The sequence below is a fragment of the Lathyrus oleraceus genome, chromosome 7 (genome assembly GCF_024323335.1).
Source record: "Lathyrus oleraceus cultivar Zhongwan6 chromosome 7, CAAS_Psat_ZW6_1.0, whole genome shotgun sequence".
NCBI lineage: Eukaryota > Viridiplantae > Streptophyta > Magnoliopsida > Fabales > Fabaceae > Lathyrus > Lathyrus oleraceus.
Genome location: NC_066585.1, coordinates 116,565,064 through 116,626,011, shown reverse-complemented (window position 1 = coordinate 116,626,011; position 60,948 = coordinate 116,565,064). Strand labels below are relative to the sequence as shown.

The window sequence follows — 60,948 nt, the reverse complement described above, 5'->3', positions numbered from 1 at the left end:
CTGATCGAAGACCGCATCGGTACTCAACCAGACTCAATCATCAGAGGATTATGGATCAGGTTCAAGCAGAATTGGCCGAGATGAGGGCAAACATGGCCCAGTTTATGACGATGATGCAAGGAGTTGTTCAGGGGCAAGAGGAGCTGCGTGCCTTAGCCCAGAGACTGGAAGCCGTGATTCCACCAGTCCACCGTGCTTCACCAGTGGGTGTACCCGTTCATGAGAATTACTGCTGTCACTATTCCCGTCAACAACTATGCCGTGGGTGAAGATTTGAGGGGTATTATAATCAGTGGACAGCCCCTTGCTACAGAGACTGTTAATGCCAGAGCAACCCTTGCTCCGGTTCGCCATCCTGGCTCTTCAAATCCTTCAAGTTCTAAAAAGCCATCCTCTGGGGCACCCAGAAGGGGAGAGGGTGAAACAAACGTTGTGCACCGTCGGAGGAGCGTGAACAAAGGACAGCATCGGCAAGTTGCTGCTGTGACTATTCCAGCCACTCAAACTCAACAACAATAGAGAAGACCAACTCAGCAATATCAGCATCAACAACATCGTCCTCAGCAGCAGACTTACCGGCCTCCCAATGGTAATCAAGCCAGTACGAGTAATGAGAGGAAGAAGATCATTTTTGATCCGATCCCTATGTCCTATGCAGAGCTGTATCCCTCTTTGATAGAGCGGAACTTGATTACTCCCAGAGACCCGCCGGCTATACCCGTCAACCCTCGGTGGTGGTATAGGCCTGAACAGCATTGTGTGTATCATTCGGGTGCTCCTGGTCATGATGTGGATAGTTGTTTCCAGCTAAAGATGAAGGTTCAAGACCTTGTGAGGTCAGGGATTCCGAGCTTTGAAGACTTAGGTCCCCGTGTTAATCAAGCTTGAAGACGGCAAGTCCCGGGTTGGTGATGGTTATTCTTCTGAGGTCTTCAACGAAGAGGTTTGTTCAAAAGCAGAAGTTGCTGATGCAAAGGATACTGACAGTTGTTATCCCTGGTGGGATCTATCACAAATGGGTCACTGTGGGTGTTCCTACAGTTGTTCAGAAGTCAGAGTAATAATCACTTTGTTTAAAAACCCTTCTCCCATGCCAAAAGGAGAAGTGATGACATTGTTGGCAACATTTTGTGCAATGATATTTTCATTCAAATAAATGCATGTTAAACATTTGTTTTTTCCAATTGTTTTCCTTTTTCACTTTTTACATGAAATTGGTGATCACAAAAAACCCTAAAAACAGGAATAAAAACAATCTTTTCATCTGCATAACGATTGTCTTGTTTGATTTCCAAAAAGCTTTTCATATCAAAATCATTATGCAGGTTGTTTCTTAAACCCATTGAACACAATGATCTGACGTCATCTCCCAATTGTGAATTCCCTGTATTCGAAGCGGAAGAAGATGATGTTGAAGGGATTCCTGACGAGATTTCCCGACTTCTTGAGCAAGAAAAGAAGATCACTCAGCTGTATCTCGAGAATCAGCAGAACAGCCAACTGGGGCATAAAAGAAAAAGAAAAAAGAAAATACAAAGAAAGAAGAGGGTGCAAAATCAAAAGAAATCAGAATCAAAAGAAAGAAAGAAAGAAAAAAAAGAAAAAATAGCACCCTCAAAGTCCCAAGTTGACTGATGCTGAATTCGATCGAAAAGAAGAGATTAACTGCCATGTGTCATGGTCAGTTATATCAGCGGAGAGTGACGAAAGCACGCTATAAGAAGGTCAAGCCTCGTGTGTTCCGAGGGACCCTGTGCTCAAGAAAGTCTTGTCTTTCGTACCCGATTCCAGGGGCAAGTGAACCCTAAGCTATGAACGCCCATAGGTTGTCAAGAGTGTCTTTTCAGGCGGTGCTCTGAGACTTACAGCAATGGATGAAGAAGTTCACTCGTCCTGTGAATTCCCAATGCAGTCAAGAAATACTTCGCAAAAAAAACAAAAAAAGAACAAAAAGCTCGCTAAGTCGAACACCCCAAAGGGCAACTTAGGCAAAAATGAGCGTCTCGGTGGATTGAAAACCCGAAAGGGCGATCCAGGCAAAAGTTAGAGACATTGAAAAAAAAAGAATTCGCATCCCGCTAGATTGAGCACCTCACACTGGGGCAATCTAGGAAAAAATTAGGGATTTGGCAAGTAACTGCATCTTGACAAGACTGTGTTCTATATCTGTCATCCGTCAGGAATCCTCGATGCGTCGTCGACTGAAGCTCTGAATACATCGAAATTCAGAATGGTAGAGTAAGGGTCATTATGTTCAATGTAGCCCTCTCCAATATATATCACCGATTTCAAATTTGTACAAATCTATGGAGTCTCGCCCGTTGCAGACTACCATTCCATCACATCAATTTGAGCTTTTATCCAATTATTTGCACTCTTATTTGTTTCAACTCAACAAACGTTTTGCATGTTTTAATTGATAAAGTATCATTGTTTTTCAAAATAAATAAATTTTTCAAAATTGTTCTCAAACTAAGTGAATATTCACAATGATGGAAGGATACTTAGGAGACCCACAGTGCTCTCCCAAGGGCGGTATGATTACCAACAGGTAAGACAATTGTTCGTATCTCGAGCATGACTGTATCTTTTCCCTGTAGAACCTCTCATGGTTTCTCCTCAGCGAGATTGCCCAGTGTAGTGTTGGTTGAAGTTGTTCATCTTCATGTCCCCGGCAGTGCAGTTTTTTTTCTTCCAAGTCCCTATTAGCACCTATAGTGGGGCATCCCCAGTAGAGTGATGTTTGAGCCCTATTGTGGGGCATCCCTAGCAAGTTTGCTGTTTGGACACTTTTTGTGGGGCAGTCCTAGGCAGAGCATTTATTGAAGACTTCAACTTTCCTCTCTCCAGCAGAGCAATTTTCCTCCCTCCCCCAGCATGGGTGCTATTCTTGGAAGATTCAGTATTTGGTGGATTGACATCCAGTACTCCATCATGTCCTCAGATAGATCCCCAGCGGAGTTGTTAGCATGAGGAGCTTTATTAAGGCCTATCTATCTTCATCAGAGATCTGGTGGCTTCTGAGTATGTCTGATTTCCAGCACGAGTTGTTGTGGCGCGTCCGCCAGTATGTTGAACTCTTTTCTCCGGTTATGACTGACGATCCCTCCGGAAACCTCTGGTGGCCTTCCTCCCCAGCAGGATGGTGTTGCTCCCTGATATCCCAGTCTCCAGTGGATTTTCTTGGCTCTCTGGTGACTTTGGTTTTCCCTCTGAAAGAGTGGTGCCGGATGGTTGATTCCCGGACCTGTGTGTTGAGCATGTCTGTTTGTCAGCATTCATCATACATTTTTTTTTAGATATAATGCATACATGCATAATCATAGCATTCGGATACTCATGATGCAGCTGTTGCCGTGTATCTGTTGATGGTTGTCTCCTGCTATTTGTTGATACAGATCTCTCCAGTAGATCCTCCTCTAGCAGAAGTGGGTGAGTCTGATCTCTCCATGTAGAGTCTACCCCTTAAGCAGAAAGTGTCTACCATTTCCTTCTGCGCCCCCCACTGAGTTATATCCTCATGGATGACGGTTGTTTCTGTTCCCTCCCTAACGGGATGGGTTTTCCCTATTGAGTTCTGTCCTCATTAGGATGAGTCCTGTTTCAGTCTGCCTTTTTGGATCGATCCTAAATTGGCTTCCTGTTGGCTGTCTCCCGTGCTTCCCTGGGGCATAAATGAATAGTCGCTCACTAACCGGCACTCATTCATCTCATCCTTAGCAGAATTTGTGGCTTCTACCTACAAACCGGTAGTTGTAAGTCCTATCTTTGTGGTTTTCTACCTACTAGCTGGTAGTTGTAAAATCCCACTTTCATCCCTTAGCAGAGTTAACCCTTTGTGCTCATCCTATCGATGACTGGTTACTTTTCCGTGGTTTTCTGCCTACTAACCGGTAGATGTAATCCCCTCTTTGTGGTATTGATAGTCTTGTCCCCTTTGGATACTTGCCTTGATCAAGCAGTATTGTCCCCAGTGGGTCTTCCCCTTTCTTTTGGGTATTTGCTCCGAGTTAGCAACTTTATCCTCTTTTGATTGGTCATCTTTTGCATGCCTAGTCTTGGTACCCTGATACCTTTCTTTTCGGTCGATTATTCATTTAACAACCTGCAACCCGGTTATGGATAATCTTCCATGCGAGTGTATTATCTACGTTTTGACGGCTACAGATAATATATCTCATGCACTCTTTGGTCAATCTTTCGATTGTTATCCCCAGCATAGGTCTTTGGCATGCGTGCCGGCTCACGTATCACTGTTTTGTTATCTTCGCCGATGCTGATAGACATGAAGTTTTCCCGGTATCCAGACCGAAGTGGCATTCAGCCCAGTTCCCGGTATCCAGACCGAAGTGGCGTTCAGGCCAGTTTCCGATTTCCAGATCGAAGAAGTTCTCAACCATCAGGACGAAGAACTTGTGGTGTTCAGACCAGTTTTCCCGATTTCCAGATCGAAGAAGTTCTCAACAGTCAGGACGAAGAACTTGTGGTGTTCAGACCAGTTTTCCCGGTATCCAGACCGAAGTGGCATTCAGGCCAGTTTTCCCGGTATCCAGACCGAAGTGGCGTCCAGGCCAGTTCCCGGTATCCAGACTGAAGTGGCATTCAGGCCAGTTTTCCCGGTATCCAGACCGAAGTGGCATTCCAGGTCAGTTCCCGGTATCCAGACCGAAGTGGCATTCAGGCCAGTTTCCGATTTCCAGATCGAAGAAGTTCTCAACAATCAGGACGAAGAACTTGTGGTGTTCAGACCAGTTTTCCCGATTTCCAGATCGAAGAAGTTCTCAACAGTCAGGACGAAGAACTTGTGGTGTTCAGACCAGTTTTCCCGGTATCCAGACCGAAGTGGCATTCAGGCCAGTTCCCGGTATCCAGACCGAAGTGGCATTCAGGCCAGTTTTCCCGGTATCCAGACCGAAGTGGCGTCCAGGCCAGTTCCCGGTATCCAGACCGAAGTGGCATTCAGGCCAGTTTTCCCGGTATCCAGACCGAAGTGGCATTCCAGGCCAGTTCCCGGTATCCAGACCGAAGTGGCATTCAGGCCAGTTTCCGATTTCCAGATCGAAGAAGTTCTCAACAATCAGGACGAAGAACTTGTGGTGTTCAGACCAGTTTTCCCGGTATCCAGACCGAAGTGGCATTCAGGCCAGTTCCCGGTATCCAGACCGAAGTGGCATTCATGCCAGTTTTCCCGGTATCCAAACCGAAGTGGCGTCTAGGCCAGTTCCCGGTATCCAGACCGAAGTGGCATTCAGGCCAGTTTTCCCGGTATCCAGACCGAAGTGGCATTCCAGGCCAGTTCCCGGTATCCAGACCGAAGTGGCATTCAGGCCAGTTTCCTATTTCCAGATCGAAGTGGTGTTCAGACCAGATTTCCGGTGATCAGACCAACATTGATACTCTCATATTCCTATGCTTAGTGTTCAGACTAATGTGCGGCGTTCAGGCCATGGGTATTCCTGTGTTACCATTTATTTTGGTGTCCAGGTCAACTTTCTGTTTCGGTATTCAGGCCGATTTTCACCGTACCAGATGGATTCTTCTTTTTGGGATTGCTTCTTTGCCGATTCCGACAGACATTGTTAACTATTTCATGGGGATTCAGGATCAAAATCCGGGTCTTCTTAGTATTTAATCATCTCCCACTATGATCATATGAAGAACGTCCTGCTTCATTTTCTCTAGTTGAAGACGCTTAAATAGGGGCAGCTGTCATACCCCGATTTTGATCCTGAATTTTTATGTTCGTTTGGCATGCTTGACCTAACTTTGCTTTGTTTTTATATGAGGATTGGTCTTGATTCAAAGTCATGGTGTTGTGATTGTGGATACATCTATGGTCTGGGTCATCTGAACAACCAAGTTTTCTTGTGTTTCTAACCACTTGCCAGTCACGTTATTGGTTCATGGATACTATAACCTTATGGTCTTATTTCATGGTTTTGTTCATACACATTATCAGTCAAGTTATTTTCTTCTCAAGAGTCAAACATTCAAGCCAATTGTGAAAACAATCTCCACCATTTGTTAATCCATTTCAATTTATTTCATGTCGTTGTTTCAACCATTACATTTGATTCCATACAAAAATACACAAAAATTGACACTTTGACCAACAGTTGACTTTTTGGTCAACATTGACCAAAGTCACCCAAAATCCAAAAACTCTAAATTTTGCCACAATCATCAATCATTCGCCCATTTACAAGAAAAAATGCAAATAAATTTGAATTTTGACCAATTGTTGACTTTGGTCAACAGTTGACTTTTTGGTCAACTTTGACCAAAGTCAACCCTATGCCATTGGTCATCCCTAATCACTAAATGGCTGGCCATAACTCTCATTCCATTATCCATGTCCCTGTTATCTTTGGCTTATCCACTTGTGCTTGGCTTCTTCACTTTAAGATTAACATGGTTACAATTTCTACAGCAGTGAAGTTCTCGTGAGGAATATTTCACCGTGTCAACAACAGATACGTAAAGGAACAACAAGCAAAGCACTACTTGTCTCATCAAGTATTGGAGTTGTGGGAGTATTGATTGGGTATTCGTTATCTTGGTTGTTTAATCAAGTTCATAAAAAAAATGTTTCGAAAACACCTTCAATGTCTACTTTGGAGCATGTTATTCTTAGACAAATACATAATGAATTTAAAGTGAAAACTACTGCAAGGTCTATAGTAGAGCATATCATCAAGAGAGTTCCATATACTATTGACCATTTTACAAAAGAATAACCAAAAGATGAGACCCGCTCAAACACCGACGCACAGTCGACATTACTCCCTGTTTCAAAAAAACAGCAGTAAATTCCACAACAAGGTCGCTGAGTTCTTTGTTCTGCAAGGGTTCATCCTTGTCAAGCATTTTGGCCCCTGGGAAGTTCTCTTGCTACAGCAAGCATTGTCGGACGTTTCTGCATCAAAAGTTCAAATAAAACTGAGAATAAAAGCAATACAGCCCCAGTTTCATATACAGTATTAAAAGGGAGTTAAAGCTGAAACTTTTGACAAGGAAATATTGAACTGAAGGCTATGCTTCTGGAGAAAAAGGTTGTGTGATTTCCGTAGGGCATCACGGTCTCAAGATTTACAAGTTTCAAAGGAAATTGTACTCTAATACGCAGATATATTTGTTGAGTAGAAAACTAGTTCTTTCATTGAAAGCTTAAAAATTCAAAACTGAAAAAAATCTAAAACCCGCTTTCTTCTAGAAACTCAGGCTGGAGCTTACCTTAATAAAGTACAATGCTCCTGTTTTGAGGAGCAGCGGCTACTAACCGCGGAGTGCTTGTTGTTTCGCCTGCGGGAAACGAAGGAATTCTGAGTTCTGCTACTAATCTTGCTCCGTGGATGCTTATAGTTGCTGTTAGCTCAACTGATAGGGATCTCACTTCTGTCATCATGATAGGAAATGGCGCAAAGGCCACTGGTGAAAGTCTGAGTCTGTTTGAAATGAACGCATTGTCAAGGATAATTTCTGCTTTTCAAGCATTTGCGGGATACTTCACGCCGTATCAATCCATCAAAGCAAGTCAAAATTCCGACCAACAGAACTTGATATAAGCAAAAAGGGTAATATTGCAGTAATGCGTTGTCGTGTTTATGTGATGATGCGAACCGTCACACTAATGGTAGCTCAACAAACGGCACCATGACCCAAAATCCTGCACAGCATCAAACACAATAAGTTCTGCGTAAATTCACCAAATTTACGATGTACATGAAAAGCATGAACAAGGTTCAAAATCTTACAACGTGCTGCCTTGGGAGTCCTGGACCAGCCCGCATTTGAATGTTATGACAATGCCAATTCGGCAGAATATGAGGATGACAGCCATGGAAGGGACGGCAGACATGGATGTCTTTGCAGTAATAGAACTGGACCTCTAACTGCGACAAAAATCTTGTTGAGGTTTTTTGCAAAAGGAGTGGATACTGAAACCGTTGTTTTGATGATGGCTCGAGCTTCAAGACTAGAAAATCAAGATGCAATAGACACCGCCATAGTTGTGACGCTAGCTAATCCAAGGGAGGCACGTGCTGGTGTATGAGAAGTGCATTTCCTTCCATTAAATCCTATCAATAAATGGACATCAATGAGTTATACTGATCAAGAGGTTAAAATACATAGAGTGAGCAAAGGTGCACCAGAACAGACCCCAAACCTGGCGCACGATGAGACCGACGTTAAGCGTAGGAGTTCGAAGCCAAAGCTATCCTGCATAAATGAAGAAAATACAAGTTTAAATGATAAGATATTGAGATTTCTAAAACAAATAGAGTGATATTTATCAGAAACTTCATCAATAAAGGTCTCCTCACATGATCCTGCAACGTCACATGAGAAAACCATGCTAACTTTGTGAAATGGTCTATTCACTAGCTGGCACACCAAGAAACCAAGCCTGCGGCATCCCGTTGCCAAACCTACCAATTCGCAATGCAATTGCCAGTTGAACATGGCACCAACAACAGGAATCAAAAGCTGGCTCTGCTGTTTACCTCTTTCCGTTGAAATTGAAATCAATAATGCACGATTGCTGTCGACGAAATCAAGGCGGAGGTCTTCCATGTGGGACTTGTTGAATTACTGAGATTTGAACTGTGATTGTTGTTGCTCCCATTCCAGTAGTCTTGATGCAATTTGTTTGGTGAAAGCAATAGCAAATGTCACAAAAGTCAGTACCCAAAACAAAAAAATCAAAATAGAAGCTCAACTCAAGTCTTTGAAAACACGGAGTCAAAAATGTTTAAATTGAGCATTTGCCAATACATCAGTAAAAGTGAGTTTTGCCTAAAGGTAAAAACGAACTTCCCATCACAACATGTGAGCATTTACAGCGGTAACAAACTTATTGGCAAGTTCAAAAAAAAAAACAATGTTTCAATGACTACAGACAAAAAAAAATCACTTGTTACCAACGGTGAAGTTTGGAGGTGGAAAGGATTGAGGGAGGGACCACCGAGCTTGAATAAGGACAAAAAAAAGAAGAGAGGCTCCCAGCATCCTCCGTACGAAGCCTCCACTACTCTGAAAAACAAACACAGTAGAGAGGTCCGGTATAAAAAGGGGTTACTATTCATGAAACCCTAGAATTTTGGGGAGAAAGAGGAGATAGCGGCGAGAAAAAGAAAAACCCTAATCAACGAAGGCGAAGGAGGAAAAGTCTGAAGAACTCTATACCTTTTACTGCCGTCGGACGAAGCTTGCATTGGAGGTGAAGGGGGAGCGCGAACCGACCGCGTTACTTTCTCAACCTCAGTTTGGATCCGTTTGTGACAGGTAAGTCACCTCCTCGAATCATTGCTTTCATTTTCTCTTTGATCTCGACCGGATTGTTTTTTTTCTTGGCCATGGAGTAGGGTTTCATGTTGATTGCTTACTGTTATGTTTGGTTTGTTGTCCATCTTCGCGACGGCTTTGAGTTGCTTACCGCTAGTTAATGAATGACTTTCCCCTTCGTGAAGTTAGGTCTCTCGTGAGGGAGGAAGATGAGTTTTGTTGGGTTTTATTGATTTTGCTCTTGCTTTCAAGTTTTATGATTATTGTTGTTTTGTTTTCTACCGTGGAATCACTTTGTTTTAACCAAGGTGTTGACCTTTCATTCCAGCCGTTTCTCATTAACAACTAGTAATGAGCCATAAATGCCAGCAACTCTCCTGATTCTAACCCCACAGCCATGCGGCTAGGGTTGTCTTTTTTTTGAAAAATTTTTAGGGACTTGGTGCTTGGGCCATCCTAGAAGCGGATCCTAACCGACCCAAACCCATGCGGTGTAAGGGTATTATGGGCTTGTTCTTAGAGCCAAAATCCAGTGGACCATATTTGCTTTTTATTGTTTTTTTTTCGGTTAGTTAGTTTCCGCCCTCATTTTGGTATTTGTTGGTCCTAAGCCTAGCAACAGAAAACTTGTGGCCTAGTGGAGAGGGAGATTAGCTCACTGTCCCTTTGATCCTGGGTTCGATACCCAGGTGTGTTGTGTTGGTTTTTTTCAGCATTTTTGATTTTCTCCTATTTTCTTTAATTCTCACATTTAATTACTACTTAACTAACGTGTTTCTTTTGTTTATTCATTTTTATTCTTAATATAACTTAGGTGATTATTCTTTCTTTGGGATTTATGTGAATTATTTATTTTATGTGTGGGGTATGTTTCGATCATGATAAAATCATCGCCATCTCATCGATAAAAAACCATTTAAAACCATTTTAAAATTAAAAAAAATCATATTTTCTCGATTTAATATCGAGCCCATTTTTCACACCCTCGTAAGTCGATTGCTTTTTAAGCATCGCCGTCGACCTCACATAGCTTACTCTTGGGCTTTCTTACAATGAGCCGGTTCCTTTGCACTTACACTCATACATTGTTTAATGCTTTATTATTTCATTCTTTGATTATTTGATTCGATTATATACTTGTTTATATCTTACTTGTTTGATTAACTGTGGCCTACTTGTATGGTGTTTGAGGCATATATTTATATTGCTTGATTGCCATGTCAACCCCCATTCATAACAAATGTATCCCTCTCCCATGAAATGTATAATATTCTTTCATTCTTTATTCATCTGTTAATACAAGAAATAAAATGAACACCCGATAACCATTTCAAAACAAGACCAAAACCTCGATCCAACGTCGAGTAATCATTTTTCAAAACCTAACAGAACCAGCACGTATTCCTCCACCCTTTTGTAAGTCGATTGCTTTATGCATCGCCATCAACCTTGTAAGTCGATTGCTTCATGCATCGCCATCAACCTTGTAAGTCGATTGCTTCATGCATCGCCATCTACCCTCATCCCTAACACTTCTCCTTGCTCCATTCGTCGATTCTTGTTCCGATTAGGTAGCACCCATTAGGTAGAACCCTTTGTATGATAACATAGTTAGAATCCCCATTTCCTTTGCATGCTAACATTAGGTAGATATTCCCATTTGTAAATCCTAACACTTAGGTACTTATTACATGACAACTCTAGGGCAGAGCTTCCCCACTTCTAGACCTTTCCGTGCGTCTCCGATCTTGTGGCATGTAGTCCGTTCTATTGCAAAGAGGTAACTGCCTAAGACTCGATTCAGCGAGCTGCGACACCTACTGCTAGGACGTGAACACATTGCCCACTCTCCTTTGACACAACTGGTGTCCTCCTTTGTAAGTCCATATTCATATGGCAATCCCTATGAAGGGGAACTACATCGCCCTGATCCTTGTTCCAGACGAGGTATGTAGGCAGGTGGTCGTGCGAGACCACTCCGGGCACCTTTCTTTTTTCTTTCTTTTGTGTGTTGTTGTGTGCTCGGAAGCTGATGTAAGTCCATCGAGTGGCATTCGGGTTCCAGTGTGAGTTTGTTTGGTTCGGATGCTGATGTAAGTCCAGTGATTGGTAGTCGGGCTCCACGTTTGCCCCCTTTGTGTTTGTTGGGTTCGGATGCTGATGTAAGTCCAGTGATTGGCAGTCGGGCTCCATGTTTGCCCCCTTTGTGTTTGTTGGGTTCGGATGCTGATGTAAGTCCAGTGATTGGCAGTCGGGCTCCACGTTTGCCCCTTTGTGTGTGTTTGTTTCGGATGCTGATGTAAGTCCAGTGATTGGCAGTCGGGCTCCACGTTTGCCCTTTTGTGTGTGTTTTGGTTCGGATGCTGATGTAAGTCCAGTAATTGGCAGTCAGGCTCCACGTTTGCCTTTGCCTGTGTTTGTTTGTGTGCGTGTAGCCGAACTACGGCAACTCTGATTCTCATGTTCAGATGAGATACGTAGGCACAAGATGCGATGTCTTGCCGAGTTTGACTAACGACTAACAACTAATCCTTGTTTTCTTTCGCCCTCGTTGCGATCCTTTCTCTCGCCCTCGTTGCGATCGAGACTTTCCCTTTCTCTTGCCCTAGTTGCAATCGAGACCCTTTGTTCCCGTAGTTAGCCGAACTACATTATGCTCTGATTCTCATTCCCGATGAGATATGTAGGCATAAGACGCGATGTCTTAGCGAGCACACTTATCCTTAACTCATAGGTACCCGAGCTACGAAGACTCTGATTCTCATTCCAGATGAGATACGTATGCAGTGGATGCGACATCCGTGCGAGTCATTTTCTTTGACCCTCTCTTTTAGTAAATAGTACATTAGATGAACATACACCCTTTAGACAAGAAACAAACAAGAGTGGATCCCGTAGAGTACTACGGATGCGTAAGGGTGCTAATACCTTCCCTTCGCATAATCGACTCCCGAACCCAAGATTTGGTTGCGAGACCTTGTCTTTTCCTTTCCTTTCTCCAGGTTTACTTCGAGCGTTTCCTTTCCCTCCTTTGGGATAAATAACGCACGGTGGCGACTCTTCTGTCATTTTCTTTCTCGCCGGTTGTTTTTTTCGCATACCGTATTTTTCGGGTTGCGACAATAGGCCTAAGTAGAAATCATGTGTGAAACAACATGCTTCAACACTTTGACACACTAATACAACTCGACACACTAGGCTATTCGACACATCCTTGTTCTGTCGAGCAACCTACTTCGACACAAGGAATTACAATTCAACACACCACCTAATTCATTGTGTCTAAGTATTCTACATTCATCACAGCTCTTAGTCTTCTGAACACTTTGAAATGCATTCCCTTCGTCATGATGTCTGCAATCTGATTCTCAGTTCTGCAGTGTTCCAAATTCATCTTCCCATCTGCTACCTGCTCTCGAAGATAATGGAACCTCATTTCGATGTGCTTGCTTAGACCATGTGATATCGGATTCTTCGCCAGATTGATAGCTGACATGATGTCGATCTTCATGGTAATTGCTTCATGACTCTTAGTTGTTATCTCTTCGACCAAATTCACCATCCACGTTACTTGACATGCACAAAGGTAAGCAACTATGTATTATGCTTCGCACAACGATAATGCCACTACTGGATCCTTTCTCGAACTCCAAGCAACTGGTGTACCACCTAGCATAAACACATAGCCAGTTGTGAATTTTCGATCTTCAGCATCACTACACCAACTTGAGTCGGTGTATCCCACTAGTTTGCATTCTTTTCCTTCATCATCTACAGAAAACAAAATGTAATATTCGAGAGTTCCTTTTAGATACCTTAGTATCCTCTTCGTCGCTGCTAGATGTGATACCTTTGGCTTCTGTATGAATCTACTCACCATACCTACACTGTATGCTAAATCAGACCTTGTGTGACAAAGGTATCGAAGTAACCCAATAAGTCTTATTTATTGGGTTGGATTGACATCATCTTCATCTGAATCTTTCGCTAGTTGTAATTTGGGCTCAGCTAGAGTCGAAGTTGGGTTGCAATCTTGCATCTCAAATCTCTTGAGTATTTCACCTGCATACTTTCTTTGATGCATCATCAAACCTCTACCACTCTTGTATAATTCGATTCCAATGAAATATGAAATGTCACCCAGATCTGACATTTCGAATTCCTTGTTGAGATCACCTTTGAAGTCTTCGATCTCTTTCTTACAACTACCTGTTATCAACAAGTCATCGACATGGAGACATAGTATAAGAAATTCACTCTTGCTTCTTCTTACATATATTTCATATTCAGTTGTGCACTTCATAAATTCCTTCTCCCTTATAAAGCTATATATCTTCTTGTTCCAAGCTCTTGGGGCTTGTTTAAGTCCATACAAGGCTTTATGCAGCCTGTACACATTTCTTTCTTTGCCTTGTTTCACAAACCCAACTGGTTGTGCAACATAAACTTCTTCTTCTAAGGGGTCATTCAGGAATGCACATTTCACATCCATCTGACACATCTGTCAGTTGTTCATGTTCGCTAGACCAACAAGCAACCTAATTGTTTCGATCCTAGCAATAGGTGCAAAAACTTCATCGAAGTCGATTCCTTCTTTCTGAAGAAATCATTTTGCCACAAGTCTCGCCTTATGTCGAGTCACTTCTCCTTTGTGATTCAACTTCACCTTATATACCCACTTCACATCGATTGCCTTCTTATCTTGGGGAAAATCGACAAGTGACCCAGTGTTGTTGACTTTGATTGACTTCATTTCTTCGTTCATTGCTTTCACCCACTTCGAATCTTTCAATATCGAAGCTACATTGACTGGTTCGACATCTGTGTAGAAATCATTGTGTACCAACTCACTTTCTTCATTGACCATATCATCTGATGTAATCACACATTCTTGTAACCTTGTAGGTATGTGTCTTGTTCTTTGAGGTCTGCATGGGCCTACTTCACCTCTGATTTCTTGTCGAACTTCTCTTTCGACTTCACTAGTTGGTTCATCACATAAGATTCTCACTGAATCCTTCTTAACATTCTCAGTCCAATCTCATTCCTTAAGCTCATTTATGATCATGTCCATGTTGATCACCACTTACTTGTTCATTGGTCGAACAACTTGTATCCTCCAGTCGAATGATATCCTATTAGGATCATCTGACTCGACTTGTCATCAAGTTTTCTTCTTAATTGATCTGGCACATGTCTATGTGCTATAGATCCAAACACCTTCAGATGACTCAAGCTAGGCTTGACACTAGACCAATGTTCTTCTGGAGTGATTCCTTCTACCTTCTCCGTCGGACATCTATTCACGATATATGTTGTAGTCGACACAGCTTCTCCCCATGATTCTTTAGGTAGATGCTTTCCATTCAACATACTTCTCACCATATTCATGATGGTTGTGTTCTTCCTTTTTGCGACTTCATTCTGCTGTGGAGTGTAGGGTGACACCACCTCATGCACAAACCCTTCTTTCACACATAGTGCATCGCAGTATTTTGATGCATATTCTCCATCACCATCAGTCTTTAGAATCTTGAGGTTTCAACCGCTTTGTCTTTCGACCGTAGATTTAAACTTGGCAAATACCTCGATCACTTCACTTTTATTCTTGATCAAGTAAGCCCATAGTTTTCGACTGAAATCATATATGAATGTAACAAAGTATATGTTACCATCGATCGAATCCACCTGGATAGGACCATATACATCAGAGTATATGACTTCTAGAATTGCCTTCGACCTGCTTCCTGCATCCTTACTGAAGTTGTTCTTGTGCTGCTTTGCCTGCACACATTCTTCACACATAAATGTCTATTTATGGTAATCCTGAAACCATATCTTCTCTTCAAATCCCTAATGTCTTTTAAATTAATATGGCCAAGTCTATAATTCCATATCCATACATCTCAGCTGACTGTTGTTGCAAGACACTTATGCTCCATCACATTAAACTCAATCTTGAAGGTTCTATTCTAAGACATTTGAGCCTTCAAGATCAATCTTCCATTTAAGTCGAGAACGCTCATCATCTTATCTTCGGTTGACACCTTGTAGTTCTTTTTGACTAATTGTCGTACGCTGAGAAAATTGATCTTCATGCCTGTTATGTACAACACATTTGAAATTATTGACCTCTTGCCATCTTTTCTCATAATCGGAACATCACCAACACCTTCAGCTGCTAGAGTATTGTCATTTGCAAATTTCAACATGTTCTTTATTGAGGGTTTTATGTTGACAAACCAATGTTTTCTTCCAGACATGTGTGATGAGCATCTTGAGTCCAAGTACCACTGGTCCTTGAACCTCTCTTCATCTCTCGTTGTAACCACTAGCAACATCTCTTATTCTTTATGTATCGCCAGCTTTGCATCAGTTTCTTGATTCTCTTGCTTTTCTGGACAATCACTATAATAGTGACCATGCTTTTGACAATTATAACACTGAATGTGACTCTTATCTAGATTTCGACCACCACCTTTTGCAACACCACCTTTTTGGTTGCCTTAATTCCAGGGTTTTCTCTGATTCGACCCATTTTCAGTTGATGAAGGTCCTTGCCACCCCTCGAGACAATACATTGTGCTTGACTTATCGACAAAGATCATTCTCGCCCCTTGAAGTGATACATTGTGATAGACTTCTCTACGAAGGTCCTTGCTATCCCTTGAGGATATGTTATATGTTAGACTTCCCGACGAATATCCTTGCCGCATCTCAAGGAAATACAAATACGAATGTTAAACTTCTCGACGAAGATCATTGTCGCCTCTCAAGACAATATGAATACGACTATTGGACTTCTTGACGAAGACACTTGCCTCCTCTTAAGGCAATAAGAATACGAGTATTGGATTTACACATGAAGGTCCATGTCGCCATTCAGGACAATAAAAATTTAGGCTAACTAAACTTCCGCCCAAGGGACTTTACCTCTTTCACTGATTATTTCTAATTCTGATTATTTCGCAACAAAAGATTTTTTCCTCATTACCTCTTCTTCGTCTAATTGATTATTTTTAATTTTGATCAAAACAAAACTCAATTTTTATTTAAAATTATTCTAATAAAAATTTCACAAAACATTGTAATACTTTAAAAAATAATAAAAAACGATAACTAAGTGAGTTGGTTTGAATTTTTTTTTAAAATAATTTATGATTTTGGTAGATTAATGTATAAGTTTGCATTTTAGTTATTGGTTTAATATCACATTTATGTGAGAATAGAGATATTAAAGATTTTATTCTACCATCCCATATTTATATTTGGCACTTCAATAATAATATTTTATTATAATATTATTTATGATTTCTTAGATTTTTTTAAAAAAATTATATCTTTCTCATAGTTTTAAAAATACTTTTAGACTTTATTGAATTTTCAGAGGATCTATGAATTAATATCGGATTTTTAAAAACAAATAGGTGTCAAAGTTGTTTTTTAAAAAACAAGTTCAAATAATTTGTCAATACGGATCTCGTTCATATTTGCCACATCATACACTTCTTTTCCACCTGCTACCGACCTCCTATAAAAACGTTAAAAAAAATTATTTCTGAAACAAAGTTATAGTCATCTGTTTCAACTACCTAACTATTCAAACCTCATTCCAAAATGATTTACGAGTTAAAAGTTATGATCAAAACCGTGCACGAAGGCGCTACTAAAAAATTGTTGTTTTTCTGTAATTTCCAACACGATTTTCATCTTCTCCAACCCCAAAACATCCATGAAATCATCATCAAAAACATTTTATCCCTGCAAAAAAAGTTATAGTCCTCTGTTTCAACTATCCAACTCTTCAAACCCCGTCGCAAATTGATTTACGAGTTGAAAGTTATGATCAAAACCGTGCACAAGGGCATTACCAAAAAGTTGTTATTTTTCTGAAATTTCCTTCACGATTTTCATCTTCTCCAACCCCAAAACATCAAAAATATTTCATGGTGAAGCTAGCGGAAATATACCCGAACGTATTGCACGCTCGAACATACAACATAATCGTCATCGAACTTTATTTATCCCCAAAGGGAAGGGAAAACATCGATAAAACCCGGGGGAAAGAGATATATTGGGTAAGGAAGTCGGTTATGCAAGGGGAAGGTATTAGCACCCCAAACATCCATGGTACTCCATGGGAACCGTTTTGATTGTTCTCGCTCGAATAGGTGTTATCTACAGATTACTCGCAAAAGAAAAGGAGGAAATAGATAGAGTGCTCGATGAGGATTGGGTCCCTCATGCCTACATATCCTCATAGTGCAATGAGGAATTCAGAGCTTCGTAGTTCAAGGAACTAGAGGTAGGAGGTGGAAAGAAGTATGATAGAAGTATGGTCTGAATCAAAGAATAATGTTGTTTGAACTCCAACAAGGGTGAGAATGTGAACCCAAGAGTAAGGTGGCTATTACCAATACGTGGACTAGCAGGCCGCCACTATAAGATAAAGCCGAAAAGACAAAGAAATAGGTGTCTGGGCGCAGTCCCAAACATCTCTTGGTTCACAAGGTGACGCAAGAAGGAGTGCAAAGGTATAGTGTATTTGGCTCAAAGATAACATGTATATCACATGGAGTGAAGGAAGGTAGTATACGAAGGTATCATGGAGATGAACGGAATGAAGTGCCCGAAGTCATAGAATAGAAGAACTTGGTAACAAGTGACTGAATAAGTATTGTTTGAAATTGAAAGGTGAAAGTGTATTGGAATCCATAAGAGGAGTGAGATTTCTGCCATAGAGAGAAACATTGTTAACCGATACATGGACTAGCATGCCGCCACTGTAGGGTTTTGGCTAAAAAGGAAGGAATTAAGTGTTTGTGGTTGTTTACCCAAACAACTCTAGGTAGAAATGTGGACTACATTAGGTGTCCTAAAAGGATGTATATGGAATTCCAAAGAAAGTGTTTTTTGATGTCAAAGAGACAGTATGTCACTGGGTGAACGTTTTATGATCGAAGGTAGATAATGGATGGTGAAAGATATGAATGATGCCCTAAGGCGAAGGAGAAATAATTAAAAGTATGCTCGCCAAGGATTCATATCCTCGTGCCTACGTATTCTCATCATGCAATGAGAAAGTCAGAGCAATCGTAGTTCGGAACTACGAGAATAAAGGGAGAGAGATGTTTGTCTAAGCAACAGGGTCTCACAAGACAAACACCAAGTCAAGGAATGATTGTAGTATTGGAGTGCAAGGAGTTGTGTATCACTTGATGGGGAATCGACAGTTCGAGATCAAATCGGGATAGTAGCTTGGATCCAAGAGAATGATATACTCTTAATCGAAGAGCAAGGTAGGAATTTACCAATACGTGGACTAGCAGACCACCACTATAAGGTAAAGCCAAAAAGAAAGATTGAATTAAGTGTTTGGGGTTGTTTGCCCAAACAACTCTCGATTGAAGAGATGGACTGTCATCAGGACGTCCTAAAAGGATGGACAATGAGTCCAAGGAGAAGTATGATTGATAAATAAGATAGCTCACGAAGAAACTGGGTTCTCCTGCCTACGTATCCTCATTGTGCAATAAGGAAATCAGAGCTTTCGTAGTTCAGCCCATTAGGGCTGAAAAGAAATTGATTGGAGGCAAGAGGAAATGGATGATTGAGATTGAAATGATTTGAATGGAATGGAGAGAATGAAGGATAGATAGACTTGATAGTTACTGGATGATGAGAATCACACTAACTTTCAAGTGGAGAGAGAAAAGTCTTTGTAGTTGTTTCAAGCATGGAAGATGAAGACCTTATCAATTGTTAGATTCAAATTGCACTAAAGTCTATGAACGGGGGTGAATACGATGAATGTTGGGTCATATGTCCCATACCCAAAGATACTCAGAATGAGGGTAGGAATACTCCAGTCTCACTCCTTCTCCATTACTTAAGGCTCGTACCGTACAACTTGATTCATGATTGATAAGTTGTTGATTGTTGTCCTTTCTTTTATTGTTTTTGCTTTGCGAAGATAGACTTGTTAATTGTATGGTTAGAATTGTGCTAAAGTCTATGAATAGAGGTGAATACGATGAGCGTTGGGTCATACGTCCCATACCCAAAGATGCTCAGAATGGGGGTAGGAATACTCCAGTCCCACTCCTTCTCTATTGCTTAAGGCTCGTGTCACACTCTTCTAACTTTGATTTAACAAGAGTTGAAGTTTCCATCTTTGATATGCTTGAATAATCCGCTACTTGGTATGACTGAGGATGCCTTGATTGAAAATCTTGTGTTGAGGCCTTGAGCTCCGCAGCTTGGGAACAAAAGTCTTATTAAGTGACCAAGGGTCTTTTGGTCACTCAACTTAGACTGTGGGATTATACAAGTTCAAAGGACTTAATTAATCAAAATTGATTTTGATCAATTTAATCATGGGTTTGGATTTTTTTTTTGTGGGGAACTAAATTTGGATCTAGTCAAAGTTAGTAATTGTTAGAAACTATCCTAAGGGATCATGCATTAGAAGTTGATTGAATATTCTAAGTTAGAAGTTAGAAATCCTAAGGGAATATGTCAAAGTATTGATTAAAAGGCCTATGTTATGTCCTACAATTATTAGGAAATGATTGAGTTCTAATCCTAAGGGGAGCATGCAATTTTAACACAAAAATACCAAAATAAGCCTAAAAGGGTAAAATAGTCAATTGCAAAAGTATGTCTAATTTTATTCATGGCCTAAAAGGGATTCTAACCTAAAGTTGAATTCTAATCCTAATGTTGAGAATAGTGAAGTTCTAAATTTAATCAAGATCTAAATCAATTCTAATTAGAGTCTATAACCTAACTAAAATTCTAATAAAAAGTCCTAATTAACTTCTAAGTGAAAAATTCTATTTAAATTCTAATGTTTCTAATTCATTCTAAAAATCTAACTATAAAATTCTAATTATAACCTAATGTCTAAGTCTAATTAATTCCTATTTGATTCTAAAATCCTGATTAACCCAAGGTTCACAAGTCTAATAAGTCCTAAATAATTTCCAATTCTAATTAAGCTACTTAGGTTAAACTAGTAAAGATTAAAACCAAATCCAAGAAATAGGGGCGGTCCAAGACTGAATGGGCCCAGGACCACTCTAAGAAGGCCCGCAGATTGGGGTGTAAACCAGAACCTGGAGGTGTACTAGCAAAACGTACCTGGGCTTATAATTATTGGCCCAATGTTGCATCAGGGGGTGCAAACAGTGGAAGTGTAAATGGGCCTCTTGAGCCCAAACAACTCTCAACACTCCAAACGGGGGGTGTAGTAGTGAAAACGCATGTGTAAAGAGTAAATGGCCATGGGCCTAACGGACTAAGTCCAAACTCAATTCTCTTGTAAGTCCCTGGGGGTGTATGCGAAATGGTGGGGTTTGGAATGTGCCTAAAAAGTTAAGCCCAACGCTTCTCCACGTTGACTTGCCCAGTCAACGGATTCGAATTGGTTTACCTGCACGCTCATTCTCTCTCCCTCAATCTCACCGTTTATTTACCATAAACCACCGCGCCGGTGAATGTCGCCGGCGACGGTGGTAGCTTAAACCTAAATTCCAACCATTATTGGATGCACAAGGATGCGCTGAGCATGAATTTGACAATGGATTTGGGAGATGGTTACTGAATTTTCCAAATCGAACGAACCGGTGGAAGAACCCTAACTCCCTAAATTCAAATTAAATGGAAACGGGCAAGAATTAGCCTCTACCACCATGAGGGTTTGATTCCCTGGCCTAGATACTACACTTTGGTACGCTCGAGGCAAGAAAATACCACAGAAGAGAAACGGACTTACCGGAGAAGACGATCGGAAACTTCAGCAAGTGAGTTCTTGATCTTGATTTGCACGTTCCTTCTTCCTCTTTCTTCTTCTTCTTCTTATTCTGGATTGAGAATGGTGAGCAATGCAGTGGTTAAGCTCAAGCTAAATTGAAGCTTCAAGGTGAAGCTTTAATGGCTCTTCTGTGAGAGAGTGAGAGAGCTTTGGTGAGGGTGAGGAAGGAGATTGCAGAGTGAGAGTGAATTTGTGCAAATGCCAAGGGTTTCAAAATGAGAGAGGTGAATCTCTTAAATAGATTTTAGGTTTGGACCTTGCTAGCTTTGGACTTAGGTATGGAGTTGGTTAGACATGGTTTGGAGTTAGTTGGACTCAACTCACTGAGTTAATTGAAAACTTAGTTAGTTAGAAATGACTCAGTTAGTTAAATTGGTTAATGTGTGAATGACTTTGAAACTTGAAACTAGATATTGCAAGTTATCCTTTAAGTGACTTTGGTTTACTGGCCTAGGTGATGACCTGTGGAACAGGTTCCCTTGTTGGAGCCATATGTTAGTGACTTAACTTAGGCAGTGTTATGTTCTATTTTTGCTATGCCTTGGTGGGTTTTGGAATGCAAACCCTTCCCTTCTTGTTTTGGTTCCTTCTTGCACTGCCTTCAGTAGTGGTGGCTTGTTAAGCAGGGTGCTATTGTTCAACATTAACACGTGATTCGTGAGGAACTGTTGCATTTTGATTGTGGTCTACAGATTCATGATCTTGACCTTGTTTATGCAGGTGTAGGTTTCATGATTGTGCCTTGGCAAGGTTTGATGCAAGGTTTGATGCAAGGTTTTGCACTTGGTTCTGCTGGGACCTGTTTTCATTATGACTTTGCTATTCGAATGGAGTGGTTAGTGATTCTGCCAGGTGTGGCTTTTGTACTGCAGGGTGCTGGTGGGATTCACTTGGATAGCACAAATCTGGCTTGGCCTGTGTCTTGCTTCAGGTGACAACTTATGGCCCCGCGTGGTGATGGTGATACTTGCACTTGTCATCTAGCGAATCTTTGACCTTTTGTATTGCAGCCAATCTAAGTCATGATGGCATAGTCATGTTGTTGCATAGCTTGCGCATTAGAGATGGATTGAACTGCAATCATGTGAAATCAGGGTGGTGACTTACTGAACCTGTTGTAGGTAATGTTTTGATGTGCTTACTGCGGTAATTTGTAGGTTTAGGTCGATGATTAGGTTGTGCACAACCTGTCTAATTCCAACTTTGTTGAACTCCAACTAGGCATATTAGTTGTGATGTCAATTGTTGTTAGCATTGGTGCAGATCGAGACAAGTGGTTTAGCTTGTTAATACATCCCCTGTCATATTGCAATGGTTTAAGCGTGGTGCAACTGTGATGCAGTAGGTTATTGTCAATTTGGACTATTAATTCGTGAGTTGTTGTTGAACTGTTAATTGTTAGTAATGGACCTTTAATTATGATTGTACATATGCCCTGAGTTGCTGAATTGCTTGATAATCCAATGAGTTGCTCAATTGCAGTGTGCTGGCCTAGCCATGGTCGACAGCATGTGCTGTTTTTAATGCCTTGGTTCATGATTTTTTGCTGGCCAGTCTTGTACCTGATGACCTGTACTGGTGCTTCCTTACTTGATGCATGATGCTGGGTTATTATAGCATGTGCACAGGACATGGTAAGGACCTTGTTGATGTTTGCAGGTCCTGTGAAGGGCTTCTGACTTGGTTCAAAGAAAGCCATGACTTATGCTAGATGTGCTTTAAGTCATAGTTCCTTTGCAAGTATGCATCCTATTGATCATGCATGCATTGATTCATGCAGTCTTGGTTCACCTCAACATTTCATGGCTTCCTCTGCAGTTTGACATTAATTATGTTTGATGGCAAGTATGCAGTTTATAATCAGCTGGAATGGTTCATCGGTTTGTAGTTTTCACAACATGCTTAGCTTATTGATTTCACATTGTTGTAGGGTGTTAGCATTGATACAGGTTTGTGATAGGTTGACCTGATGCAATCCAATTGTGATTTTTGCACTGCAGGTTTTGACACATTATTGTTGATCCATGATGTATTTCGGGTTTGATCTTGGCAATGATGACATTCCTTGGTTTGATTCAAAATATTGGCACAGTTTCGAGTGTGTTACAGGATTGGTTCCTGTTGGATGCTGCAGATGCTACTGGTGCATAACTCACTTGACCACTCCTCTCACTTGCAGGTTTGGTGGAACTTAGCCTCATGATTTAAACTGATTTCTTAACTGCAGGATGCAAGCCAATGATGTGTTATTGCAGGTATTGGTCTTTGATTCTGAAATAACTTTGGTGTGCTAACCTAATGGAATCCAGGTGTCTGAATTTTCTTTGTAGAAGGCTCATGGAGCAAGGGTAGTGGCTGATATCCAAGGTCTGTTTCTACTTGCCAATTGGCTTCTTTGCAAGTTGCTGGAGGCATAATGGTCATCAAGGTTGTCTCATTGGTCATGTCTTTCACTCAGGTATGCAACTAGATTAGCCATTCAGTTTGATGTGGCCTGGTTTAGATCTTGGTCTGTCACCTACTGTATTGAAAGGGTTTGAACCTGGTTGCCTTTGTGTTGGATGCATGCCTCGGCTTTTGCTTCATCATGTGGCCAGACTTCTAGTCATGAGTTGCCACGTTTTGCAGAGTTTTCACATATTGGGTTCAGTGTGTATGCTGATGTTGCCAACTGGTTTCTGCAGGTTTAATTCTAGCTGCTAGAGCCTTCATGATCATTTCTCCTCATCATGAGTTCAAAGCCAAATGCAATGTATATTGTTATGCCCAAATGTTTAATATGCATGTCGTTATGGTATTGATTGTTGGTGAATGCAGGAATATGTCCAACAAAGGAAAGTCATGCTTGCATAGGCAAAAGTGACCAAGTCATGGTAGGGTAAGTGTGGTCTTGACAATGGGCCAAGTTACTTGCAAATGAAGAAAACAAACAAAAGCATATCAAATCAAGACCTATGGATGATGTATCAAGGCCAAGTGGGTTAGATTAGATTTTTGATGGTGAAAAATAGGAAGGTTGACTTTGGTCAAAGTTGACAAAAAGTAAACTGTTGACCAAAGTCAACAAAAGGTCAAAATTCAAATTTCTTTGTAAATGGACAATGTATCGATGATCATGATGAAATTTAGGGTTTATGGATTTTGGGTTGACTTTGGTCAAAGTTGACCAAAAAGTCAACTGTTGACCAAAGTCAACTGTTGACCAAAGTCAACAAATTGGTCAAAATGTCAAACTTTGTATTTTCTTATGTTGAATCACATGGAATAGTTTAAAATGACATGAAATGGACTGAAATGGATTAACAAATGGTTTGAAATTGGTTTCCAAATTGTTTTGTTTTGTGACTTGGACTTTTGAAAAAAACTTGATTGATAATATACATGAACAAAGCCATCAAGTGAGACCATAAGATTAGGGTTTTGACATAATGTCCATGTACCAATGGCATGACCAACAAAATGGATTGAAGCACAAGGAATTTGGATCTTCAGATGATCAGGCCCAAAGGCATACCCCCCAACCATATGGATAGAATCATTGACTTGGGACCAAGACCAATACTCCAAGAAGGGTTAGGCCAAGCAAAAATGATAAAGGGTAAAGATTGAAGGATCATGGGTACACAATGAGGCCACCAAGTTCATCTGATTCCCATCTTCTGATTAGGGTTTTGGAGATTAAGATAAGGCCTGGGTGAACCTCCATAAAGTCGTGCCTTGAGGAATTAGGGCCTTGAAGGCCCTAGACTGTCTGGCCACATCTTTGTTGAAATCAAACCTTCACCACCATCATTAGTGTTTCACATCCCTTATGCTGATGATGTGATCAGACCATGCCCTTGGACTTTGATATCTATGTAAACCCTAGATTTATGAGCCCAAGTTTCTTCTGAATCCATGATGCATGTGGATGAATTATGAATGTATGCAAGTCATCTCCTGATCAAGTGATTTGATGCATAGGTGAGAAAGGAAGGGGAGGGAAAATTTAGGGGTACAACACATGGTTTTAAACTCAATCACTACTTATATTCATATAATTACACCAATAAATTCACAATTTCATACCTTATCATCATAATCATCATTGCAAACCCTTATCATACAACAAACATAAAATTCAGCAACAATTCAAAATTTATCATCAACAAATATCAATTGTTATAGTCACTACAATTACAATTCATTCCTCACAATCATGGTCACAAATCAACAACAATCATAACATGGCACAAAATAAACCTAATAGGGCAAAGACCCCTCACTATCCTCTCATGATTAGACACCACTTTCTGTCCTCTCCTCACCTTCTTATAAGTAGACCAACTAAATTCTTTATTTTTAGTTTATTTTTAAATCTTATTATTATTATTATTATTATTATTATATTAAATCAAACTAAAAAATCAAATACTAATATATATATATATATATATATATATATATATATATATATATATATATATATTATATTCTAAATCATATCATTAGGTCAACTACCCAATAAAATAATAATAAAAGCAATATTATCTCTATATTATAATTTTTATTTTAAATAAATATTAAATTATTTGTTACTACTACTAAATTAATTTAATTAAATCTAATAGTAATATTATTAATCTCATTATGTGTAACACCCCCTACTTCTCGTTAATTACTACCACACCTCTCACTTAAAATTCTAATATTCTAGGGACACTACCTCATACCCCAAGGCTCCCCTACTACCTCAACCATTCAAAACAGATACTATACAATTAAATTATTCTATAGAATTAGATAATTCAAATGGTGTGTTACAAAAGGCCTATGGACGAAATTACTCCATGAGATATTGTGGTCGTACCGCACCACGTCATATTCCACTGCCAAGGAGATCCTATTTTCGATAGCTTACGAGTCATACACAATGCCTCCCATAGAGATTGAGACGCCTTCGTGAAGACGAACGCAGTTCAACAAGGAGGCAGACGAGATAGATAAAATGAATAGAAGATTTGACCAATGAAGTAATCGAAGTTGCCCACGTTCGAGAATTCGCCGCCAAGCACATGACCATGAGAAGGTACAAATCCAAAGTAAAGCTAAGAAAGATGAAGGAGGATGGCCTTGTCTTGAAAGAAGTAACTCTACTTGCACAACAGGGGAAGCTGCAACCTAACTAGGAAGGACCATACCGTATATATCAGAATCTCTCACACAACGCATACAAGTTGCAGGAACACGAAGGGTCACTTCTACCCAAGACCTGGAAAGCTCTTCATCTTCCATATTATTATAGTTAGAACTATTTTTAATTCTCTGATAGATATTATGCAAATGTACTTCTAAACGATTATCTAAATATTTTATTTCCAACAGGGATATCCCCTCTCTAAAAAGCTTCTCGCATTGGACTTCTCGACGAGGATCTTTGCCGCCTCTCGGGGCGATACATTATGTTGGACTTCTCGACAAAGGTCATTGCCGCCCCTCGAGGTGATACATTATGTTGAACTTCTCGATGAGGTTCATGTTCATCCCTCGAGGCGATACATTATGATGGACTTCTCGATGAATGTCTTTTTTTTTCCCTCGAGACGATACATTATGTTGGACTTCATGACGAAGGTCGCTGCCCCACCCCCCACCCCCCCCCCCCCCTCGAGGTGATACATTATGTTGGACTTCTCGACGAAGGTCCTTGTTGTCCGTCGAGGCGATACATTATGTTGGACTTCTCGATGAAGGTCCTTGCCGCTCCTCGAGATAATACATTGTGCTAGACTTATCGACAAAGATCATTGTTGCCCCTCGAGGTAATACATTGTAATAGACTTCTCACGAAGGTCATTGCTATCCCTTGAGGAAATGTTATATGTTACAGTTCCCGACAAAGATCCTTGTCGCATCTCAAGAAAATACAAATACGAGTGTTGGACTTCTCGACGAAGATCATTGTCGCCTCTCAAGACAATACGAATACGAGTATTGGACTTCTTGACGAAGACTCTTGCCTCCTCTTAAGGCAATACGAATATGAGTATTGGATTTACACAAGAAGGTCTATGTCACCATTCAGGACAATAAAAACTTAGGCTAACTAAACTTCCACCTAAGGGACTTTACCTTTTTCACTGATTATTTCTAATTTTGATTATTTCACAACAAAAGATTTTTTCCTCATTACCTCATCGTTTAATTGATTATTTCTAATTTTGATAAAAAAAAAACTCAATTTTTATTTAAAATTATTTTAATAAAGATTTAACAAAACATTGTAATACTTTAAAAAAATAATAATAAATGATAACAACGTGAGTTGGTTTGAAAAATTTTAAAACATAATTTATGATTTTGGTAGATTAATGTATAAGTTTGCATTTAAATTATTGGTTTAATACCACGTGAGAATAGAGATATTAAAGATTTTGTCCTACTATCCCATTTTTATATTTGATTTTTTTTTTAAATAACTAGTTTTTAAAAAAAAACAAAAATAACAAATAATTCAAAAAAAATACCAAAATAACCAGTTTTACAAGAGGATGCGCCAGATGAATTGACGCAACCCCTAAGCATGAAGAGGAGGCACCAATAGCATTGGTGCATGCATTGGGCTCTTCATGAGGAGGCGCCAATGCTCCTGACGCCTTAGTGAAATTTGTAGTGTGGACGCCAATCCCTCTGGCGCCTGCATGTGATGTCATGTGGGCGTCAGTCCCCTTGGCGCATACATGTGATGTTCACTCTCTATAAATACCACGCCTTAGATACAATATTTTTCACTCAAAATCATCTCCTAATACCATAATTTCTCTAGTTCAACCACCATCACCTTCAAGTTTTTTCTGTTTTAACAATGTCTGTATACATTCAGGAACGAAATGCTGATGTAATATTTTCCGCCATTACGGCTCCGGTATAGATTCGACTTTGGAACACATATACGTTTGAACGTCTTAATCGGACATTGTACAGTTGGTTAGAGGGAGAAATTGGAGAGGGTGAGAGGCTTAGAAGAATACAATGGCTTGTGTTCACGTTCAACCAAAATGGAGAAGTGCTCGAATTGGTGGATATTAAGACCGACCAAGACGCTCGTAGGATGATACATTACATGTTCAAAATTGTTTTGATGGTTGTAATCGCATGGTTCTTGTATTTTAATTGTTATAATTATTTGTGTTACTGTTTATGTAATGGTACTTTCGTCACAGACGTCTAATATGAAATAAATTTGGTTTTTCATATATTGCAATAGAGGTACATGTGAATTTATCTGGTTGTGCTTGTTCCAACACTAGGATAGTTATTACGATTGTGACCTGGCCGACGACATGAACTACATAGTCTAACCATTTTGTTCGTCGTATCCATTTCGGTTCGAATTCGGGTGCTGTTTGGGCGACCCTTTTTCTTCCTTCGCATAACTTCATTTTTCCAGATGATGTCCCCTTGATATTCTGGCTAATAATCCTCTTTTTCCACTACGGGAAAACTAATTTTATAAACATTTGAAAGGCTGATGACTTTGTAAACTTCAGATAGCAAGTAGGATGGATCTCTTATAACCTTTGAGCATGCCGCAATTACATGGGAGCAGGGGGTACGAAAGGCTTGGAACTTTCCGCAGTCGCACCAACCTCTATCTTGTTCGACTCTGTACTGTCCCATCGGCATGCCCCCGGTGCGATCCATGGACTCGGCAACACTATACCAACCTTTAGTGCAATCAAAGACCGTAACCACGTGTGTGTTTTCTTTGGCAGCTTCATGTCTAATGAATTTCATTGAAGCATCACTGAACAACTGTCCAGATTACAACACTGAACTCCATTTTGAGCGTCTGGTTTCAAATAGCGCCCCTAGCCTGAAATATATTGCCTGCACCAAAGCGATTATAGGTAGGTCACGGATGCCTTTGAAGACAGAGTTCATAGATTCCATGATATTTGTTGTCATGTGGCTCCAACATTGACCGTTGTCGTATGCCCTAGTTCACTTCTCAAATGGAATACTATCGATCCACCGTACTGCATCTTCGTTTGACAATCTTATTTTCTCGTGGTAGTGTTTGAAAGAAGGTTCTGATAATGCTTAACCTGCATTGACAACCTTCTTCCGCAACGTCTTATCTTTGATTTCCCGCATGAAATTCTGAGCAATATGTCTAATATAGAACACATGCGTCGAAAGAGGATTTTGTCAGCCGTTATCAATGTTATTATATGAACTGATGATTGAAGGGTGTCTGTCGGAGATCAAACATAAGTTAGGCTGAGGTGCAACGTGCAATCGGAGATTTCTTAGGAAAAAACTTCATCCCTCAGCAGTCTCCCCTTCAACTAGGGCAAAGGCGATTGGAAAATGTTGTTATTCTCATCTTGTGCCACTGCCATCAGTAACGTTCCTTTGTATTTCCCGTACAACCATGTACCATCAATTTGTATAATTGGTTTACAGAAAGAAAAACCTATGATGCATGGTTGATACGCCCATAAGAGATGGTGAAATATTCCATTTCCAACAGCACACGTCCCATCTGGTGTATACGCGGGTAATGTTTTCAACTTGACAATAGTCCCGAGAGCATATTGTTTTAGAGCCAACATGTATTTTGGAAGTTGTTTGTAGGACTCCTCCCAATTTCCAAACACTTTTTCAACAGCCTTTGTCCTAGCTATCCATGCCTTCCTATATGATGGAATATACTCGTACTCTGCCCTAATATGCGAGATTATTGTACTCGCCTTTAACGACGGATTGTCACCAATAACAGACAATATTTCATTGCATATTAGCTGAGAGCTTAATTTACGATGATCTTGCATTGGGTTTGTCAGCATGCATGTGTGATCTGGACCCATTGATCCAATCTCCCAAGACTCGTTCCTCTTCTGGTACGAAACTGACAACCTAAAAAGGCAGTGCTCATTCGAACAATAAACTTTATACCTCAATGTGTCAGTTCTGTCAATAATGAAATCAACTGATAGTTGCATGTGGAATTTCTTAATGGCTTTTACACATTCCTCTTTTGTGCGAAATGTGTCTCCTTGTTTCAAAGATCCTTGCATTTGTACATAAGGATTGTACCATACATCTGAAGAAGGTTCATCGGAACCCAAATTCAACCTTGTCATGTGTTGGGGTGGACAATATACATGACTTGTTGGTATTGGCTCCTCTTCCTCATCAGCGTTCACCATTGAATCAACCATGATCTCGGCTTCTTCTTCTTTGTCATCTGAAACATTCACCTTAGCTTGTTCGCCATCAGTCTCACAAAACACTTGTGACTAATCAATGAACTGAGACACCTATTGTTGATGTGGTAATATATATAACTCTATATCATTGTAACCGGATTGTTCATGACTGACAAACATATGTTGAACATCGTCATCATCTCGAATCTTCTTCTGATAAAATTTTACCTGGTTTTCTACAAACCAAACTGGATTTTTATAGATGATTTGGCCCACATTATTGCACTGCAATTTATTTTCTATTCTTTGTTTCAGATGTGAAAATTTTGATCGTCGATTTATTCTAAACCGAGTTACCTCTGTGTTTCGAAAACAAAAACCGAACAACTAATGATGAAATATTTCACCTTCGACATGAGCACTGATCATGTAATGTTGTATGGAAGACATTTTTTTCAAATATTAAAAATCTAAGTTTCTTTACTAGAATTGAATGCATTGCTAAGTTGTTCATCTGCACAGCCTAAATAGCGTAAACATTAAACGCATTGATCACTTGGTTTGTCTGTAGAGACTTGACCATGCATGCAGTGAAAAGAATCCACATGCAGTGACAAGAATGACAAGAACACACATGCGCCCAGGCAATCTCTGAAGCAAGGAATCTCTGATCCCTAATATTCCTAACAAACGCACATTCCCTAGGCGCCATAAAGCAACATGGGCGCCAAGAGGAAAGACGCCCCTTCAATGTAGTTTCACTAAGGTGCCAATAGGAAGGGCACCCCTTACATTCCCTACACTTAGGCGCCAAGAAGAATGGAGCCTCTTCCTTGCATGTGATTCTTCACATGCATGCGCCTAGGACAAAGACAAAGGCCAGTCTGCATTTTGTCATTCCATTGTCTACTTTTACCATTGCATGTAATCAATCTCATTCTTCTTAGGTTGCAAACCTACTAACTCATTCATCTATAAATAGTCTTTCATATCAACAATATCAAATCATCTCCAACACTACTCATCTATAATCTTTCTTTGCCACACTATTTCTCTACCACACTCAAGCTTTGCAACATCAAATCATGTCTTTGTTGACTATGGGTGATGAACAGAGAGGAACACTCGAGAATATCTCGACATTTGTATGTTATCACTCTCTTTTTACTTATTCCGTTTTTAAGTCGTATACCTTTTTTATCTATGTTTTTCTTACTTCTTATAGAGTTGTCTTTGTTGATTATGTATTTCTTCTTCTTATTGCATTTCTTACTTTTTTGTTATTAGGATCCGAAGCGTTTTAGATGCCGTGAACATGAACATGTACCCCACGATCCTTTAATAGAATCATATATTAGAGGATGTGGATTTGGAAAACTACTCAACATTGTTTTGTACTCGGTGGACTACAAGTTCATTCTTGCATTGTTGGAGCGGTGGAGACCCGAGACCCATACATCTCACCTTTCGATTGGTGAGTGTACTGTCACACTTGAGGATGTGTACATGTTGTTAGGTCTCCGTATAGATGGAAAGGCCGTGAATGGTAGAGTTAACCAAGACAACTCTATCTACAATGAATTATTGGGTGTCCCTTTGTTAGACGAGAAACTGAGAGAGAGGCATCCGGTCAAGCAAGGGGGCAAGGTATAAATTTAAAATACCTTAAACAATATTATGCCAGTATAGTATTGTCCGAAGATTCAACCGAGTACGAGAAAATAATTAAAGCTCGGTGTTATATTATTATTTTATTTGGTAATTTTTTGTTTCCAGAAAGTACAGGTAATTTTGTAAATATTATGTATTTACCTTTGTTACGCAACATTAATAAGGTAAACACATATAGTTGAGGTTCAGCTGTGTTGGCCCATCTATATAGTGCAATGTGTAAAACTGCAAAAAAGAATACTTGTACTTTTTTTCATGTGCGTATTTTCTACAAGTTTGGGGTTGGTCCAGAATGTTGTCGCTCGCCCGATAAACGAGCGCCCATTCGTGTTCTTGTTTGCAACTAAGTAAGTCTAACACTTTACCATTTAGTTAATTATATTTTATATTATAATTAACAGTATAATATTATTCATTTTTTTTATCTAAGGTGGTCAGTAAGGGGGATGAACTACAATAGGTGTCCGAAACACGCTATTGTAGTCTATCGCAATCTATTGGACCACATTGGACATGACGATGTAATACTCCTACACAACTATATTTTAATTTAAAAATACTTATCAAATTATTTTTCATCTAATCGTTTCGTATTGTTTTACAGTTTATCTAGAGGCCATATATGGGTATTGATCATGGTGTGAACCATGACGATGCTGCAGATTGGACAGCGAAGACACCGATTATCTGATTCACTATGGTGGAAATGCACCAGAGTGACCGGGTCGAACTGAAGTTCGGCATGCTACAACAGATTTCAGAATCTCCCACGTGTTTGGGGAATTGACATCAAAAAAGGGTTGATGCACAATGGGATCATTCTAACTGGAGAGACTTTGCAAAAGAGATGTGTCGTCAATGGAGGAATCGACGACAACACATCTTAAACGAATCAGACATCCATGGTGCAAGACCGACTCAACAGTATATGACATGTTTTAGGTCGGTAACAACTCAACAATTTGTATCTAAGTCGCGGTATTTGATGGAGCCACGCCAACTTGCTTCGTCATCGTACGCCCCACAACAACTTTCCACCCAACACCAATGTCAACCCACCCAAATCCAACAACCAACCTCACAACATCAACCTACCACATACACACAACAACCAAACACCCAACCTCGTAACCCGTTCATGTCATCCACCCAACAATCAACCATCCAACGTCGCAATCCATTCATATCATCCACCCAAACACAATACCAAGAATCAAACCCCGCAACCACAACTGTCTATAGCCCAGATGATTCATATGGGTCACTTCATCGTAACCCCTCACCAATGACCACCCAAATATCTCATCAACATAACACCCAACCATTGTTTAACTATAGTACGCCCCAGGAACCATTGCTTCATTTTCAAAACGACTCAATGGCCCAATTTGGCCAACTATATCGTCCCCAATTCACCCAACCCCAACAACCTAACTACGATGACATGGGCACCGAACTCCATTATGGAAGCGCCGTTGGTTAGAGACGCTCCGGATATTGGGAACAAATTATGACACATCTCTCAAATACCGCTGGAACTTCCGTCGGACCTTCCCACCAACCATAGCTCGATCAGGAAGCACACAAAGACCTTAAACACCTCAAGAAAATCGTGGGAGACCTCAGAGACAAACTAACGCATCTGGATGTGAAACAGGGGGACGTTATAATCGGGTCGGTCATTAGTTTATTGTCAGTCCAATGTAACCAATTATTACAACATCAATAAATTTATTTATTTTCCATTACTCTTTTTTATTTATTAATTAAACAAAATTAAAAATTAAAAAAAAATAAAATAAATAATAATAATACAAGGGGTGTATGCGCCAGATGAATTGGCGCATACACCATGAAACACACTAAGGCGCCATGAGCATTGGCGCTTCCTCGTGAGAGCCAATGCATGTGCCAATAGCATTGACGCCTCCTCATGAGGAGCCCAATGCATGCGTCAATGTTATTGACGCCTCCTCTTCATGCTTAGGGGGTGCGCCTATGCATCTGGCGCATCCTCTTGTAAAATTGGTTATTTTAAAAAAAAATTGAATTATTGATTATTTTCGATTTTTTTTGAAAAAATTGATTATTATAAAAAAAAATCTTTATATTTGGCACTTCAATAATAATATTTTATTATAATATTATTTATGATTTCTTAGATTTTTAAAAAATTACGTTTTTCTCATAGTTTTAAAAATACTTTTAGACTTTACTGAATTTTTAGAGGATCTATGAATTAATATAAGATTTTTAAAAACAAATAGATGTAAAAGCTAACAAGTTCAAATCATAATTTTTTTTCCATAAAACTATAATTTATATCAATTTTTTATTAAAAAAATCGGTGTAAACGGTAAAATCATTTTTTTATACTATATTTTTTAAATATCCGATATAAAATATCAAAATATACTAAAAGATTTTTTGTCTATCGAATATGAATTATAGAGCTTTTCAAAAATCCGATATAAAATATCAGATTTTTCAAATGTCTAGTATAAATGTCATATTTTTTGAAATTTTTTTATAGTGTTAACTTTGTTTTTTTTCCTATCAAATATGAATTAGGGAGCTTTTCAAAATTCCAAAAATTTGCAAAACATACTGAATTTATATAAAAAATCGGATATTGTTAATTTTGTTTTTTTCATGAGCCTACCAAATATGAACTATTGAATTTTCAAAAATTCGGTACTGAATTTTTAAAAACCCGATAAAAACTCATACCAAATTTTTAAAAACGGATAAAAATGCAAAAATTTGTTCCGTGTCAATAAAAAAACCTAAATTTTTTAAATGAACTATCACATTTTTTAAATTTTACTTCTTTTTTAGAGTGAATTTTTTTATCAAATGTAATTTTGAAATGAAGTAAATAATGAAAAATGTATTTTGATCAATACTAAAAATATAGATGTCAGATATAAGACGAAGATAGCATGATAAAATCCCGAGATATTGAGTGAAAGAGAAATCATAGAAGTCCTAATAAATCATAGGGGTACAATACCATTCTATATGAGTAGTGACACATACATTATCCGATCTGTTTGGAAGTGTTTTTTTTCCTTTTTTATTACATGACCATTTTTGGTTGGCTACATACATTCATGATTTTTTTGCATGCTTGAATATGACAACGTAATCTGCTGATCTGCTGAGTGGTAATGTACATGCGACAGACATAATGGTAATGGTCATGAGCATGGCATTCGCCACTGTATGTACGGTTACTCGTTTTTGAAAAAGTTAACTAAACTACAAAGAAATAAAGCCAATTGAAAAAAAGCAAAAGATGAAACTATATAAGATTTTGTTGGCCAGAATTACAGGAAGAAGAAAAAAAGTCATTCCAAAATCCAAATTAAAACTGTTTATTTCTTTATTCTTTTCCCCTTTTATCATCAATCCTTATGGTAACAAAGTTAATATTCAAGTAAACTGCACAAGGGATTAGCTGTTTATGAAAATGATATCTCATGGGATACAGTTTCTACCATGATTATTTACAGATGTTTGTGTCCTTCAATTTACCACATTCTTTCTAAACATTTCTAGAAGTGATTCTTCTCTCACAAAAAGAATTCTGATTAACATTTGTAACTGCTTATATTACTATGTTTAGTGGGCCTAAGAAAGAGGTCCCTGATTGGTAGAAAACATGTTTGGAGTAGAAATGAAAAAGCAGAAAAAAGTGGTTAAAGTGGTCACTGAACTTGGGGCGGGTATCTCTTTTGAAAACATAACATAGCATGGCATAAAAAAAAACAGTAACAAACCCACGTTCCTATTTAACAACCAAACCGGTTTTGGTCTCTTTCTTCTCTTAAAGTTCACAAACCTTAAATAAGTCAAGAATTCCAACATAAAAATAGAAACCAAACAATGAAGTGGGGTGGAAGAAAAACCTCTTCAGCTTCTTCTTCTTCTTCTTCTAAGCCTTCCTTTATCTCTCATGTTTCTCCTTTTACATGGCTGTCAAAGTTCAAGCAGATGAAAATCAACTCAGACTCGGAGACGAAACCTGAAAAGCCGAAGCTGAACACCCCATCTGATAATAGTTCATCGCAATTTCCTCATGGGAATAGAGGCAGGTTTCATCGAGGTGACGATGATGCTTTCTGGAGATTGTCATTTGGTGAAGAGGTTGCTAATGAGCAAAGGAAGAAAAGTGAAGATATTATGAAGCCAATTTTGCATAATTTGGAGGCTAAAAGAAATGGAAGAAGAAGAAGAAGACAAGATAGAAATTTGATGAATGAAACAAAGAGTGCAAAGGAAGTTGAATACTTAAACAAGAGATATGAGAAAAAAGCAGAGAGAGTTTTACAAGATCAGCTCTTGAAATTACAGAATGCAGAAGAGGAAGAACAATTTGCATCAAGTAAATTCAAATCCTTAGAAAAGGACGAGCTTCGATTCGAATCACCAAGAGCCCATTTCTTTTCCTCTTATGTAGATGCAGAAAGTTCTAACCTTGGCCTTGGAAGTATCAGAGTAAACGGCGTGAAACAATGTGACGGGTTTAAAGCAAAGGGTAACAAAAAGAGGGAATCAGTTCATGTGAGCAGAGAGCTTCAGAGGAGGAAACAAAAGCACAGCTCCAAGGTAAGAGTTCATTCTCCAAAGATGGCTACAAAAGTTGAAATCTGCAAAATAAAGGCAATACAAGATAAAAAGAAAGCAAAACTAAAGATGAAGGAAGAAGAAGAAATTGTCGAGGAAACGGAACAAGGTTTAGATAGCTTTGCTGTGGTGAAGTGTTCTTTGGATCCACAACAAGATTTCAGAGATTCAATGATTGAGATGATCAAAGAGAAACAGATAAGTCAGCCAGAAGAAATGGAAGAGTTATTAGCATGTTATTTGAGTTTGAATTCCAATGAATATCATGATGTAATTATCAAAGTGTTTAGGCAGGTATGGTTATGTATGAGCCAATCTAGTCTGTGTACTAAATCAGACAAGCAATGTTGTTACTATGATTAACAAATAACAACATTTTGCTAAGAATTGTAAATGGTTAATCTTGTTTTACTTATTATAATTCAATTTCACTATTCTCATTATAGACTTTGCACAAGAACAAGTTTTTTGTGCATGCAAATCTCTATAGTACTACCAAGTTGTTTGCATTCAAATCATGGATGCTAAAGTTAAGAACTTAGGATGCTAGTAGTAGTAGGATTTTATCAATATCTTTATTCTTACACAAAAAGGCTAAAGTACTAGTGAGAACCAGAAGTGAAAGCTATAAAGATTCTAAAGATAGAATACATGAATAGTTTGAAAAACATCAAATCATTGTGAACCAGAAGCTACTACATATTTTAGCTTCTATGAATTACAGTGAAAAAGCTCTAAATTCAAGGTGTCAATTTTCCACCACTCAACCAAACACACCCTAAGAAATTGTAGTTGGCATATCACAATCATCTTGGATAAGGTTGCCCATACCATTTCTGATCCTCTAAACCTTTAAAAAAATGATGAACAGTCTGTAATTAATAAACACACTATGTATGGCAATTGACATAATCTACAATATGGGAAAAATAGTAGAGTTAAGAGTACTCTAATAAATATGATAACTAAATTTAGAACTTTTATCCTATTCCTTGCAGATGCCAGAGTCATCACCTCATTAGGCTCTGTGTGATTACAATTATAAATTATAAAAGTCAAGTGTTCATTGAAAAGTATATTTAAATGTTTCTGAATAGAGTCATGTAGAAACACTTTCTTTTGTTGAAAAATTGCATTAAAAGACACGAATACTGATTATCAAATAAATATATTTGTGTAGAAGCACTAGTTCCTCAATACAGCCAAGTCATAGCATATTTTGGCGACTTAAGAAAACCAATAAAAGCAAAAGGTGAGACTCAAAGTTGAGAAGAAGACTATAAAAAGGTCTAATAAGCATTGAATCTGTAAAAGATTAAAAAGACTAAAAAAAGAGTTGAATTTAAACCCAACCACACTTGCTTCCAAGAAGATTGGGAAATATAAAGAACCATTAATCTAATTTAAAATAAAACATATATCAATCATGCATTTTCTTGTTTTACAGCAATGGCGGGTGATCATCTAACAGTTGCAGGCAATCCAAGTTTAGACCTTCTATTGAAACCATAAAAACGTAGCAAATAAGTGCAAAAGGCAACAAGAACAGAAGTTTATAAGGAATGAATAAAAAAATCCTGATTATGATCACAGCCTTCCATTAGTAACTAAGAGCTGAATTATTATGCAGAAACTCACAAAATATTCGAACTGTTTACGACAGGCCACTAGTTTTTCTGAACTAATTAATTTCCTGCATAAGCATTGAACTGTCAATAACAACATGAGTAATGAGTAACAATTAAAGAAGTATTGATAGCATGAAGGCAATAAAATCGCCTTTTATATTTAGATCAAAGGACTTTTTTTCTTCTTCATATTAGCTACACTATGATCCAAACTCTAACACCCAATATTTAATAATTAATGCTATACTTACGTACAAAGCAATTGAAACTATAAAAGAAATATGCATACTTAAATAACCTCTTAAGCAAATGAAATGACACAAATTAAGAGGAGAAAACAGATCAAGTTCAGTAGATTTGTTACCTGGATGACTGTCTATGGCATCAGAAGCCCCAATAGTTCAATCAAAGCACAAATCGAAGCACACAACAGGAAGACAAAAATATTCAATTAAAACCCATCTTACAGATTTCGAAATGAATGAAAACAACAAGAATTCGCAGCTACACTTACGCTCAAAGAGAAGAACAAAAATATCAAGATTATTTGAGTGATCACAGTTCAGACAGTCAAAAGAATCTAGGGAGCTTTTCAGAAATATATGAATTTCCCTAATTGTTCACTGGTTCATTCTTTTAAGTGCAATTCCTAATGGCTCACAGTTCAATTTGATTTTCGGTAAAATTTTGAACAGCCTTAGCTACTTGGCGTGGTTTTGACAAAATAGCATTTGAAGATAAAAATAGAGGCATAATCATCGAAGATGTGGAATATGTATTTTATTGCAGAGAAAAGCAATGCATGCCAATATTTATTACAAGTAATTGTGGGGCATCACAACCAGAAGAAATAGTCAATAGCTACTGAATTTTCTCTACTTGACCAACATTCCCCATCTGTTCCGGAAGAGTATTTGCTTTCCCCATATTCCACCAAAATCTTCCGTGACCACTAGGTTTTCCTTCATTTTTTCGGCTATTATTATCCTTTCTTTCTGATTGTACTTCCTGTGCTTCTGCCGCACCAGGATCCTCTGTCAAGAACTGTTCCCAAAATACATCATTAACCCCAGTTGCGGCAGTGGTGATTCCTACAGGCTGTTCTTTTAATGCAACAGTCTCAGGAGGAGGAGCAGCTGGTTCAGAGTTCATGTCAATTTCAGGCGACTTGGATCGAATTTCAGCTTCTAGTTGCCGACAAGATATAGACAAACTATCAGCACAGCTTGTAGGTTCATCTAAATCAATGTCTGAGTGAGAGTGAACGAAGTTGTCGCCGATTTCGTTTGCAACAGTTTCCCAAAATGTCACGGATGACTCAAGTTGATCCAATTTCTCAGAGTTTAATGTCAAAAGAGTGTTACCCTCTGCAATTTCTCTGGGCAAAGCTACAGAAGTTTCCATACCATCTTCCTCACTAGCTTCATCATTAACACGGCCACTTCTCGCCGGCAACCTTCGTTTTCTATCCATCGTTTCCGTCAGTGGCAAGAGATTCACAGCAACCGCAGGTTTCTGCAGTACTTGAGAAACAGAAGACAACATCTTTTGTTGCTTTTGTTCTATCTTTTCCAACCGATCTTTTGAGCAATGTATTTGGATCTCATATGTTTGCCACTCATGTTGGTATCTATTTATCTCCATCAGAAGCTGTTCTCTATCGTGTTTCAGTTTCTCTATTTCATCGTTCAAACTCTGCCTTTCAGACTCTGATAACGGGGCTTGTGCTTGAAGATTATGCAGAGAATGGCTATGAACCGGCTTCCGTCTATGGATATTCTTCATAAGATGCGGTTGCCCCTTTACAAAATCATCATTGGCAAACTCCCATTGTTCTGGATCAACTTTCCTAAACCCCTGCACATACATATACTATGAATCAGTCCAACCAACCAAAAAGCATAACGAGAAAATCAACACAACAAAAATTCACATCAACAATTACAACAACAATAACATCAAATTTGCTTACATATGTATTCAGCTGCCTGATAAAACTGGAGAAGTTATTATGCTTAAAGAATCTCGGGAGTAAAACCCTCGCAAATTCAGGGGGATTCCACACGACGAAACTTTTGTTACTCATACTCCAAGAAACAATAGGATCCGAGGAAGGATCATCCACCATCTCATAAGTCTTTGCCAGAAAAGGAGGTAAACTTGAACTTCCCTGTGCCTCATCCATCAGTCAAACCCCAATTCCCAACTCACAAATCTCACCCTCCCAACCAAAATTCAAAACCCAAAACCTAATAAATTACCAATCTTTCAAAACAAAAATCAAACCCAAAATCACCTTATATATTCTACAACAACCCACAAAGTAAAAAAAAAACTTAATTTTCCAATCCCTAATCGTACCTAGACAAAACCCCCCAAAACCCTAATACCCAATAATTACAAAAACACCACACCCTAATCACAAATCAGAATACTCCACAACCATTTAACCAAACTATAACCCAGAAAAAACCATCAAGATCACAAACTAGATAGGTAAAAGTTCATTTTCTTCCAAAATTCACCAAAAAAAAGCTAAAGTATCGTAAGTTTCACTTTCGAAACAAACCTAACGTATCAGTTTTCTTTCCCTAAGTGGATAAACTTGGACCTAAAGCAACAATAATTGAGAAATTAGATAGAACAGAAAACAAATTACACGTGGAAGAAAAAACAACGGTGCTAACGTAGTTGGATCTTTGCACAACAAAGGTAAAAGAGGCTAAAAGTGGAAAAGAGAAGAAAATTGTTGTTTGCAGTTTAAGGGTTTTGTGAATCGAATAATTGGGTTCTTTTGTTCATCGTTGAAACGCGTAGATGATCTTTCTACACAGCGTTTTTTCTGCATAACATTTTTCGTAAGCGCTAGGTCAACGTAAACTTAGCGTTGATTTTTCGCAAAAACTGTATCATTAAAATAGAGCTTAATTATGTTTCTATTTATTTATCATGATTAGTTGTATGTTTTTACCTTCATAGATAACATTATTTTATCAACAAAACGTTAATTTAGAGAATATAATATTTCGTTAATTTAGTCTTAAATTATCAAAATCAATGTTTCTTTACTATTCATTGAACCAATGAAATATATGATTCATAGATTAAATACATCAATAAATCTAAAAAAGTAGTAATCTCTATGGTTATACTAATGATTGAAATGTAGTATTATTTATTTTTCTAAGAGATAATTTATTTTTTTAAGTTATTAAATAATTAATATATTAATAAATAAATCAATCAAATAAATTTAGAAAATAAGTTATCTCTTATATAAAAGAATAAAAAATAAAATATAATAAGAAAATAATTATCTTTTAAATAGTAAATTACTTATAACGATAAGAAGAGTATCATCTATCTAACTTCATATTTATTTTAAATTTTAATAAAATAATTAATTATTATATATTATAAATCAAAATTTTAAAATTTATATCATCGATTAATCACAGTCAATAATACTTTATATATAATTAAAGAAAGTCAAACACATTTAAAAATTTAATAATTATAATTAGATGAAAGTGAAAAAAAATTTATAAATTCTATACGTATCAATTAAATTCTTTAACAAACTGTCTATGTATTTTTTATTTCTAAATGTATAATTTATCCATGAAATTTTTTAATATTTATTTTCATGTCAAGAATGAGAATCTTCCACTTCCATGAGAACTAGTTTAAAATACTCCTATCAAAAAGGTTGCTTTTATCTAGGAAACTATTGGATTATTTCATCTAGTTTTTCAATTATTTTAAAACAAAAAAAAATACTTGTGTATGTGCACGTGCTTATCGTGATGAAAGATTTATCAAACATGTGATTATAAACTATTATAAATGAAATTATAATCAATTTTAATAGGACAACAAAAACTATTAAAATCAAGATAATTAAAATAAGACAGGAGATTAAGCTGGCTCAATAAAATATTTTTTGTTAAATTTTAATCGAACGGTAATAATAAAATAATTTTTACAAGTAATTAATATTAAAAAATTTGTAAAACAATAATTTATAATATAATTATAAAAAAAATTATAACATAAATATTATTTTTAGTATGAGATTTGATTTTGTTTAAAAGAAGAAATAAATTTAATAATCATAGGCTTAAAGTTCATGAAAAGATATTTGTCAAGGGGTTCAATAAAAAAATATAAAAAATACTATTTAATTTTATCAATAACAATATATAAAGGGAATATTTCCTTTTGATGTAGCCTATTTTTCTACCATTTTTACCCTTATTTTATTGTGTAATTTATCTAATAACTTCCAATAAAACCACTATTACTAACTTCCACGTAACTTACTACTAATAACTTCCCTATCCTGTAATTTTAAAAAATTATATTTAAATAAAAAATATCACTTATATTTTAAATGATGTGTATTAAAAAAACGGACAATATTGAATAATATATAATATAAAATTTTGACATTTTAGATAAATTCACCTGGGCCATTCATAAGAAAGCCCAATTATTGATATATATAATACTACTAACCCTAAATTGATTTTATGAAATTTAAAAGTTAGCTGCCATTCATTCTTTCACTCTTTGTCTTTTTTTTCAAATAGCATTAGAAAATTAACAATAAATAAGAGAAAGAAAAGACAAATAAACAAAAAATTTATGTATTTTAATTCAATTAAATCGATCTATTTTTGTAGAGAGAACAACTCTCTAATTTAATATATTTTTAAAAGTTGTTATAAGATATTATAAATAAATTAAATAAAATAATTTTTCAAGTTTTTCAAAAACAAACATTATTTCCTACCAAATATTTTCAATTTCTTTAACTCTATATTATTAAATTGTATTACTTAATTGACGATCTCTGACCTAAATAACCAATACGGTCGCATTAAGTTTTGACATTACATATGAATGTCAAACTTACTTCTATCTCTAGAATTTAGTCTTTATATTGTGAATATTCGAGTTCTAAATTTAAAGAGCATTTGTCAATAGCAAATTATAATTGAATAAACTATAAAAGACGTTAAAAGCAAGAATAATCATCGATATGAATGAATAACTAAAAAATATTATAATATCGTGATCAAAAGTAATATGTCAAAATATAGTTAATTACATCTAATTCTAAAAAAAAAAAGTTTAGCTACACATTATCATGGTAGCAAAATAGAAGAAACAAATGAAGTCAAATGGCATCAGAAACGCATCAAATACATATCAAGCTCTCTCTGAAACGTCAAAGCAAATGTTAAAAAGTCAAGATATGCCCAATCTTAAAACCATAAAAAAACACATTTAAAAAAATTAGATTTAAATGTCTGGATTTTCTATGGGTGATGATGCACGAGTTGCATATCATAGAACATGTGCATTGAGGTCATACTTTATGGTTTTGGTAGGCACTTGTATATTTGTGGACAAAAGTGGACTTATGTCGACATTGTCTATATTAAATAATTCATTGACTTGGAGAGGATTCATGAGTACATTTAAGTGACAAATTATTTGGTTCACCCTAATCCAAGTTAGTTAAACCAACTTATGAGAGACGAGACAAATGACAACAAGTAACTATATATTTACAGTATTTTCTTCTGCACCCTGACTCGTATTAATTACATTATACTCGTGTTACAATCTTTGCCACATGTTTGCTCGATTATCCCAATCAGCGGGAATCCGGTAACCGAGTAGTTTCGAGATTCTTTTGATCCAAATGATACCTATTTCACATTGTACGGTGAGCACCATGAGTCACGGCCCTTGGAGGTGATATCTTTATACTCTATATGATTGTCTTATGAGTATAGACTTATGTACCCACATAAACCTGAGCAAGAACAATGGAAATTCAGACATTTACATGGTATACCTGTAACACCCCTTTTTCTACCCCAAAATACTTAACATATAATCAGAGTAAATAAGCACGCATATAAACGAAAGGGCGTCACATCGACGTTTTCAAAAACTAAAAGCTTTCAAAAACCAACATCATTCATCATCAATATACAATACACCTGGTCATTTAAAATAACACATTTCACTTATCATGAATATTCAAGAATATGCGTTCGCAGCGGAAAATAATGAATACTCATGTGTTTCATAAAATGATCTATGTCCCATACCATGATCATCTCTCAATAATCTCCTCAAGATAACTAAAACCATATCTAGAATATTTGGCATTATGGCCTCTCAAACCGCAATTTTCAAATAAACCTGTTCACAAGTAATAACATAATATGTATCCAAATCAGATATGAGTTCAATACTACCAATCTACCCCGTGTTACATGACCAGAGCATTGACTCACTACTTAGTCTCTAAAACAAGGCACCGGAATTCTCCAGCTAATCTCGAGTGAGTTACCGTCCACTTACTTCCGCAATACTACTCTGGAGTATCTGCATGATGCCATGTAAAGCAACATTCAAACAGAAGGGTGAGAATTCAAATCATTATAAAGAAGTATAATAAAGCACAATGATTAAATCAACAATGAACGGAATTCATCACACCTTATATAACCATGTCAATAATATTAACCAACATTTATTTCACATGTTTCAAGCACACATAAAAACTCAGGGAGTATAATATTACAATCCAATACTATATTCCTAATTATACACATAACTACAATTATCACATAATCACATATTTTGCCAAATTATGTATCCAAACATCACCAAATTCAATTTCTATATCTCATACACACCTCGCAATCACATCAATGCAAACATTCAATTATCACATAACTCTAATGTGACTCAATGCAAGACATGTGACTCTATGCATGTGGTACCGCAATGTGAACCCAACGTTTCACCGCTTTCCGATTCAATATCTAGAATCCAAGCCACGCTTCTGATCCGGACAAGATCAAAGCCACTACGCCTATTTCCAATTAAGGATCAACGTCTGTTACGCCTATTTCCATTCAAGGATCAACGTCTAATACCATGTGAACCCACAGTTTCACCGCTTTCCGATTCAATATCTAGAATCCAAGCCACTACGTCTATTTCCAATTAAGGATCAACGTCTGCTACACCTATTTCCAATTAAGGATCAACGTCTATTATCATGTGAACCCACAGTTTCACCGCTTCCACCATGAAGCCGATCATGCCATGAATGAATGTACAAATACCAACACATATGCAATTAAGATCATCTCTACCATCTGAGCATTCCACATATCCCCATAATTCAACTCTATGAATTATCCATCAATGATACATATACACATTCATAACAATATATCATTCATAAATATAGGCTAATTATCAACTACGCGCACTTAAATTGCATTTCAAAATGAATACAACTTTTAAAATCTCAATTTTTCATTTTTCACAGTAAGTAACTGGTTAACGCTCGGTGGGTAACCGGTTAACACAAAACAGAATGCAATTTCCTGCACAGATTTTTAGCAAGTAACCGGTTAACGCTCGGTGGGTAACCGGTTAACGCAAAACAGAATCAGCTTCTGGGCAGGTTTTTGAGCAAGTAACTGGTTAACGCTCGGTGGGTAACCGGTTAACACAAAAACAAAATGCAGAATTTTCTATGTTTTTCATCGTTGGAGGACTTTCGGACATCCGATTTCGATTCAGTAAAAAGTCAAACGTTCAGAAAATTATAACTCATACAATACTCTAAGTATGTAACGTTAATTTGCAGTTTTAACACAATCAAATCATCACAAATTAAGAATACTCATCAAAACCTAACAATTCCAAAACCATGAAATTTAGGGATTTCAACGTAAACATATTTCTACCCATTGACCCAATCATACTAACCCATAATAATAAGGATTCTCCCCCTTACCTCTTCAATTTTCTGGAAACCCTAGCTTCTCTCTTGTTCCTCCCCTCTTATCCTTACTTTTCCTCTTTTCTTTCTTTGTTGCCGTCAAATGATCAAATGAATCCTACTTCTCACTCTCCTCACCTCTTATATACTAGTATTATATTTGGGCTTAAAGAATGATACCTCTAATTTAATTATTAGGCCCAATAAGACCTAGGATTATAATATCTCTATTTAATTCAAATAAATAATTCAATTATATCTCATATCAACTAAATAATTAATTAACACACCAAATTAATTAATATAATCGATTATTATACTACCTAACAACCAATTAATTAATTAACACTCCAAATAAATAAAAATAATATATAGTAATAATAATATAAGAAATAATTACTAAAATTGGGTTGTTACAACTCTCCCCCACTTAAAAGATTTTCGGCCTCGAAAATTTACCTCAAACGAACAACTCCGAATACGATTCCTTCATCTTATCCTCGAGTTCCCAAGTAATATTGCCATTGGCGGCTCCGCCCCATATCACTTTCACCAAAGCAATCTCCTTACCACGAAGCTTCTTCACTTCTTGATCTTCAATTCGCATAGGTGATGTATCAACCATCAAATTATCCCGCACTTGAACATCATCTAATGGAACAACATGTGATGGATCCGCAATGTACCTCCTCAATTGAGACACATGGAACACATCATGAATATTAGAAAGTGACGGTGGTAATGCAATCCGATATGCCACTTCACCTACCCTCTCGGAAATCTGATAAGGACCAATGAAACGCGGCGTCAACTTACGCGACTTCAAAACTCTACCAACACCCGTTATTGGCGTAACTCGAAGAAACACATGCTCATCTTTCTCAAACTCAAGAGCCTTCCTCCTCTTATCATGATAACTCTTTTGACGACTCTGAGAAGCCTTCATCTTCTCTTGAATCATCTTAATCTTATCCGTAGTCTCTTGAATCAACTCGGGTCCAACCATAGCACTCTCTCCCGATTCGTACCAACACAAAGGAGTCCTACACCTTCTACCATAGAGAGCCTCAAAAGGTGTCATTCCATTACTCAAATGGAAACTGTTGTTATACGTAAACTCGATCAAAGGCAAGAAACTATCCCAATTTCCTCCTTGTTCCAAAACACAAGACCTCAAAAGATCTTCAAGTGACTGAATAGTCCTCTCTGTTTGACCATCAGTTTGCGGATGATATGCCGAACTCAAACGCAACTTCGTACCCAAAGCACTTTGCAAACCTTCCCAAAATCTCGAAGTGAACCTCGGATCTCTATTCGAAACAATGCTTGACGGAATACCATGCAAACACACAATCCTTTCGATGTACAACTTAGCAAGTCTCTCCATCGAATAATCCATCCTTATCGGAATAAAATGAGCACATTTCGTCAACCTGTCCACAACGACCCAAATCGCCTCACAATTACTCGATGTTCTCGGCAAACCCGAAACAAAATCCATGGAGATACTATCCCACTTCCACTCGGGAATAGATAACGGTTGCATCAAACCATACGGCTTTTGATGTTCAATCTTTGACTTTTGACAAGTCAAACATGCATACATAAATTCTGCTACATCCTTCTTCATACCTTGCCACCAAAACATCTTTCTCAAGTCTTGATACATTTTAGTAGCACCAGGATGAATACTCAGACCACTTCTATGCCCTTCCTCGAGAATCCTCTTTATAAAATCCGTAACATCCAGCACACAAACTCGATCACGACACCTCATGATACCATTCTCATCAATCCGAAAGTCACCACCTTTGCCTTGATTAATCAATGTCGTAACATCGACTAATTTCAAATCTGACTTCTGACCTTCTCTAATCTCGTCAAGAATGCCACACGTAAGCTTCAACATACCAAGCTTAACACACAAAGGCGTCGCTTCACAAACCAAACTCAAATCTCTAAATTGCTCCAACAATTCAAACTCTCGAATCATCAACATAGACATGTGCAATGACTTCCTACTCAATGCATCGGCTACAACATTCTCCTTTCCAGGATGATAATTCAAACCAAAATCATAATCTTTCAAGAATTCCAACCATCTCCTTTGCCTCATATTCAATTCTTTCTGATCGAACAAGTACTTCAAACTCTTGTGATCACTAAACACATCAAACCTCGATCCAAACAAATAATGTCTCCAAAGCTTCAATACAAACACAACGGCGACCAATTCTAAATCATGCGTCGGATAATTCCTCTCATGAACTTTAAGTTGCCTTGAAGCATAAGCTACCACTTGCCCTTTTTGCATCAGAACACCTCCCAAACCCAATAAAGAAGCATCACAATACACAACGAAAGGTTCTAACGGATCCGATAAAATCAAAATAGGAGTCGTAGTCAATCTTCTCTTAAGCTCTTGAAAATTCGCTTCACACTGCGAAGTCCAAATGAAAGCTTGACCTTTCCTAGTCAACTGCTTCAATGGTAACGACAACTTAGAAAATCCTTCAGTGAACTTCCTATAATAACCAGCCAAACCAAGGAAACTTCTAATCTCAGCAACAGACTTAGGAGCTTCCCATTGAGATACAGCTTCAATCTTCGTAGGATCCACAGAAATACCACCACTTGAAATCACATGTCCAAGAAAACTTACTTCACTCAACCAAAACTCACATTTAGAGAGTTTAGCAAACAACTTCCTCTCTTTCAACACCGATAACGCAATCTTCAAATGCTCGGCATGATCCTCTTCACTCTTGGAATAAATCAATATATCGTCGATGAACATAACAACAAACTTATCCAGATAATCATGAAAAATTCTATTCATATACTCCATAAATACACCAGGTGCATTAGTCACACCAAAAGGCATCATGGAGTACTCGTAGTGACCATACCTTGTCCGAAAAGCAGTCTTTTGAATATCCTCAGCCTTTACACGAATCTGATGATACCCAGACCTCAAATCAATTTGCTAAACACACAAGCTCCAACCAGCTGATCCATCAGATCGTCAATCCTCGGAAGTGGATACTTGTTCTTAATCGTCACTTTGTTCAGTTGTCTATAATCAACACATAATCTCATAAAACCTTCTTTCTTCTTGACCAACAGAACAGGTGCACCCCACGGCGACACACTAGGACGAATAAACCTCTTCTCAAGCAAGTCTTCAAGTTGACTCTTCAACTCTTTCAATTCAGAAGCAGACATTTGATAGGGAGCCATCGATACAGGACTAGTTCCAGGAACTAAATCGATCGAAAACTCAACCTCGCGTTCCGGCGGTAAATCACTTATATCTTCCGGAAATACCTCCGCAAACTCACAAACTATTGGCAATTCTTCAATCGTCCTCTTCTCACGAATATCCAAAGTTGCCAACAACATAAACAACTCGGCACCACCTTGCACCGATTCATCCACTTGCTTAGCAGACACAAACCAATCTTCCTTCGCACCAACCTCAGGAAAAATAACTGTCTTCTCGAAACAGTTGATATACACCCGATTAAATTCTAACCAATTCATACCCAAAATCACGTCAAGTTGCTCTAAAGGAAGACAAACTAAATCAATTCCAAAATCCCTACCAAAGATACTCAACGAACAATTCAGACACGCATAGGAAGTAGAAACAGAACCCATAGCAGGTGTATCAATAACCATACTTCTACGCATATCAGATAATATAAGATTCAATCGCTTAGCACAATCCAAAGAAATGAAAGAATGTGTTGCATCGGTATCAATAATGGCAGTCAAAGGTGTACCATTAATAAAGCACGCACTTTGGATTAGCCTATCATCGGTAGTGGCCTCTGCACCAGACAATGCAAACACCTTTCCCTTCGCTTTCTCCTTCTTTGGCTTATCACATTTGGTACTAATGTGACCTTTCTCACTGCAATTGTAACAAGTCACACTCGAACCAACTCCACACTGGTTTGCTCTGTGGCCACTCTTGCCACACTTGAAACACGTCACAGAATCCTTACTGCAATCAACAACACGATGACCTTTAACGCCACATTTGAAACACTTAAGTGGAGTAGAAGATCCTCCCCCACTTGGCTTCTTGCCAAAACCAGATTGTCTCCTCTTGTCATCATACGGTTTCCCATGATCCTGGTTTTTCCCCTTCAAACTCTTGTAGAAAGAAGCACTTTCCCTACTCTCCTCATCATAAATCCGACTCTTGTTAACCAACTCCGCAAAACGAGTAATCTATTGGTAACCAATGGCCTTCTTGATATTATGTCTCAAGCCGTTCACGAACTTCAAGCATTTAGATCTCTCAGCATTAGCAGTATTGTAATGAGGACAATACTTGATAAGCTCCTGAAATCTAGCAGCATATTCCGCAACGGTACCATTTCCTTGCTTCAATTCAAGGAACTCCACCTCTTTCTTCCCACGACAATCTTCTGGAAAATAGTTCTCCAAGAAGACATCACAGAAAAGAGCCCAAGTAACCTCAATGTTGTCTCCTTCAAACCTCTGAAGAGTGTTACTCCACCAATCTTCAGCTTCCTTCTCAAGCATATGAGTACCAAACTGCACTTTCTGAGCATCAGTACAGTTCATGACTCTGAAGATCTTCTCAATTGCCTTCAGCCAAGCTTGAGCTTTATCAGGTTCATGCTCACCCTCAGAGACAGGAGGATTGTTCCTCTGGAATCTCCCCAAAGCACATAACTCATCATCATCTCCATTTCGGTTACCATCATTCGCTTGAGGGATCTGACCAATGGAGTCAGCCAACATCCTCAGCGCCTCAGCAATGGCATCATCATTCCTGCCTGCAACCATCGTCCTAAACAGCTCGAACAACCAGACAAATAGCATCGATCGTGTCAGATACACAAATCAAATACAGCAGGATTGGAAAACATTAACGACTATTGACCAACTGGTCGACCAGGCTCTGATACCACTAATGTAACACCCCTTTTTCTACCCCAAAATACTTAACATATAATCAGAGTAAATAAGCACGCATATAAACGAAAGGGCGTCACATCGATGTTTTCAAAAACTAAAAGCTTTCAAAAACCAACATCATTCATCATCAATATACAATACACCTGGTCATTTAAAATAACACATTTCACTTATCATGAATATTCAAGAATATGCGTTCGCAGCGGAAAATAATGAATACTCATGTATTTCATAAAATGATCCATGTCCCATACCATGATCATCTCTCAATAATCTCCTCAAGATAACTAAAACCATATCCAGAATATTTGGCACTATGGCCTCTCAAACCGCAATTTTCAAATAAACATGTTCACAAGTAATAACATAATACGTATCTAAATTAGATATGAGTTCAATACTACCAATCTACCCCGTGTTACATGACCAGAGCATTGACTCACTACTTAGTCTCTAAAACAAGGCACCAGAACTCTCCAGCTAATCTCGAGTGAGTTACCGTCCACTTACTTCCGCAATACTACTCTGGAGTATCTGCACGATGCCATATAAAGCAACATTCAAACAGAAGGGTGAGAATTCAAATCATTATGAAGAAGTATAATAAAGCACAATGATTAAATCAACAATGAACGGAATTCATCACACCTTGTATAACCATGTCAATAATATTAACCAACATTTATTTCATATGTTTCAAGCACGCATAAAAACTCAGGGAGTATAATATTACAATCCAATACTATATTCCTAATTATACACATAACTACAATTATCACATAATCACATATTTTGCCAAATTATGTATCCAAACATCACCAAATTCAATTTCTATATCTCATACACACCTCGCAATCACATCAATGCAAACATTCAATTATCACATAACTCTAATGTGACTCAATACAAGACATGTGACTCTATGCATGTGGTACCGCAATGTGAACCCAACGTTTCACCGCTTTCCCATTCAATATCTAGAATCCAATCCACGCTTCCGATCCGGACAAGATCAACGCCACTACGCCTATTTCCAATTAAGGATCAACGTCTGTTACGCCTATTTCCATTCAAGGATCAACATCTAATACCATGTGAACCCACAGTTTCACCGCTTTCCGATTCAATATCTAGAATCCAAGCCACTACGTCTATTTCCAATTAAGGATCAACGTCTGCTACACCTATTTCCAATTAAGGATCAACGTCTATTACCATGTGAACCCACAGTTTCACCGCTTCCACCATGAAGCCGACCATGCCATGAATGAATGTACAAATACCAACACATATGCAATTAAGATCATCTCTACCATCTTAGCATTCCACATATCCCCATAATTCAACTCTATGAATTATCCATCAATGGTACATATACACATTCATAACAATATATCATTCACAAATATAGGCTAATTATCAACTACGCGCACTTAGATTGCATTTCAAAATGAATACAACTTTTAAAATCTCAATTTTTCATTTTTCACAGTAAGTAACCGGTTAAGGCTCGGTGGGTAACCGGTTAACACAAAACAAAATGCAATTTCCTGCGCAAATTTTTAGCAAGTAACCGGTTAACGCTCGGTGGGTAACCGGTTAACGCAAAACAGAATCAGCTTCTGGGCAGGTTTTTGAGCAAGTAACTGGTTAACGCTAGGTGGGTAACCGGTTAACACAAAAACAGAATGCAGAATTTTCTATGTTTTTCATCGTTTGAGGACTTTCGGACCTCCGATTTCGATTCCGTAAAAAGCCAAACGTTCAGAAAATTATAACTCATACAATACTCTAAGTATGTAACGTTAATTTGCAGTTTTAACACAATAAAATCACCACAAATTAAGAATACTCATCAAAACCTAACAATTCCAAAACCATGAAATTTAGGGATTTCAACGTAAACATATTTCTACCCATTGACCCAATCATACTAACCCATAATAATAAGGATTCTCCCCCTTACCTTTTCAATTTTCTGGAAACCCTAGCCTCTCTCTTGTTCCTCCCCTCTTCTCCTTACTTTTCCTCTTTTCTTTCTCTGTTGCCGTCAAATGATCAAATGAATCCTACTTCTCACTCTCTTCACCTCTTATATACTAGTATTATATTTGGGCTTAAAGAATGATACCTCTAATTTAATTATTAGGCCCAATAAGACCTAGGATTATAATATCTCTATTTAATTCAAATAAATAATTCAATTATATCTCATATCAACTAAATAATTAATTAACACACCAAATTAATTAATATAATCGATTATTATACTACCTAACAACCAATTAATTAATTAACACTCCAAATAAATAAAAATAATATATAGTAATAATAATATAAGAAATAATTACTAAAATTGGGTTGTTACAACTCTCCCCCACTTAAAAGATTTTCGGCCTCGAAAATTTACCTCAAACGAATAACTCCGGATACGATTCCTTCATCTTATCCTCGAGTTCCCAAGTAATATTGCCATTGGTGGCTCCGCCCCATATCACTTTCACCAAAGCAATCTCCTTACCACGAAGCTTCTTCACTTCTCGATCTTCAATTCGCATAGGTGATGTATCAACCATCAAATTATCCCGCACTAGAACATCATCTAATGGAACAACATGTGATGGATCCGCAATGTACCTCCTCAATTGAGACACATGGAACACATCATGAATATTAGAAAGTGACGGTGGTAATGCAATCCGATATGCCACTTCACCTACCCTCTCGGAAATCTGATAAGGACCAATGAAACGCGGCGTCAACTTACGCGACTTCAAAGCTCTACCAACACCCGTTATTGGCGTAACTCGAAGAAACACATGCTCATCTTTCTCAAACTCAAGAGTCTTCCTCCTCTTATCATGATAACTCTTTTGACGACTCTGAGAAGCCTTCATCTTCTCTTGAATCATCTTAATCTTATCCGTAGTCTCTTGAATCAACTCGGGTCCAACCACAGCACTCTCTCCCGATTCGTACCAACACAAAGGAGTCCTACACCTTCTACCATAGAGAGCCTCAAAAGGTGTCATTCCAATACTCAAATGGAAACTGTTGTTATACGTAAACTCGATCAAAGGCAAGAAACTATCCCAATTTCCTCCTTGTTCCAAAACACAAGACCTCAAAAGATCTTCAAGTGACTGAATAGTCCTCTCTGTTTGACCATCAGTTTGCGGATGATATGCCGAACTCAAACGCAACTTCGTACCCAAAGCACTTTGCAAACCTTCCTAGAATCTCGAAGTGAACCTCGGATCTCTATTCGAAACAATGCTCGACGGAATACCATGCAAACACACAATCCTTTCGATGTACAACTTAGCAAGTCTCTCCATCGAATAATCCATCCTTATCGGAATAAAATGAGCATATTTCGTCAACCTGTCCACAACGACCCAAATCGCCTCACAATTACTCGATGTTCTCGGCAAACCCGAAACAAAATCCATGGAGATACTATCCCACTTCCACTCGGGAATAGATAACGGTTGCATCAGACCAGACGGCTTTTGATGTTCAATCTTTGACTTTTGACAAGTCAAACATGCATACATAAATTCTGCTACATCCTTCTTCATACCTTGCCACCAAAACATCTTTCTCAAGTCTTGATACATTTTAGTAGCACCAGGATGAATACTCAGACCACTTCTATGCCCATCCTCGAGAATCCTCTTTATCAAATCCGTAACATCCGGCACACAAACTCGATCACGACACCTCATGATACCATTCTCATCAATCCGAAAGTCACCACCTTTGCCTTGATTAATCAATGTCGTAACATCGACTAATTTCAAATATGACTTCTGACCTTCTCTAATCTCGTCAAGAATGCCACACGTAAGCTTCAACATACCAAGCTTAACACACGAAGGCGTCGCTTCACAAACCAAACTCAAATCTCTAAATTGCTCCAACAACTCAAACTCTCGAATCATCAACATAGACATGTGCAATGACTTCCTACTCAATGCATCGGCTACAACATTCTCCTTTCCAGGATGATAATTCAAACCAAAATCATAATCTTTCAAGAATTCCAACCATCTCCTTTGCCTCATATTCAATCTTTCTGATCGAACAAGTACTTCAAACTCTTGTGATCACTAAACACATCAAACCTCGATCCAAACAAATAATATCTCCAAAGCTTCAATACAAACACAACGGCGGCCAATTCTAAATCATGCGTCGGATAATTCCTCTCATGAACTTTAAGTTGCCTTGAAGCATAAGCTACCACTTGCCTTTTTTGCATCAAAACACCTCCCAAACCCAACAAAGAAGCATCACAATACACAACGAAAGGTTCTAACGGATCCGATAAAATCAAAATAGGAGCCGTAGTCAATCTTCTCTTAAGCTCTTGAAAATTCACTTCACACTGCGAAGTCCAAATGAAAGCTTGACCTTTCCTAGTCAACTGCTTCAATGGTAACGACAACTTAGAAAATCCTTCAGTGAACTTCCTATAATAACCAGCCAAACCAAGGAAACTTCTAATCTCAGCAACAGACTTAGGAGCTTCCCATTGAGATACAGCTTCAATCTTCGTAGGATCCACAGAAATACCACCACTTGAAATCACATGTCCAAGAAAACTTACTTCACTCAACCAAAACTCACATTTAGAGAGTTTAGCAAACAACTTCCTCTCTTTCAACACCGATAACGCAATCTTCAAATGCTCGGCATGATCCTCTTCACTCTTGGAATAAATCAATATATCGTCGATGAACATAACAACAAACTTATCCAGATAATCATGAAAAATTCTATTCATATACTCCATAAATACACCAGGTGCATTAGTCACACCAAAAGGCATCATGGAGTACTCGTAGTGACCATACCTTGTCCGAAAAGCAGTCTTTTGAATATCCTCAGCCTTTACACGAATCTGATGATACCCAGACCTCAAATCAATTTTGCTAAACACACAAGCTCCAACCAGCTGATCCATCAGATCGTCAATCCTCGGAAGTGGATACTTGTTCTTAATCGTCACTTTGTTCAGTTGTCTATAATCAACACATAATCTCATAAAACCTTCTTTCTTCTTGACCAACAGAACAGGTGCACCCCACGGCGACACACTAGGACGAATAAACCTCTTCTCAAGCAAGTCTTCAAGTTGACTCTTCAACTCTTTCAATTCAGAAGCAGACATTTGATAGGGAGCCATCGATACAGGACTAGTTCCAGGAACTAAATCGATCGAAAACTCAACCTCGCGTTCCGGCGGTAAATCACTTATATCTTCCGGAAATACCTCCGCAAACTCACAAACTATTGGCAATTCTTCAATCGTCCTCTTCTCACGAATATCCAAAGTTGCCAACAACATAAACAACTCGGCACCACCTTGCACCGATTCATCCACTTGCTTAGCAGACACAAACCAATCTTCCTTCGCACCAACCTCAGGAAAAATAACTGTCTTCTCGAAACAGTTGATATACACCCGATTAAATTCTAACCAATTCATACCCAAAATCACGTCAAGTTGCTCTAAAGGAAGACAAACTAAATCAATTCCAAAATCCCTACCAAAGATACTCAACGAACAATTCAGACACGCATAGGAAGTAGAAACAGAACCCATAGCAGGTGTATCAATAACCATACTTCTACGCATATCAGATAATATAAGATTCAATCGCTTAGCACAATCCAAAGAAATGAAAGAATGTGTTGCATCGGTATCAATAATGGCAGTCAAAGGTGTACCATTAATAAAGCACGCACTTTGGATTAGCCTATCATCGGTAGTGGCCTCTGCACCAGACAATGCAAACACCTTTCCCTTCGCTTTCTCCTTCTTTGGCTTATCACATTTGGTACTAATGTGACCTTTCTCACTGCAATTGTAACAAGTCACACTCGAACCAACTCCACACTGGTTTGCTCTGTGGCCACTCTTGCCACACTTGAAACACGTCACAGAATCCTTACTGCAATCAACAACACGATGACCTTTAACGCCACATTTGAAACACTTAAGTGGAGTAGAAGATCCTCCCCCACTTGGCTTCTTGCCAAAACCAGATTGTCTCCTCTTGTCATCATACGGTTTCCCATGATCCTGGTTTTTCCCCTTCAAACTCTTGTAGAAAGAAGCACTTTCCCTACTCTCCTCATCATAAATCCGACTCTTGTTAACCAACTCCGCAAAACGAGTAATCTATTGGTAACCAATGGCCTTCTTGATATTATGTCTCAAGCCGTTCACGAACTTCAAGCATTTAGATCTCTCAGCATTAGCAGTATTGTAATGAGGACAATACTTGATAAGCTCCTGAAATCTAGCAGCATATTCCGCAACGGTACCATTTCCTTGCTTCAATTCAAGGAACTCCACCTCTTTCTTCCCACGACACACTTCTGGAAAATAGTTCTCCAAGAAGACATCACAGAAAAGAGCCCAAGTAACCTCAATGTTGTCTCCTTCAAACCTCTGAAGAGTGTTACTCCACCAATCTTCAGCTTCCTTCTCAAGCATATGAGTACCAAACTGCACTCTCTGAGCATCAGTACAGTTCATGACTCTGAAGATCTTCTCAATTGCCTTCAGCCAAGCTTGAGCTTTATCAGGTTCATGCTCACCCTCAGAGACAGGAGGATTGTTCCTCTGGAATCTCCCCAAAGCACATAACTCATCATCATCTCCATTTCGGTTACCATCATTCGCTTGAGGGATCTGACCAATGGAGTCAACCAACATCCTCAGCGCCTCAGCAATGGCATCATCATTCCTGCCTGCAACCATCGTCCTAAACAGCTCGAACAACCAGACAAATAGCATCGATCGTGTCAGATACACAAATCAAATACAGCAGGATTGGAAAACATTAACGACTATTGACCAACTGGTCGACCAGGCTCTGATGCCACGAATGTAACACCCCTTTTTCTACCCCAAAATACTTAACATATAATCAGAGTAAATAAGCACGCATATAAACGAAAGGGCGTCACATCGATGTTTTCAAAAACTAAAAGCTTTCAAAAACCAACATCATTCATCATCAATATACAATACACCTGGTCATTTAAAATAACACATTTCACTTATCATGAATATTCAAGAATATGCGTTCGCAGCGGAAAATAATGAATACTCATGTATTTCATAAAATGATCCATGTCCCATACCATGATCATCTCTCAATAATCTCCTCAAGATAACTAAAACCATATCCAGAATATTTGGCACTATGGCCTCTCAAACCGCAATTTTCAAATAAACATGTTCACAAGTAATAACATAATACGTATCTAAATCAGATATGAGTTCAATACTACCAATCTACCCCGTGTTACATGACCAGAGCATTGACTCACTACTTAGTCTCTAAAACAAGGCACCAGAACTCTCCAGCTAATCTCGAGTGAGTTACCGTCCACTTACTTCCGCAATACTACTCTGGAGTATCTGCACGATGCCATATAAAGCAACATTCAAACAGAAGGGTGAGAATTCAAATCATTATGAAGAAGTATAATAAAGCACAATGATTAAATCAACAATGAACGGAATTCATCACACCTTGTATAACCATGTCAATAATATTAACCAACATTTATTTCATATGTTTCAAGCACGCATAAAAACTCAGGGAGTATAATATTACAATCCAATACTATATTCCTAATTATACACATAACTACAATTATCACATAATCACATATTTTGCCAAATTATGTATCCAAACATCACCAAATTCAATTTCTATATCTCATACACACCTCGCAATCACATCAATGCAAACATTCAATTATCACATAACTCTAATGTGACTCAATGCAAGACATGTGACTCTATGCATGTGGTACCGCAATGTGAACCCAACGTTTCACCGCTTTCCGATTCAATATCTAGAATCCAAGCCATGCTTCCGATCAGGACAAGATCAAAGCCACTACGCCTATTTCCAATTAAGGATCAACGTCTGCTACGCCTATTTCCATTCAAGGATCAACGTCTAATATCATGTGAACCCACAGTTTCACCGCTTTCCGATTCAATATCTAGAATCCAAGCCACTACGTCTATTTCCAATTAAGGGTCAATGTCTGCTACGCCTATTTCCAATTAAGGATCAACGTCAATTACCATATGAACCCACAGTTTCACCGCTTCCACCATGAAGCCGACCATGCCATGAATGAATGTACAAATACCAACACATATGCAATTAAGATCATCTCTACCATCTTAGCATTCCACATATCACCATAATTCAACTCTATGAATTATCCATCAATGGTACATATACACATTCATAACAATATATCATTCACAAATATAGGCTAATTATCAACTACGTGCACTTAGATTGCATTTCAAAATGAATACAACTTTTAAAATCTCAATTTTTCATTTTTCACAGCAAGTAACCGGTTAACGCTCGGTGGGTAACCGGTTAACATAAAACAGAATGCAATTTCCTGCGCAGATTTTTAGCAAGTAACCGGTTAACGCTCGGTGGGTAACCGGTTAACGCAAAACAGAATCAGCTTCTGGGCAGGTTTTTGAGCAAGTAACCGGTTAACGCTCGGTGGGTAACCGGTTAACACAAAAACAGAATGCAGAATTTTCTGCATTTTTCATCGTTGGAGGACTTTCGGACCTCCGATTTCGATTCCGTAAAAAGCCAAACGTTCAGAAAATTATAACTCATACAATACTCTAAGTATGTAACATTAATTTGCAGTTTTAACATAATCAAATCACCACAAATTAAGAATACTCATCAAAACCTAACAATTCCAAAACCATGAAATTTAGGGATTTCAACGTAAACATATTTCTACCCATTGACCCAATCATACTAACCCATAATAATAAGGATTTTCCCCCTTACCTTTTCAATTTTCTGGAAACCCTAGCTTCTCTCTTGTTCCTCCCCTCTTCTCCTTACTTTTCCTCTTTTCTTTCTCTGTTGCCGTCAAATGATCAAATGAATTCTACTTCTCACTCTCCTCACCTCTTATATACTAGTATTATATTTGGGCTTAAAGAATGATACCTCTAATTTAATTATTAGGCCCAATAAGACCTAGGATTATAATATCTCTATTTAATTCAAATAAATAATTCAATTATATCTTATATCAACTAAATAATTAATTAACACACCAAATTAATTAATATAATCAATTATTATACTACCTAACAACCAATTAATTAATTAACACTCCAAATAAATAAAAATAAAATATAGTAATAATAATATAAGAAATAATTACTAAAATTGGATTGTTACAATACCCAGACACCCCATAGTTGTTGCTTCTACCATTGTCCTCCCCAGATATGTTAAAGGGATATTTGTGGAGTATTATGAACATCTGGTCCTAGAGGATATACGTCATGTCTAGCCTAGGAGAATTAGTTTAAAACTTCACGGAGGGCTTTATAGAAGTCCCGCTCGAGAGGTTGATATGTCTCATGACTGTATATAAAATATAGTCTATCGGGTACTTGACTGCAAGTGCACAGTCCAGTCGTTTTAGTTTTAAAAGAAATCGAACCCACAGGGACCGATGGTCAAACTAATGTTATCGATGTTACTATGTTTAGCTAAGGAGATGATTTTTAGAGGTTTGGTTGAACAAAAATTAAATCTAAAGGAAATTAAGTTTTTAAGAGAATATTAATGGAGGAATATCAGTATGCAACACATTAATCGTTAGGGTTTCGATAAGTCACCGGTGTTTATTTTAATTACCAAATATCTTTTAGTAGAAAATACTCATTTAAAAGGCTTTATCTCACACTCTCGTGATTGTTGACTCAGACTATACTTTTAAGTCAGAATGTACGCTCTCGCTGTCCCATTTGAAGTTAAAAATACTTTTTGAAAATAAATAAGTTCTAATTGCTTTTAAAGTGCTCTCGCTGTTTTTAAAATCAATGTCTAGTTTTTACTATCC

At 37.9% G+C, this 60,948-nt stretch overlaps 4 protein-coding genes and 2 long non-coding RNA genes across 25 annotated transcripts in view; 2 read left to right on the top strand and 4 right to left on the bottom strand.

Annotated features, from left to right (window-relative positions):
- Positions 1–6,180: 6,180 nt before the first annotated feature.
- LOC127106121 (uncharacterized) lies at positions 6,181–8,217 on the bottom strand. The gene is made up of 3 exons (XR_007795278.1): positions 7,755–8,217; positions 7,234–7,666; positions 6,181–6,916 (listed from the first exon to the last, which is right to left on the bottom strand). It is a non-coding gene; the product is annotated as an uncharacterized LOC127106121 (long non-coding RNA).
- Positions 8,218–20,667: 12,450 nt separating this feature from the next.
- Positions 20,668–24,378, top strand: LOC127108350 (uncharacterized). 20 transcript variants are annotated; one of them, XR_007796022.1, is made up of 6 exons: positions 20,668–21,089; positions 21,821–21,874; positions 21,973–22,031; positions 22,111–23,558; positions 23,785–23,852; positions 23,918–24,378. It is a non-coding gene; the product is annotated as an uncharacterized LOC127108350 (long non-coding RNA). The 20 variants fall into 20 exon arrangements; XR_007796028.1 differs by having other exon boundaries at positions 20,670–21,089; positions 21,821–22,221; positions 22,364–22,472; positions 22,583–23,558; XR_007796014.1 differs by having other exon boundaries at positions 20,672–21,089; positions 21,821–22,734; positions 22,881–22,980; positions 23,101–23,558.
- An 11,197-nt stretch (positions 24,379–35,575) lies between these two features.
- LOC127108349 (transcription repressor OFP5) lies at positions 35,576–37,027 on the top strand. The gene has a single exon (XM_051045813.1). It carries the CDS (start codon positions 35,854–35,856, stop codon positions 36,955–36,957), a length of 1,104 nt encoding a protein of 367 aa, XP_050901770.1. The 5' UTR covers positions 35,576–35,853; the 3' UTR covers positions 36,958–37,027.
- Positions 37,028–38,987: 1,960 nt separating this feature from the next.
- Positions 38,988–41,139, bottom strand: LOC127108348 (heat stress transcription factor A-4c). The gene is made up of 2 exons (XM_051045812.1): positions 40,195–41,139; positions 38,988–40,079 (listed from the first exon to the last, which is right to left on the bottom strand). Exons 1-2 carry the CDS (start codon positions 40,405–40,407, stop codon positions 39,084–39,086), a joined length of 1,209 nt encoding a protein of 402 aa, XP_050901769.1. The 5' UTR covers positions 40,408–41,139; the 3' UTR covers positions 38,988–39,083.
- Positions 41,140–49,188: 8,049 nt separating this feature from the next.
- LOC127102332 (uncharacterized) lies at positions 49,189–50,347 on the bottom strand (the record flags this gene model as incomplete). The annotated part of the gene is made up of 2 exons (XM_051039710.1): positions 50,339–50,347; positions 49,189–50,100 (listed from the first exon to the last, which is right to left on the bottom strand). Coding segments are annotated over exons 1-2 (921 nt in total), but the record flags the coding sequence as incomplete, so codon positions are not given.
- A 5,748-nt stretch (positions 50,348–56,095) lies between these two features.
- The window catches only part of LOC127102331 (uncharacterized), a gene marked incomplete at its 3' end in the record, with an annotated part of 7,254 nt that continues 2,401 nt past the window's right edge, over positions 56,096–60,948 (bottom strand). Inside the window, exon 2 of the mRNA XM_051039709.1 lies at positions 56,096–57,007. Coding sequence (XP_050895666.1) covers positions 56,096–57,007 — 912 coding nt within the window. The remainder of the gene's footprint in view (positions 57,008–60,948) is intronic.

Excerpts from the sequence above, each read along its gene's own strand:
- LOC127108349 (XM_051045813.1), top strand. The coding sequence starts at position 35,854 with ATGAAGTGGGGTGGAAGAAAAACCTCTTCAGCTTCTTCTTCTTCTTCT.
- LOC127108348 (XM_051045812.1), bottom strand. The coding sequence starts at position 40,407 with ATGGATGAGGCACAGGGAAGTTCAAGTTTACCTCCTTTTCTGGCAAAG. Across the intron at positions 40,080-40,194 it reads TCAGGCAGCTGAATACATAT|GGGTTTAGGAAAGTTGATCC; the intron begins GTAAGCAAATTT and ends ATGTATGTGCAG.